This window comes from Elephas maximus, chromosome 18 (assembly GCF_024166365.1).
Source record: "Elephas maximus indicus isolate mEleMax1 chromosome 18, mEleMax1 primary haplotype, whole genome shotgun sequence".
Classification (NCBI taxonomy): Eukaryota; Metazoa; Chordata; class Mammalia; order Proboscidea; family Elephantidae; genus Elephas; species Elephas maximus.
The window spans coordinates 76,343,072-76,415,160 of record NC_064836.1 but is presented as its reverse complement, the minus strand read 5'-3'; positions in this window follow the sequence as shown (position 1 = coordinate 76,415,160).

Below are 72,089 nucleotides of genomic sequence, written 5' to 3'. Positions count from 1 at the left end.
GCTTATTGGTCCAGTTGTAAGGATTTTTGTTTTCTTTATGTTGAGGTGTAATCCATGCTGAAGGCTGTGGTCTTTGATCTTCATCAGCAAGTGCTTCAAGTCCTCCTCACTTTCAGCAAGCAACGTTGTGTCATCTACATAACACAGATTGTTACTGAGTCTTACTCCAATCTTGATGTCCAGCTCTTCTTCATGTAGTCCAGTTTCTCAGATTATTTGCTCAGCGTACAGATTTAATAGGTATGGTGAAAGGATACAACCCTGACACACACCTTTCCTGACTTTAAACAATGCAGTATCCCCTTGTTCTGTTCAAACGACTGCCTCTTGATCTATATACAGGTTCCTCATGACCACAATTAAGTGTTGGGGAATTCCCATTCTTTGTAATGTTAATCATAATTTGTTATGATCCACACAGTCAAACGCCTTTGCATAGTCAATAAAACACAGGTAAACATCCTTCTGATATTCTCTGCTATCAGCCAGGATCCATTGGACATCAGCAATGATATCCCTGCTTCCAGGTTCTCTTCTGAATCCAGCTTGAATTTCGGGTAGGTCTTGTCAATATACTGCTGCAGCCACTTTTGAATGATCTTGAGCAAAATTTTGCTTGGTGTGATAGTAATGATATTGTTCAATAATTCCGCATTCTATTGAATCACCTTTCTTGGCAATAGGCATAAATACGAATCTCATCTAGTTGGTTGGTGAGGTACCTGTCTTCCAAATTTCTTGGCATAGATGAGTGAGCATTTCCAATGCTGCATCTGTTTGTTGAAACATCTCAACTGGTATTCCATCAATTCCTACAGCCTTGTTTTTTGCTAATGTCTTCAGTGCAGCTTGGACTTCTTCCTGATTATACGTTACCTCCTCAAATGGTTGAATGTTGACCAATTCTTTTTGCTATAGTGACTCTGTGTCTTCCTTCCATCTTCTTTCGATGCTTCCTGCATCCTTTAATATTTTCCCTGTAGAATCCTTCAGTATTGCAACTCGAGGCTTGAATTTTTTCTTCAGTTCTTTCAGCTTGAGAAATGCTGAGTGTGTTCTTCCCTTTTGGTTTTCTATCTCCAGCTCTTTGCACTTGTCATCTTAATACTTTACTTTGTCTTCTCCAGCCGTCCTTTGAAATCTTCTGTTCAGCTCTTTCACTTTATCATTTCTTTTGCTTTAGCTACCCCATGCTCAAGGGCAAGTTTCAGTCTCTTTTGACATCCATATAGTTCTTTTCTTTCTTTCCTGTCTTTAATGGCCTCTTGCTTTCTTCAAGTATGATGTCCTTGATGTCATTCCACAGCTCGTCTTTTCTTCTGTTATTAGTCTTCAAGGTGTCAAATCTATTCTTGAGATGGTCTCTAAATTCAGGTGGTTTATACTCATTGTCCTTTGGTTCTCATGGACTTGTTCTAATTTTCTTCAGTTTCAATTTGTACCTGCATATGAGTAATTGATGGTCTGATCCACAGTAGGCCCCTGTCCTTGTTCTGACTGATGATATTGAGTTTTCCATCATCTTTTTCCACAGTGGTAGTTGATTCGATTCCTGTGTATTACATCTGCTGAGGTCCGTGTATATAGTTGCCGTTGATGTGGGTACAAAAAAGTGTTTGCAATGAAGTTGTTGGTCTTGTGAAATATCTATCATGCTATCTTCAGCATAATTTCTATCACCAAGATCATATTTTCCAACTACCGGTCCTTCTTCGTTTCCAACTTTTGCATTCCAATCATCAGTAATTATCAATGCATCCTGATTTCATGTTTGATCAATTTCAGACTGCAGAAGCTGGTAAAAATCTTCAGTTTCTTCACCTTTCGTCTTAGTGGTTGGTGTGTAAATTCGAATAATACTTCTATTTAATGGTCTTCCTTGTAGTTGTATGGATATTATCCTATCACTGACAGTGGTGTACTTCAGGATAGATCTTGAAATGTTCTTTTTGATGATGAATGCAGTGCCATTCCTCTTCAAGTTGTCATTTCTGGGCTAGTAGACCATATGATTGTCTGATTCAAAATGGCCAATACCAGTCCCTTTTACCTCACTAATGCCTAGGATATTGATGTTTATGCGTTCCATTTCATTTTTGATGATTTCCAGCTTTCCTAGATTTACACTTTTTACATTCCAGGTTCTGATTATTAATGGATGTTTGCATTTGTTTCTTCTTACTTTGAGTTGTGCCACATCAGTGAATGAAGGTCCCGAAAGCTTGACTCCATCCACATCTTTAAGGTCAACTCTACTTTCAGGAAGCAGCTCTTCCCCAGTCATCTTTTGAATGCCTTCCAACCTTGGGGGGTCATCTTCTGGCACTGTACCAGACAGTGTTCCACTGCTATTCATAAGGTATTCACTGGCTAATTCTTTTCAGAAGTAGACTGCCGGGGCCTTCTTCCTGTTATTACCTACATATTAGTGGTAAAAGATAATAGAAGTTTTTTACTCATTTAAATACCAAAATGGATGTTAATGATTGTCTCAGAACCTCTACTTCTGAACTTGTTTCATTAACCCAGTTTTCTTCCTTTCGTCTATGTCATCTACTACACATGCATTTCTTCCTGCTTGTCTTCATCAAGAGGATGAATGGGGAAAGATTATGGAGGATCTTGAATGAGAGATTTATGTGGGCCAGACCTGGTAGATGTGCACATTGCTGCTTTCCTTTTTATGACAGACTTGAACTCTCTTATATGGTCATAAATAATTATCATTTGGTTGTTCAGAAATATAAGGAAATTGGTTTCGTCAATAACTGGCAGTCTCTGCCACAACGATCAAGGAGCTTTACTTCAACTTATGAGATCTAGAGAAAGAATCCTCATGTAAAAAATAGTCTATTCAATATTTATATTATTTTTAGACCAGAATGGAATTTTTTCATCCCATCATTTCTTTACTTTTTTTTTTTTTTTAATAAAACAAATACAAAAACCAGCTTTATTGAGGTGTAAGTCACATACTATAGCACTCAGCCTTTTAAAGGGTACAATTCAGTGTTGTTTAGTATATTTGGAGAGTTATGCAACCATCACCACTATCTAATGCCAGAACATTTTCGTCACACCAAAAAGAAGTCCTGTACACATTAGAAGTCACTTTCTGTTCTCTTCTATCCCCAGCCTCTGGCTGGCTCTATGGATTTGTCCTTCAGGACATTGCGCAAAAATGGAATCAGAAATATGTGGCCTTTTCTGTGTGCGTTCTTCAACTTAGCATAATATTTTCAAGGTTCATCCATGTTGTAGTAAGTATAAGTACTTCATCCCTTTTTATACCTTAATAATATTTCATTGTATGAATAAACCCATTCACCAGTCGGTGCACATTTGCGTTGTTTCCACTTTTTACCTATGATGAATAATGTTGCTATTAATTTTCATATACAAGAGTGTAATTGCTGGGTCATATGGGAACTTTGGCCATTTCAGGAACTGCCAGCCTGTTTTCCAAACTGGCCCCACTATTTTGCATATCTGCCAAAATGGTTAAGTGCTCGACTGCTAGCTGACAGGGTAGTGGTTTGAACTTGCCCAGAGGTACCTGGGAAGACAGGCCTGGCAATCTGCTTCTGAAAAGTCACATCCTTGAAAACCCTGGAAAGGTTTTCTACTCTGCACACATATAGTCATCATCAAATCAAATCCACTCAATGACAACTAACAATAACAACACCAGCCTGCAGGATTTGAGGGTTCTAATTTCTCCACATCCTCACCAACACATGTTATTGTTCATCTTTTTAGGTATAGTCATTCCAGTGGCTTTCAAGTGGTATCTCCTTGTGATTTTGATTTGTGTTTCTCTAATGACAAATGATTTTCAACATCTTTTCACACATGCACACACACACACACACACACACATCTAATGGCTCCAAGGCAGAAACACCTGACTCTCTGATCCCATAAAGATTACATCCTAGAAAAGCCTATGGGGCAGTTCTACTGAGTCTCATGTGGTTACTATGGTCCAAATCGACTTAACAGCACCTAACAACAACTATGTGTGTATATATATATGTATATATACACACACAGAGAAAGACAGAAATGTTTATTTAAATCCTTTACCCATTTCATAATCAGGTTACATGTCTTTTATTTGTATTTTTTACATGCCTTTTATTTTTGAGCCAAAAGAATTCTTTATATATTCTAGATACAAGTCCATTATCAGATATCTGACTTTCAAACATTTTCATCCATTCTGTGTGTTTTCTTTTCACTTTCTTGAAGTGTCCTTTGAAGCACAATTTTTAAATTTTATTTCTATGAAGTCCAACTTTTCTATGTTTCATTGTCATTGCTCATGCTTTGATGTCACATTTGCAAAACTTATCCAAGGTCAGAAAGATCTACTTCTCTAAGAATTTTATAGATTTAGCTCTTAGATTAGGGGCTATCATACATTTTGAGTTAATGTTTACATGTGGTGTGAGGTAGGGGTACAACTTCATACTTTTGCATGAGGATATTCATTTGTCCCAGCACCATTTTTTGAAAAGGCTTTTCTTTCCTGACTGAATTGTCTTGGTATCCTTATTAAAAGTCTATTTGTCATACATTTAAAAGTTTATTCTAGAGTCCTTTCTATTCCATTTATCTATATATCTATCCTTATGTCACTACCACACAGTCTTGATTACTGTAGCTTTCTATTAAGTATTAAAATCAGGAAGTGTGAGTCCCCCAAATTTGTTCTTCTTTTTCAGGAATGTTTTGACTACTTTTGGTCCCTGGCATATCTATGTGAATCCTGGGAAGAGTTTTTCAATTTCTGAAAGATGGTCCAGGATATTGATTAGGATTGCATTTAATTTGTAGATCAACTTGTGATGTTTTACCTTCTTAATATTAGGTTTTCTTATCCACAAACATAAAATGTTTTTCCATTTGTTTTGGAGCTCTCTCATTTCTTTCAGCAGTGGCGTGTTTTGTTTTTTTTTTTAGTGAATTAACTTTGTATTTTTCTTTTGTTAACTTTATTCCTATTTTATTATTTTGATGATATTGTAAATGTAATTCTTAATTTTATTTTGGGTTGTTCATTGCTAGTATATAGAAATGCAGTTGAAACTGTATATTGATCTTATATTTGTCAACCTTGGTAAACCCATTTATTACATCTAATAGTAGAGTATGTATGTGTGTTTGTTCCTCAGGATTTCCCATACACAGCATTGTGTCATCTGTGAACAGAGATTGTTTTACTCCTTCCTTGTAGTCTTAGGCTGAGTTCTCTAGAGGAGTAAAACCAGTGAAGTATATATATATTTGTTGTGGTTGTTAGGTGCCGTTGAGTCGGTTCCAACTCATAGCGACCCTATGCACAACAGAACGAAACACTGCCCAGTCCTGCACCATCCTTAACAGTCTTTGTTATGCTTCAGCTCATTGTTGCAGCCACTATGTCAATCCACCTCGTTGAGGGTCTTCCTCTTCTCAGCTGACCCTGTACTCTGCCAAGCATGATATCCTTTTCCAAGGACTGATCCTTCCTGACAAAATGTCCAAAGTATGTAAGATGCAGTCTTGCCATCCTTGCCTCTAAGGAGCATTCTGGCCTCACTCCTTCCAAGATAGATTTGTTCTTTCTTTTGGCAGTCCATGGTATATTCAATATCCTTCTCCAACACCACAATTCAGAGGCGTCAACTCTTCTTCAGTCTTCTTTATTCATTGTCCAGCTTTCACAGGTGTATGATGTGATTGAAAATACCATGGCTTGGGTCAGGTGCACATTAGTCTTCAAGGTGACATCTTCATTCTTCAACACTTTGAAGAGGTCCTTTGCAGCAGATTTACCCAATGCAATGCGTCTTTTGATTTCCATATATATATATATATATATGGAAACCCTGGTGGCATGGTGGTTATGTGCTACAGGGGCTAACCAAGAGGTCGGCAGTTCAAATCCACCAGCCGCTCCTTGGAAACTCTATGGGGCAGTTCTATTTGGTCCCATAGAGTCACTAAGAGTCAGAATTGACTTGATGGTTTTTGTTTTTTTATATATGTACATATGTGTATGTATATATACATATATGTATTATGTACATATGTATGTATATACATGTCTTTGTGTGTGTATATATAATAATATATATATTTATATATAATAAATGGTATTTAGAAGTACCTTATCCCACCACCCTTTCCATATTCCCTTTGCCCACAGCAAACACCTCAGCTGGTGGGGCGACCCAGACCTTCATTCCCAAAGGATCTGGGCCATTAGTAGTCATGATGGAATTGGGCTTCTGTAGTTTTAAATTGATTTTAATCACAGGAATGATAATACTAAGAGGCACCCTAAAGGAGTGTTCCAGGTATACTCTTCTTTACCTTCGTTATGTACTATAAACCCAATTTCCTTTGGTAAGCAGGATCAATCACACCAGCCAATATGGTAACTCCCTTCTTTTCCCATTTATCCAGAAGCATGAAGAGTCCAAAGTGGCCAGGTGGCACTTTAGCTTCTGGTTCAGTGGAATCAGTGTTGTGTCTCCAGGTGGGAACATTCTTCCCTTTGAAACTAAGACCTCTAGACCTGAAAAGCATAGGGTCACAAGGACTGGAAGTAAAAATTTTACAAGTGTGTCATGAGGGGTAATAGTGAGTTGTACCAATCCCATTTCCACCTCTTTATTCCTGGACCCATGAATCCTGGCTATGGGAAAAACAGCACCATATATTGACTGCTAGTTTAGAGCATATACAGCCACCTCGAGAATGTTGCCCCAACCCTACAAGGTATTGCCCCCCAGCTGGCACTGTATTTGTGTCTTTAAAAGGCCATTTCATTGTTTTATCCAGTCAGCTGCTTCAGGATGATGAGGAATACAGTAAGACCAGTGAATTCAATGATCATGGGCAATTCCCACACTTTGTTTGCTGTGAGGTGAGTCCCTTGATCTGAGGCAATTCTGTGTAGGATACTATGATGGTGGATAAGGCATTCTATGAGTTCATGGAAGGTAGTTTTGGCAGAAGCATTGTGTGCAGGGAAGGCAAATCCATATCCAGAGTATTGTCTATCCCAGTAAGAACAAAACGCTACCCTTTCCACGGTGGAAGCTGTCCAATGTAATCAATGTGCCACCAGGTGGCTGCCTGATCACCTTGAGGATTGGTGCCTTATCATGGACTCAGTGTTGGTCTCTGTTGCTGGCAAACTGGGCACTTGGCAGTTGCTGTAGTCAAGTTGGCCTTGGTGAGTGGAAGTCCATGTTGCTGAGCCCATGCATAACCTCTATCCCAGCCACCATGGCCATTTTGTTTATGAGCCCCTTGAACAATGACAGGAATATTGGGGAAAAAGGATGACTGGTTTCCACAGAACATGTCATCCTATCAACTTAATTGTTAAAACCTTCCTCTGCCGAGTTCACATGAGACACAAATGTCTTCACTTCCTTGGACCATTCAGAGAGGTCTATCCACATACCTCTTCCCCATACCTCCTTGTCTCCAATTTTCCAATCATGTCCCTTCCAACTCCCTGAACAAACCATTGGCCACAGCCCATGAATCAGTAAACAAACATACATTTGGGATTTCTCTTTTCAAGCAAAGTGAACAACCAGGTAGACTGCTCGAAGTTCTGCCCACTGGGAGTATTTCCCTTCACCACTGTCCTTCAGGGAGGTTTCAGAAAGGGGCTGCAGTACTATTGCTGTGTACTTTTACATGATGCCTGCACGTTGTGCAGATCCATCAGTAAACCAGGCAAGAGTTTTGTCTTCCTCAATTAACTAATCATAACGAACTTCCCATGAGGTCATAAATGCAGACTGGAAGAGGGATGGTAATATGACAGGAGTGGAGACCATGGGCATTTCGGCCAATTCCTCATGTAACTTTCTTGTGCTTTCAGGTGCTGCTCGAGCCCTATCTCATATACACCCATTCTTTAACAACATGGTTACGTTCCAAAGACCAGGTCATTATGAGAAAATCAGCATTTTGCCAAAAATGGAGGATGACCACACCAGATCACAAAATAGTGTATGACTACTTCATTATATAACTGCCAAATTACATCATTACATAACTGCTGAGAATCATGGCCAGCCAAGATGTCTTACAACCTTAACCTTCACCCAAACCCACACCCGCTGCTGTCCAGTCGATTCTGACTCATAGCGACCCTATACAGCCAGCGTTAATCTCGCCTGACACCCCAGCATTTGTTACTGCCAGACGTATATTGTTAATGTAAAAAATAGCCAGAGAGTAGATTTTTTACTATTGTTGTAAATGCAAAATGTCAAATAACGAGACCATCAATGAGTGAAGAGTGGGTGTATACCACTTCCATTTAATGATGGATTGTTGCTGTGTATGTCGTACTTTATGACTCTGTATGCCAGACAGCAACCAGTTCATGATGGACAGTTCCGGCTGCATGGTAACTTCGTGGCCCAAGGTTAAGCATTCAGTCTCTACTAAGGCCCAGTAACAAGCCAAAAGCTGTTCATTCGAAGGAGCATAGATATTTGCAGAGGATGGCAGATCTTCATTTCAAAATCCTCAGGGTCTGGACTGTGATTCATCAATAAGGGGCTGCCAGAGGCTCCAGAAACATCTCTATCTGCCACTGACACATCAAGGACCATTGGACCATCCAGATCATATGGCCCAAGTGGTATAGCAGCTTGCACCACAGCCTGAACCTGTTGCAGGGCTTTCTCTTGTTCTGGGTCCCAATCTAAAGTAGTAGCTTTTCAAGTCGCTTCATAAATAGGCCAGAGTAGCGAGCCCAAATTAGGAATATATTGCCTCCAAAATCCAAAGAGGCCCACCAGGTGTTGTGCTTCCTTTTTAGTTATAGGAGGGGCCATAGGAAACAACATATCCTCCAGTTTAGAAGGAACATGTTGACATGTGCCACACCAACAGACTCCTAGACATTTCAGTGAGGTGGAAGGGACCTGAATTTTCATTGGGTTAATTTCCCACCCTCTAGCATGCAAATGTCTTATCAATAACTCTAGAGTCATTGATACTTCCTCCCTACTAGGTCCGTTCAGCATAATACCTTCCCTGTAATGGACCAGTGTGATGGCTTTTGGAAAGGATAGGCAATCAAGGTCCTTGCAGACTAAATTATGACATAAAGCTGGAGATTTGATATAAATCTGAGGTAGGATAGTAAGGGTGTATTGCTGGCCTTGTCAGCTGAAGGCAATTTGCTTCTGGTGGTCCTTCAAAACAGGTGTGGAGAAAAAGGCATTAGCCAGATTAATGGCTGCATACCAGGGATCAAGAGATGTATTAACTTTCTCAAGCAATGAAATACTGTGAAGAAGGGCTCTTGCTCACAGGCTGTGAAGATCAAAAAGTCCTAAAGAGAGCTGGCAAGAACGCAGGTAAGCTGCTAGCTCAAGTTCCAAGAACCAGAGGTCAGAAAAACAGGAGCCAACTGCAGGGTTCAGTGTGTGCAAAAGCCCACAAGCCTTGCCAGAATGTCCATTAATATTCAAAGCAGGCCACAGGCTCAAGGGACCTCCCTTTCAACTGATTGGCTACTCACAACAGATCCTATCATGGAGGTGATCACATCATATCAAATATCATGGAAATGATAGTAACATCATACAACTGCCCAACTACATCATAACTGCCAAACCACTGAGAATCATGGCCCAGCCAAGTTGACACACAATCTTAACTATCGTAGACAACACAACTAAATAGCCAAGGCCTTAGGTCCATACAAGTCAGACTATTCGGATTACTGCTTTGAGTCTGCTGGCCATTACATTAAGCACACCAACCTTTTCTTTGTTGATTAATTATCGCCACTTGGCTCTTACTGCCACAAAGTCTAATCGACGCCATTGCAGTTAGGTGTCTTAGTTCGGACATTTCCCGCTGTCAAATTTGACTTACATAAAATAGCACTTAAACTGTCACTCTGAAGCCCTGAGCTCATCCTTTTCTTTCACCACTTTGTCCAGTAAAAGATCAACCAACCGTCTTCCTTATGTTTCTCATTCTGACAAAATTATAGGAATGTATAAAACATGCAGTCACCCAGGGCCTTGCCTCTCACCAATAGTTTATCTATTAGTGGTAATAATTTGCATATTTCTATTGACACCTCATGCCATGAATTAGTAATGCTCTCTTTAGTACTGGAGGCAGTCATCAGCATCTTTTAGACTAGCCAGACTTGAGAACCAGTTTAGTAGACTCATTCTTATGAATTTTGTTCCTCTAGAACCACTATCAGTACCAAATTTCTTAGCCTGGGTTCTCTAGAGGAGAAAACCAGTGAAGTGTATGTATATAAATATGTTTATATAGAGAGCTTTATTTCAAGGAAATGGCTCATGCAATTGTGGAGGCTGGCAAGTCCCAATCTGTGGATCAGATGTCAGGCTGGAGGCTTCTCCAGACTCATGTGGTTGCAGGGGCTGATGAACCCAAAATCAGTGGGTTAGATGGCAAGCATTTGTTTCAAGGGGCTGTGGCAGCAGGTGAATAAAAGTGATGAGAGAAGACATCCTTGTCTTATCTTCAGTATTAGGGGAAAATATCTAGTTGTTCAGTATTAAACATGATATTAGCTGTGGGATTTTCATAGATTGCCTTTATGAGGGTAAGGAAATTCCTTCCTATTTATACAGTTTTTTTTTTCCTACTCTTTTATTTGTTTTGATTGAAGGCACCCAAAAGGTTTTGTGAAAGACACTGTTTGCTGAGACCTAAAAGGAAGTTAAACTTAGTGTACTTTTTAAAGAATAATATTTTAATGTACAGTACTTTGCTTTCTGGATGAGTCAACATTTCTATGGCAACGTTTACTTCCCAGGTACTGCACCCACTTGTGTGCTTATTTCACAATGTCACAACATGCTAAATATCGTTTTTTTGTTTGTTTTTCTTTTTAAATCTGTAACAGTACTTTAGGATTATTAACTAATGGATATCTAAATTGTATGGAGTGGGAATTGTTCAATTTAGCCTTAAATCCAGAAAAAATCACTGAACTTTGCTTATTAGACAAAAAAAAAGCATAAGAGGTGAAATAGACATTCAAACTAGACATTTAGTTGACATCGTATATAAATTTTAAAGGATTGTCTAAAAAAGATATTCTATTGCCTTGTATTCTGCATGCCGATTGGAAATAGCTTTGGCAAGGGAATTTACTATTTCTCTCAGTATAGTGTACATCTGGATTTGTACAAGGAGTAGCTTTAGAGTACAATTTAAGGTATGTATATAAGTTAAGGGTATATTATAACCAACAAAACCAACCAACCCAGTGCCATTGAGTCGATTCCGACTCATAGCAACCATATAAGACAGAGTAGAACTGCCCCATATACCCATATAAAAACCCCAAAACCAAACGCATTGTCGTTGAGTCTATTCTGACTCATAGCAACCCTATAGGACAGAGTAGAACTGCCTGACAGAGTCTCCAAAGAACAACCGGTAGATTCAAACTGCTGAGCTTTTAGTTAACAGCCAAGCTTCTTAACCACAGAGTATGTAATAAATTAATAAATATTATGCAAATGTAGATAACATTGCATCTTTATGCTTTATGAATCCACAGTATTAAATTATTTCAACAAAACTAATACTGCTGCTTTTTGCATGTGGTGGTTGCTGATCTATGGGTGGGGCACACTAAAAGCTGTGCCAGATTTGCTACTAGAAACAAACAAAATTATTATAAACTGTAGGCAATGTGGTAGTTAAACAGGTTATGAATTAGCTTATACAGTATCATTCCATTGAAATAAGTGGAAAAGAATTATCACTTATAGAAGGATATCCTAAAAAGTAATTTGCCTTGATTTTAACTCTCAGCTTGCGTGGGTATTGATTAGTGACAGAAATCCATTGGTCAGAGCTCATTTTGTTGCAAGTGCCAAACCTGAGTATCCAGCTTCAACAAATAAATTGAATCTGTTGGTTCACCTTTGGCATGTTTGAATTGTGCTATTGACTTTAGACAAGGTGTAGCTGGAGTTGAAATAGTAACAAAGATCTATCATTCACTGAATGAAGGTTTTTTTTTCTGTTGTAATCTGTTTAGCGCTTTATTTCCCTTTCTGCTGACATCATTCGTAGGCTTTTACTGAATGCCAACAGAGTGGCTACTTGAAATGACTACAAGACATACGAAATTCTTTCAGCTATTGATCCTGAAGAAAAAGAAAGATTTTTTTTTCCCTAGTTGCCTCAGTTGGGATTATCTACCAATCTCTTCATCAAGGAATATTAAAAAAAAAAAAAAAAACCCATTGCCAAAACCTGTTGTTGTCGAGTTGATTCCGACTCCTAGGGATCCTATAGGACAGAATAGAACTGCCCCATAGGGTTTCCAAGGAGCGGCTGGTGGATTCAAAGTGCCAGCAATTTGTTGAGCAGCCTAGGTCACCGTCGTCCTTGACCACTGTGCCACCAAGTCTCCAATCCAATAGCAAGGGTTTATTATTCTCCTAGTGCTGCTGTAACCAAATACTACAAATCTGATGATGTTAAGCAGCACACGCAGGACCTCACACTCAGAGCGGGGCCCTGCGCTTCTGTTTAATTCTCGGTGGTCACCATCTTGAAATTCTGAATCATTTCATCTTCAAGTTTGTCTTTTTTAAGTGAAGTTTGATGGGGCAATGAAGCATGAGCTAGCAATTGGACATTTGATCTCACGCGGTCCCACTTCCCGCCACCTGCCTGTGATGGGTTCTAGGCTGCCTGTCTCCATTTATGTCCAGTGACCACTGCTGTCCTCCACCCTGAGTGTGGGCTTGGCTGCAGATTCAGGGAAGGTCAAGGGGGGTCACGTGTGCTATCACACTGAGTTGGGGATGGGACTTGGAAATTGTAAGGGTTTGCTTTGTCCCTCTTGAACTTATCCATTTTTTTTTAGAGGGAGCCCAAAATTAAATAACAAATGAAAGGAAAAAACAAAACAAACAAACAAAAACATTATGTCAGGTCAGGAGAGAGAGATTGTGGTAGAAAGGGTTTTTTCCCTACTTCCTGAAAAATAAGGTCAAGAATTTTCAGTTTTCCCTGGGACTAACAAATTATATAGCTGGCCCTAATCTGAGTAAATACAAAATCCCAATTTATTTATTAAAACTGGTGCAAATTTATTTAGGGATACACTCTCATAGGGGCAACTGCTCAACAGTCCAATGAACACGAACTGTTAAGGAATGCTACCAATCAAAATATGAATTTATTGGATTTAAAATCCAGTTCTGATTTTGGCTATATTTTAAAAGTACTATAAAGGTAAGAAACCATATTAAAAATACTGAATGTGTTCCATATATTGTCCCTTTTGTGAAGTTAAATTGAGCATTCTTCACTAACAACCAAAGACTGTGACATAGATAACTAATATAATTTTAGCTCTGTTTAAATTGTTTAATTTATCACATATTAATAATGTAATTCATGTTAGCGAGTCTCAGAATTTTCAAAAGCTGTAAGCCCTACTCCAATTAATTCTAACTATCTGAGTAATTTAATAGTCATGGGGTTGTAATTGTCAGGTGCATTGAGTTGGTTCGGACTCATAGTGACCCTATGAACAACAGAACAAAACACTGCCCAGTCCTGTGCCATCCTCACAGTTGTTGCTACGCTTGAGTCCATTGCTGCAGCCACTGTGTCAATCCATCTCCTTGAGGGTCTTCCTATTTTTTGCTGACTATTTTACCAAGCTTGATGTCCTTCTCCAGGGACTGATTCCTCCTGATAATATGTCCAAAGTATGTGAGTTGTAGTCTCTCCATTCTTGCCTCTAAGGAGCATTCTGGCTGCACTTCTTCCAAGACAGACTTGTTTGTTCTTTTGGCACTCCATGGTATATATATATTCAATATTCTTAGCCAACACCACAGTGCAAAGGTGTCAATTCTTCTTTGGTTTTCCTTATCATTGTTCAGCTTTTGCATGCATATGAGGAGACTGAAAACACCATGGTGTGGGTCAGGCACACCTTAGTCCTCAAGGTGATGCCTTTGCTTCTCAACACTTTAAAGAGGTGTTTTGCAGCAGATTTGCCCAGTGCCATGCATCTTTTGATTCCTTTCTTTTTTTAGTTTATTAAAATGTTTTATTGTTTTTGGTGAAAGTTTATACAGCAAATTAGGTTCTCATTTAACAATTTCTATACAATTTGTTCAGTGACATTTATTACATTTTTCACAGTGTGACAACTTTCTTATTTCCACTCTGGTTGTTCTGTTTCCATTACAGGCAGTTCTCAGATTATGAACAAGTTTCTTTACTAAATCTGTTTTTAAGTCGAATTTGTATGTAAAATGGCACACTTGGGTATGGGTCATATCTAATGTCATTTAGTCAAATTTTTATCTTAGTGTATATATAGTGTACCTTTCCATGCCTAAAAAAAAAAAAACTTTAAAAGAACACTTCCAGATACACTAAAACATCTTTAACACAATAATAATAAGGTTATGATGATGATGAGTGTTGTAACGGAGTGCCTATTTATTGTCACTATTTTATGTATCTTGAATTTTTAATATAACAAGCTTTACAGGGTTCGTTCATAACTAGGGATGGTATGTAAGTCGAGTGTTCATAACCCAGGAGCTTCTTGTCATCTAGTTTCTCTGTCCCCTTGCATTCTCCGTTTTAGTTTGAGTAAATTTGTTGAGTGTTTGGTCTTATATAGATGATTTTTCAAAGGAGCATAAAACTCACAGGTGATATTATTTATTTTATGAGCCAATCTGTTATTTAGCTAAAAGATGAACTCGTGGAATAGTCTTAGTACAAGTTTGAAAAAGCATCTCAGGACAATAGTCTGAGAGAGACCTCCAGTCTCAAGCAGGCCAATCAGTCTGGGTTTTTTAAGAATTTGATTTCTATTTCACATTTTGCTCCCATTCTATAAGGGTCCATGTACTGTGTTCCTGATCAGAACACTCAGTAGTGGTAGCCAGGCCCCACCTAGTTCTTTTGGTCTCAGGGTAGATGAGTTGTGTTTCATGTAGACTGTTAGTCCCGTAAACTAGTTTCTTCTCTGAGCCTTTGGTTTACTTTTTTCTCTTTTACTTCGGATGCACAGAGACTAATAGTTGTCTATTAGATGGCTGCAAGCAAGCTTTTTGTATGTAAACCTTTTATGTTTTCCTTCTTTATTTTGATGAGTAGGTTTGTTACCTTTCTTGTGTTTACCTTGAAATTTACCCTTGTGTTCCTAGGTTTGAACCAGTCTACTATTGGTATCACCTTGCCTTCCTCTGCATTACAAAGTTCTATACCTACACCATTTATTCCCTCTTTTATAGTTCGGACATTGTTGTCATTTACAGATTAACCTCTTTGGTTCCCTGTTGCAATTCTTTTAGTTTTGGATAGTCCTTGAGACTTTGTTTCCTAGGTTGTGTTATCTGGCTGGTACAATCTTGTGTCCTGGATTCAGGCTGTGGTCTGATGTTGTTTGTTCTCAGACTGAAGGACTCCCTTTAATAGTTCTCGTAGGTTTGGTTTGGTTTTTACATAGTCCCTTAATTTCTGTTTATCTGGAAATGTTCTAATTTCACCATCATATTTGAAGGAAAGTTTTTCAGGATATATTATTCGTGGTTGGCAATGTTTTTTCTTTCAAGGTTTTATATATATCATCCCATTGCCTTCTTGCCTGCATGGTTTCTGCCGAATAATCAGAGTTTAGTCTTATTGTTTCTCCTCTGTGACTTTTTGTTTTTCTTGAGGTGCTGTCAGGATTTTTTTTGTCTTTGGTTTTAGCAAGTGTGATTACGACATGCCTTGGTGTTTTTCTTTTGAGGTCTGTCCTGTATGGGGTTTGTTGAGCTTCTTGGATGGTCAGCTTTTCATCATTCATGGTATTAGGGAAGTTTTCTGTCAGCAAGTCTTCAATGATCCTCTCTTTGTTTTCCACTTTCTCTCCCTGTTCTGGAACTCTGATCACGTGCAGATTTTTGCTTTTGATTGTATGCCACATAATTCTCAGGGTTTCCTCATTTTTCTTCACTCTTTTTTCCGATTTTTCCTCAAACAGAGTTGTATCCAAGTGTTTGTCTTCAATTTCACTGATCCTGTCTTCCATCATTTCAAATCTACTCCTCAGTCCTTCTACGACACTGCCCATTTCGGAAATCTTGTTGTTTATCTTTTGGATTTCTAATTGTTGTTTTTGTATGATTTCTAGTTGTGAATTTATTTTGGCATTTTGTTCCTGTATTATTTTTCTGAATATTTCCATTTTTTCTTCTGTATTTCCATGAATTCTTTGCCTTTTCCATACACTTGTCTATTTTTTCCTCATTTTTGCCTTCTTTTTGCTTCAACTCTTGGATAGCTCTGAATATCAGAGATTTGAATTTCCTGTCAGGTAGTTCTGGTGCCTTTTCTTCTACTGGAAAGTCATCTGGTGTTTTATTTTGGTGCCTACTGGATCCATCCTGTCCTTTTTTTTTATGTTTGATATTGTCTGCTGTCTTTGAGACATTCAGTAGCTATTTTCTTCCTTTCTTGATTGTAGATTTGTTTGTTTTGTCCTTTTTTTGTTTTATTTGGTTATGTCTGAGCAGGTGGGCTGTGCGTTCTTTATTTTTGCTCATCTCCTTGTCCAATTAGCAGGGCCACTCACTCAGCTATGGTGCAGCAGGGCATATCCTGGGGAGGGGCTGGGATGGGTTGTTTGTGGCACGTACTAGGGCTGACAGGGCAGGCCAGGAATCAGTGCTATTCAGGTTCCAGTAGGTCATGCCTATGCTGCTTGGAGGTGTGATGTTCACTGCACAGTGTGGGTAGGCAGGAAAGAGGGGGAGGTTGTCATGTAGAGAGCTAGTATGGGCTTGGGAAAGAGGAGAGAGAAACAGGAGCCAAAAACAAACAAAAAAAGACACCCTCCCCCCAAAAAAAGAGTGCAAAGGAAGCTTGCAATTGGAGTGGACAAATGAGAACCTGAGAAATGGAAAGAAGAAAAAAGTAAAAAAAAAAAAAAAAAAAGAAAGAAAGAAAAGAAAAAGGGAAAATGGATAAAAAAACTAGACAAAAATTTGGAAAAGAAAAAAAAAAAGAAAACAAAAGCTTCCAGGGGTCCCGCCAGTGCAGCTGTGAAGATCAGGGAAGTCTCCCAGGTTTTGCAATATAGCCTGGCTAGAGGGGGCATAGCTGTCACAGAGCACCAGGTTTTCAGGAGAGTGGAAAAGAAGGTAAGTACAGAAAGATGAGAACTGAGAAATGAAGAAAGACAGAAAGGAAAAAAGAGAAAGAAAAAATAAATTAAAAGCCCTCAGGGATCCCTCCTAAGTGGCTGCACACATTGGGGGAGTGGCTCCTATGCCGTGCAGTGCAGTCTGGCTAGAATGGGCTTCCAAGTGCGAAAAGAGAAAGAAAACAAACAAGCCAAAAAAAAAAAAAAAAAAAAAGCCCCATGGATCCCACCAGTGTGGTGTCATGGGCTGCGGAAGTGGATCAACAGTCATATGAGTCTTGAGGGCCTTTCAAGAAGAAGCAAGGATGGCACACGGAGTTACATGTTCGAGAGAAAGGAGGGGAAGGTGGTGGGAGGCACAGAAGAAACCAAAAGAGACAGAAAGAAGCTACACCAGCTCAGGGACCCGGCCAGTGTGGACAGGGTGAATCCAAGCAGCCTGAGGTGGAAGTAGTCGCCTCCTGGCCAAGAGACTGTGGCTGGCAGGAAGCAGAGGAGGCCAAAGGGGGAGGAGTAGAAAGGTAGGGATTAGGGAAGCTCATATCGCTTGTTACCAGGTGCTCTGCCTTCTGCACTTCTTGGCTGGCTGAGCCACTGAGGCCAGCCAGGAAGCTTGGAGGTAGAGCAGCAGGAAGAAGATAGGTTGTGGGAAAGCATGTATTGCTGGTTACTGGGTGCTCTGTCTCCTGCTGGGAGCTCTGTGAAACTGCTTTCCCATGTTTCCTGTCAGCTGATCTCAAATAGGAGTCCAAGGGGGTGAATCAGTGCTGCGTTAACTGATAAGGAACCTCAGCAGGTATCTCTCCTTGCTCCCAGTCCTCTGTCAGTTTCTTATTCCATTCAGGGTTTGGCTGAGTTCTTTATCTCTTCATTTGACACTTCGGGTTCCATTAATAATGTTTGTCTCTGTATTACTTAGTTTTCTGGGTCTTTGCTGTTGAGGGATTGCATGATGCTTCTGTCTATGGTGCCATAGTGGCTGGAAGTCGTCTTCTTTTGATTTCTTGACTGCTGCTTCTATGGGTGTTGATTGTAGATCCAAGTAAAATGAAATCCTTGACAACCTCAATCTTCTCCATTTATCATGATGTTGCTTATTGGTCCACTTGAGAGGATTTTTCTTTTCTTTATGTTGAGGTGTAATCCGTACTGAAAGCTGTGATCGCTGATCTTCGTCAGTAAGTACTTCAAGTCCTCTTCACCTTCAGCAAGCACCTGCATAACATAGGTTGTTAATGAGTCTTCTTCCAATCCTGATACCCCATTCTTCTTTATATAGTTCAGCTTCTTGGATTTGTTGCTCAGCAAACAGATTGAATAGGTATGGTGAAAGGATGCAACACTGACAGGGGTCGTAGTTAGCAGATGTCTATTTTTTTTTTTTAATTGTGCTTTAGATGAAAGTTTACAGAGAAAATTAGTTTTCGATTCAATAGTTTGTGTACAAATTGTTCTGTGACATTGGTTGCAATCCCTGCAATGTATCAGTACTCTCTCCATTACTACCTTGAGTTCCCCATTTCTGTTCGTCCTATTTTCCTGCCCTCTCCTGCCTTCTTATCTTTGTTTTTGGGCAGATGTTACCCTTTTGATCTCATGTAGATGATTGTTCCAAAAAGCCCTTTCCTCACAGGTGTTATAGTTTATTTTATGGGCCTGTGTATAACTTGGCTGAAAGATGATCTCTGGTAATGGTTTCATTTTCAAGTTAGAAAGGTTTCTAAGGACCATAGTCTCGAGGGTTCCTCCAGTTTCTCTCAGACCAGTAAATCTGGTATTTTTTATTAATTTGAATTTTGCTTTAGATTTTTCCCACCCTAAGTGGGACCTTCTGGTCAGAGAGATTGGTGGTAGTAGCTGTGCACCATCTAGTTCATCTGGGCTCAGGTTAGTGGAGGCTGTGGGTCCCATGATCCATTATGCCTTCAGATTGTTTCCTTGAGTCTTTGGTTTTCTTCACTCTGCCTTGCTCTGATGGAAAGAGACCAAGAGTTGTATCTTAGATGGCCTCTCGCAAGCTTTTAAGACCCCAGACGCACTAAGTAGGATGTAGAATGTTGTCTTTATGAACTATGTTATGCCAATTTATTAGATGTCCCCCAAGACACCTAATTTAGTTTTGCTGTTTATTCTTTTGATTTATAAAATATGTAACAATTGAAAAACTAAAATTTTAACACTGTCTGACGGCATTTATAACAAGCACTCAAAGCAGCTCAAAGAATGACAAAAATTGGAACTGATACCATAGTTGTTGTCCTTAGTTCACAGGTGAGTGAATAGAAGCAGACTCTGGAGTGAGCAAATGTTCACTCAGAAATATTAAAGTAGGGGCTACACAGAAAGCTTAAACAGTACAGGTTTTAGAAGGGGAATAATTGCAGTCCTTACAGTGTGCAAAACACTGGTCGTAGGAGGGCATCCTGAAAAACCTTGCTATATCTGTGGCTGAAGGAATCAGAAGAGTGAAGCCAAGACACCAGAAATGCTAAAGTGTGTATGGGTATTCTCAAACCTCTCTACCAACTTCTCTCACTAACTCTCAAGATGTTCATGGGTATAAAATACTCAAAGAAGCCCTACTGAAGACAAATAATCAGAACAGAAACAAGAGCTGTTGCACTCTAAACAGAGGATTGTAGTTCAAGAATTGTCGAGAAAAAATTGTCTCTTAAAACAAACAACAAATAAAAATACTAAGTGAAATAAAATAACAGAATTCTGAATCTTCACAATTTAACAGTGATAATATCCAAGAAAAACTTCAAATTTATTTGTCAATTAGCATATCCAAGAAAATGGAGCACAATTTCAAGAGAAAATGAAAGCAATTGAATCTGATCCAAAGAAGTACCAAATGCTGGAATTAGCAGACAAGTATTTTAAAGTGCTCATTATAACTACCAAGAGTGAAGTGAAACAACAACAAACTATCATTAGAAGTGATATTATGAAAAATCAGCAGAAAAACAGCAACAATAACAATAAACTAAACTGAAATTCTAGAACTGTAAAATACAATTTCTGAAAAAAAAAAAAAAATTCATTGAATGGACTTAGGCGCCAAAAGTGTATAGCAGAGAAAAAATGTTGAAGAACTTGGAGATCATTAGAAGTTTTCAAAAGCAAAGAAAAATAAAATAAATAAATGAATAGAGTCTCAGAACTTTGTTAGATGATATCAAATGATCAGATGAATATGTAATTGAAATAGTAATAGTAGAAGGAGAGAAGATAGAAAGGGGCAGAAAAAGTATTTGAAGAAATAATAGCCAAAATATTTCCAAAGTTGCTGAAATGCTAATACTTGCAGATATAAACACAAAATTAATTGAACACCAAGCAGAATCAACACAGAGAAATCCACACTGATGATAGTTAAACTCTTAAAAGCCAAAGATAAAGAGCAAATCCTGAAAAAAGTAAGGGAAAACATACGTATTCCATACAGGTGAATGATGATACAATTAATGGCTGGTTTATCAGAAACCATGGAGGGAAAAATAAAAATAGTAGGACAACATATTTAAAGTACTGAAAAAAATCTGCTAACCTAGAATTCTATGTACAACTAAAAATTGTTTTCAAGAATGGAGAAAAACTAAAGAGTTTTATCAGAGGAAAGAAAACTAAGATTTTGTTGCTACAAACTTATACTATAAGAATTGCTGAAGGAAATTCTTTAGGTGAAGGAAAATGTTAATGATGAAAGCTTGTATCTTCAGAGAGAATGACAAGCATCAAGTATGGTAAATATCTAGATAAATGGAAAAGACTTCTTTTTGCCTTTTTCCTCTTAATGTCTTTATAATGCTATAGTTGGTAAAAAATCAAATTAAAACATTGGTAGGATTTATACCATACGTAGTTGTACTATATAGCAATGATAGCATAAAGAATGGAGAGTATACACCAACAAGGTTGAAACATTTTTACGGTCTACAAGTAGTAATTCATTTGTATTAAAGAAATATACACACATACACACATCACATATTTCTCTAGGGCAACAACTATATAAAAAAGGTACGAAGGGATAGCTAAAAAGACAAGACAATTAAAGTTAAATTCTGAAAATATTGAATTAAATTGTAAAAAGGCAGGAAAGGAGAATCAGAGGAACAATAATAAGAGGAGACAAGTAGAAAACAAAAGTTAAACTGGTAGATCTATATCCAGTGATATCAATAATTATATCAAACATGAATTAAACTCCAATTAAAAGGAAGAGACTAAATAGGGAGGAGAAGTAAAATAAAAAAATAAAAAAGGAAGATGCAACTATATGCTTTCTACATGAGATGTATTTTAAATATAAAGACAGATACAATGAAAATAAATAGATGAGAAAATATATCAGTAATTTTATGAAGCCTGGAAGAACAATATTAATATCAGACAAAATAGACTTCAAAGTAAAATTTATTTATAGATGCAAAGAGGGATATTTTATAATGATAAAAGAGTCAATATAACAGGAAAACAATCATAAATATGCATATTTCTAATAACAGCTTTAAAACACATTAAGGAAAAATTGACAGAATTTAAAGGAGAGACAAATAATTCCACCATCATAGTTGTTCTCTGAGAATTAAAAAAACTAGTCAAAAAATCAGAAAAGACATATAAAGATCTGAACTGCCCTATCAACCATGGTGGCTTAATTGATACTTACATATATATATATATATATATATAAAATAGCACCCTACACCAACAGAATGCATGTTATTTTAAATGCATGTGATATGTTAACCAAGTAAGTACAATACATTCAGCATCATACAATTAGTCTCAAAAAATTTCAAAAATTTGAAATCATATGGAGAATGTTTTCTGACCACAATGATATTTATTTAAAAACCAGTAATAAGAGCATAATGAGGAAAATCTCAAATCTTTGGAAACTAACAAGTATTTGGAAACTAACCCTTTGAAATAATTCTTAAGAAATCATGTTGTGAAAATAAAAAATAATGAAAACATAACACATCGAAATTTGTAGGATGCAGCTCTTAGAAAGAGGTTGCCTTTAAAAGTTTTGGTTAGAAAAGAATGGTCTGAAGTCAATGATTTAATTGTCTACCATACAAATAGAAACAGAATAGTAAGTGAAACCCAAAGAAAAGAGATGGAAGAAAACAACGAAGAAAAAAGCAGAAACCAATGCAATAGAAATATATATATATACCTATTGGAAAAATTAGTGACAGTAATAGCTGGTTCTTTGAAAATAATCAATAAAATTAATGAACCTCTAGTCAAGTTGGTAGGAAAAAGAGAGAGAGAAAGGAGACACAAACTACTAATACCAGGAAAGAAAGAGGAGACATCAGTATAGATTTTGTAGACTTTAAAATGATTAGTGAATATTATGAATAATTTTATACTAAAAAATGTGACAACATGAGTAAAACAAATACATTTTCTGAAAGATACAAATTAAGAAAACTGGTCAAAGAATAAGGAGCTCTGGTTGCACAGTAGTTAAGTGCTCAACTGCTAACCAAAAGGTCCAGCAGTTTGAACTCACCTGCCCTCTGAAGAAAAAAGATGTGGAGATCTGCTTCCTTAAAGATTACAGTCTTGGAAACCCTATGGGGCAGTTCTACTTTGTCTGATAGGGCCACTATGAGTCAGAATTGGGTTAGGTTTGGTTTGGCCAAAGAATAAATAGAAAAACCGAACAGCCTTAAGTAAAAGAAAGAATTTGAATTTGAAACTAATGTTTTTTCTCCAAGAAAACTCCAGGCCCAGATGACTTCACTGGCAGATTCTTTTAAAAACGTAGAAGAGAAATAACATGAATTTTAGACAAACAACAAAACAGAGTAGGAAAGAATACTATACAGCTCATTTCGTGACCAATATTACTCAAATTACAAAATTAGGCACAGACAACTCAAAAAAAAGAGAACTACATATCGATATCCCTCAATAGCATAGATGTAAAAACCCTGAGCAAAATATATACAAATTGAATGAAACAACATATAAAAAGGGTAAATACATCATAACCAAGTTGAGTTTACCCCAAAACACTAAGTTTAGTATAATATGCAAAAATCAACCAACATAATTCACTATATTGATAAAGTAAAAGACAAAAAATAAGATTATTTCAATAAATGCAAAAGAGGTAGCATTTGACGAATTTAACACCTTTTATGATACAAACTCTCAGGGCACTAGGAATAAAACAAAATTTCTCACCTGATTAACGGCATCTGTGAAAAACCTACAGTTAATCTCATATTCAGTGGTGAAAGATTCAGGGCTTTCTGCTATACGATTAAAGAACAAAGCAAGAATGTCTGCTCTCATCACTTTAACATTGTTCTGGAAGTCACATCCAGAGTTAATAGTCAAGGAAAAGAAGTGAAATGCATATAGATTGGAAAAAAACTCACATAACTATGTAGAAGAATCTAATGGAAACCAGAACAAGAATATTAGAACTAATAAGCAAATTTAACAAGGTTGCAGGATACAAAGTCTACATTCAAAAATCAATTTTATTTCTATATTCTAGCAATAAAAAATGGAAAAAATATTTTAATTCACAAAAGCATAAAAAGGCTTGTTACAAATAAAGACCAAAACATGTTGCCATTGAGTTGATTCCGACTCATAGCTACCCTACAGGACAAAGTAGAACCGCCCCATAGGGTTTCCAAGGAGTGGCTGGTGGATTCAAACTGCTGACATTTTGGCTAGCAGCCATAGCTAGTCGTAGCTCTTAACCACTATGCTACTAGGGATCCAAGTAAAGACCTGTCCTATGTAAACTACAAAACATTGGAAATTAAAATTTAAGGAGGCAGAGTTTTTTAGCTAGCTAGAGAAATACATGATCATAGATTTGAAGCCTCAATAGTGTTAAAATGGCAATTCTACTCAAATTGATTTATACCTTCAATGCAGCCCCAATCAAAATCTTAATATATTTTATATAAGAAATTGAAAAAGCCGATTTAATATATATAAGGAATTGCAAATGACTCAAAATAGTTAAAACATTGAAAATGGTGAACATTCGTTACCTAATTTGACTAAAAAAAAAAAAGGCTGCTTTCTATAAATCCACATAAATCAAAGCAAGGCAGAAACATGGATCAATGAAACAGAAGAGTGTGTTCAATATTAGGCACAATTTACGTGGTCACTTGATTTTAGACAAAAATTTCATATTAATAAAATAAAAAGGTGGCCTTTTCAATAAAAGCTGTTAAACAATTTGATATCCATACATGAAATAATGAACTTTGACCCTTACCTTACATGATATACAAATATTGCCTCAAGATGGATCATGCTCCTAAAGACCTAAGTGATTAAATTTCTAAAAGAAAACATTGGAAAATATTCATAAATATTGAGCTAGGCTAAGAATTTTTTTTTCTTTTTTTTTATCATACATTTAGATGAAGGTGTACAGAACAAACTAGCTTCTCATTAAACAGTCAGTACACATATTGTTTCATGACATTAGTTAACCCCTCTACATGTCAGCATTCTCCCTTCTCGAACCTGGGTTCCCTGTTATCAGCTCTCCTGTCCCCTCCTTCCTTCTAGTCCTTGCCCCTGGGCTGGTGTTCCCCATTAGGCTTGTTTTGTTTTATGGGCCTGTCTGATCTTTGGCTGAAAGGTGAACCTCAGGAGTGACTTCATCACTGGTCTGTGGGCCATATTCCTGGGGTTTTTCCAGTCTGTGTCAGGTCAGTAAGTCTGGTCTTTTTTTGTGAGTTAGAATTTTGTTCTACGTTTTTTTCCCACTCTGTCCAGGACCCTCTATTGTGATCCCTGTTAGAGCAGTCAGTGGTGGTAGCCGGGCACCATCTAGTTGTACTGAACTCAGGCTGGTGGAGGCCATGGTAGATGTGGTTCTTTAGTCCCTTGGACTAATCTATCCACGTATCTTTAGTTGTCTTCATTCTTCCTTGCTCCCAAAGGTGTGAGGCCAGTTGGGTATCTTAGATGGGTGCTTACAGGTTTTAAAGACCCCAGTTGCTACTCACCAAAGTAGAATGTAGAACACTTTTTATAAGCCACATTATGCCAGTTGAGCTGCATGTTTCCCTAGACCATGGTACCCACAGCCCCCATCCCAGTAATTCCGTCCCTCAGGGAGTTTGGGTGTGTCTATGGAGCTTCTGTGAGTTTGCCTTGTACAAGTTGTGGTGGCTTCCCCAGTGTTGTGTACTGTCTTACCCTTCACCAAAGTTACCACTCATATCTATCATCTATTTAGTGTTTTTCCATTCCCACCTCTCCCCTCCCTCATAACCATCAAAGACGGTTTCTTTTTGTGTGTAAACCTTTTCATGAGTTTTTACAGTAGTTATCTCACACAGTATTTGTCCTTTTGTGATTGACGTATTTCACTCAGCATCAGGGCCTCCAGATTCATCCACGTAGCGAGATGCTTCGCAGATTCATCATTGTTCTTTATTTTTGCTTAGTACTCCATAGTGTGCATGTACCACAGTTTGTTTTATCCGTTCATCTGTTGATGGGCATCTAGGTTGTTTCCATCTTTTTGGTATTGTGAGCAATGCTGCAATGAACATGGGTGTGCACATGTCTATTTGTGTGATGGCTGTTATTTCTCTAGGATATATTCCTGGAAGTTGGATTGTTGGATCATATGGCATTTCTATTTCTAGTTTTTTAAGGAAGTGTCATATCATTTTCCAAAGTGGTTGTACCATTTTGCATTCCTACCGGCAGTGTGTTAGAGTTCCAATCTCCCTGCAGCCTCTCCAATATTCACTATTTTGTTTTTCTGATTTGTGCCAGTAATGCCAGGATGAGGTAGTGTCTCACTGTGGTTTTGATTTGCATTTCTCTAATGGCTAGTGATTGTGAGTATTTCCTCATGTGTCTGTACACTACTTGAATGTCTTCTTTGGTGAAGCGTGTGTTTATTTTCTTTTGCCCATTTTTTAACTGGATTATTTATCTTTTTGTTGTAGAGGCATTTGATTTTCCTATAAATTTTAGAGATTAGAACTTTGTCAGATTCGTAATAGCCAAATATTTTTCCCCATCTGTAGGTTCTCTTTTTACTCTTTTGGTGGAGTCTTTTGATGAAAGTGCTTAATTTTTAGACAATCTCAGTTATTTACCGGAGTTCGTGTGTTATTAATTGTGGTTTGTATCCTGTTATTGATGTGTATTAGTGTCTCTAGCATTGATTCTATTTTTTCTTCCATGATCTTTATAGTTTTGGTTTTATATTTAGGTCTTAGATCCATTTTGAGTTTGTTTTTGTGTGTGGAGTGAGAAATGGGTACTCTTTGATTTTTTTGCAGAAGGACATCCAGTTTTGCCAGCATCATTTGTTAAAAAGACTGTCTTTTCCGCATTTGATGGATTTTGGGCCCTTGTTGAAGATCAGGTGACCATAGACGCATGGATTTACATCTGGATTCTCAATTCTATTCCACTGGTCAATGTATCTGTCATTTTACCAGTACTAGGTAGTTGTATAGTAGGTTCTGAGGTCAGGTAGTGCAAGTTCTCCTACTTTATTCTTCTTCAATTAGTGCTTTACTTATTTGGGGCCTCTTCCCTTTCCATATAAAGTTAATGATTCATTTTTCCATCTCTTTAAAGAATGTTGTTGGTATTTGGATTGGGATTGCATAGTAATTGTAAATTGCTTTGGGTAGAATTGTCATTTCACAATGATGAGTTTACCTATCCATGACCATGGTATGTTTTTCCATTTATGTAGATCTCATCTGGTTTCTTGCAGTAGTGCTTTGCAGTTTTCTTTGTATAGGTCTTTTACATCTCTGGTTAGATTTATTTCTAAGTATTTTATTTTTTTAGGAGTTATTTTTATAAATGGTATTGTTTTCTTGATTTCTTTTTCTTCATTCTCTTTATTGGTTTTTAGGAAGCCAACTGATTTTTTGTATGTTTATCTTGTATCCTGCTACTCTGCTGAAACTTTCTATTAGTTCCAGTAGTTTTCTCATGGAGTCTTTGGGTTTTCTAGGTATAATATCATATCATCTGCCAATAGAGACAGTTTTACATCTTCATTACCAATTTGGATCCCTTTTTTTTCTTTTTTCAAGCCATACTGTTCTAGCTAGGATTTTGAGCACAATGCTAAATGGGAGTGGTGATAAAGGCATCTTTGTCTTGTTCTTGTTCTCAACGGGAATGTTTTCAACCTCTTTCCATTAAGAATGATGGTTGTTGGTTTTGTAAAGATGCCCTTTATTATGTTGAGAAATTTCCCTTCTATACTTTATTGATAGTTTTTATTAAGAATGGGTGTTGGACTTTGTCGAACGCCTTTTCTGCATCGATTGACATGATCATGTGATTCTTTTATTTATGTGGTGGAGTATGTTGATTCATTTTCTAATGTTGAGCTATCCTTGCATGGCTGGTATGAATCCTGCCTGGTTGTGGTATATTATTTTTTTTAATATGATCCTGAATTGTGTTGTCTAGAATTTTGTTGAGAATTTTTGCATTTATATGAAAGATATTGGTCTGTAATTTTTTTTTTTTTTGTGGCGTCTTTGGTTTTGGTATCAGGGTTATGCTGGCTTCATAGAATGAATTCAGGAACATCACTTCATTTTCTATGTTCTGAAATAGTTTGAGTAGTACTGGTGTAAGCTCTTCTCTGAATGTTTGGTAAAATTCTCCAGTGAAGCCACCTAGGCCAAGGGTCTTTTTTTGTTGGGAGTTTTTTAATTAACTTTTCTATCTCTTCTCTTGTTATGGGTCTATTGAGATTTTCAACATCATTTTGTATTAGTTTGGGTAGGTAGTGTGTTTCTGGAAATTTGTCCATTTCCTCTTGGTTTTCAAATTTGTTGGAGTGCAGTCTTTCATGTCCTATTCATTTCAGTTGAGTCTGTTGTAATGTCTCCCATTTCATTCCTTATTTGGATTATTTGTGCCTTCTCCTGTTTTTCTTTTGTCAGTTGGGCCAGTAGTTTGTCCATTTTGTTAATCTTTTCAAAGAACCAACTTTCTCTTTGAAACTTTTTATTGTGTTTTTTTTTTTTTTTCTCTCTATTTCATTTATTGCTGCCCTGATCTTTATTATTTTCTTTTTTCTGGTGGCTGTGGGCTTCCTTTGCTGTTCCCCTTCTCTTTGTTTGAGTTGTGCAGCTAAAGTTTTGATTTTGTCCCTTTCTGCTTTTTTGATGTGTGCATCTATTGCTAAAAATTGACCTCTGAGCACTGTCTTTGCCATGTCCCACAGGTTTTGGTATGATGTTTCCAATGCATTTCCATTCTTATTTGACTCTAGGAATTTTTTTATTCCATCTTTGATTTCTTCTATTACCCAATGGTTTTTAAGCAGGGTGTTATTCAGTTTCCATTTCATTGGCTTTTTTCCCTTCCTCTTCCCCTTGTTAATTTCTATTTTGATGGTGTTGTGATCAGAGAATATCAATTATCTCAATGTTTTGGATTTTGTTGAGGGTGCATTATGGCCTAAGATGTGGTCTATTCTGGAGAACATTCCACTTGCTTTGGAAAAGAATGTGTACTTTACAATTGTTGCATGGAGTGTTCTATATGTGTCTGTGGGTCCAAGTTGGCTGATTGTGGTATTTAGATCTTCTGTATCTTTGTTTAATTTCTTGTTGTAGAACTGTCAATTTCTCTTTTTGGTGCTGTTAGAGTTTGTTTTATGTATTTTCAAGCACTGTCATTGGGTGCATAGATATTTATTATGGTTATGTCTTCATGATGTATTGTCCCTTTAATCATTATATAGTGCCCTTCTTTCTGTTTTATGGTGGATTTTGCTTTAAAGTCTATTTTATCTGAGATTAGTATTGCCACTTCTGCTCTTTTTTGGTAGCTGTGTGCTTGATATATATTTTTCCACCTTTTGATTTTTAGTAAATTAGTGTCTTTGTTTCTAAGGAGTGTCTCTTATAGACAACATATTAATAGATCCCTTTTTTTAATCCATTCTGTCACTCTGTGTCTCTTTATGGGTACGTTTAGGCCATTTACATTCAGTGTAATTATTGATAGGTGTGAGTTTATTGCTGTCATTTTGTAGTGCTTTTTCTTTTTGTAGTGTCAATGTTTTCTTTGCTTCTCTTACTCTCCTGTACTGAATTCCTTTTGTTTGTGGATTTTTTTTTTCATTTCTTTTGTTTTTGTAGATTTTGTTTTTACTGAGACTTGATGTTTTTCTAAGAATTATTTTTTCACAGGAAATAAAAGGTACATATGATAGCAATAATGTAGTTAAAAGGAAACATAAAATGGATAGGACAAATTGAAAGGAAATTGTAATATGGTAGATTTAAACTCAAGTACACCAGTAATTATATATCAGAGTATATGAGGGAGATAAAACTCGTAAGTATTACAAAGAAAAATAAAGTATTACATACACTCTATGATAACATACATAGGATAAATATAAAATATTTTATGAATAAATTATTAGAATTAAGTTAGTTTTACAAGGTAGTAGGATACAAAGTTAATATGCAAAAATCAAATATATTTATTTGAGCAGAAGTAAATGAAATGTAAATAAGATTTTACTTAACATAGCACAAAATATAAAAACTATAAATTAGTTTAACTAAACATGTTCAGGTACTTTACCTAAATACACTTATACTTTTAATATGTTAATATAAAATTCTAGAGATAAAGGGAAACCTAAAGAAATGGAGAAATACATAATACTTATCGATTCGAACACTCAATTCTATAAAGAAATGTGTTCTTAGCTACTTGATTTATAGTTTCAAAGAAACCTTCATCAATAAAGAGTGTATGTGAATGTGTGTATGTTTGCATGTAGGTCTGTAGAACTCTTAAAGTAATTCCAAAGATCATACAAAATAGTAAGGCAAAGCAAGACATTCTTAAAGAAAAATAGGCAGAAAAATTTGCCATATCAGATTTCAGGATTTATTATAAAGCTGCAGTTATTTAGACCATGAAATACTGGTTCAAGAATAGATTAAAAGAGGGACATAATGCAATACAGATAAACTGCCATATTTAAACACTTGATGCATGAGAAAAGGGAGAAAGTTAGTGTTTTAAACAGATAACTCATGTATATTTGGATATTCATATGTTAAAAAGTGAAATGCATCCTCTACCACATCTCATATACAGCAACAAATTTTGGATGAATAAAAATTTTAAATGTGAAATGTCAAACAATATAACTTCTAGGAAGAAGTGCTGGAGAAGATTTATTCAGGGTATGGCAATATTTCCTTAACAGGCCTGCTGACCACCCCAAACAAACAAAACAAAAAAACTAACAATAAGGAAAATGATTGGCAAATTTTACTCAATTTAAAGTTCTGTTTGTCAAAAGCTTCAGTGGGGAGAGGATATTTGAAACATATTACTAACAAATGGTTCATATTAAGAATACATAAAGATTTCCTAGAAATTAATAAGAAAAAATATGTAGGCCACCTAATAGAGAAATGTACAAGAGAAATGAACAGGCACTTCACAGAATATAATTTCCAAATGTAATACAAGAAAAAAAGAATTAAACATAATAACTAATCAGAAAAGTGGAATAACTAATCAGGAAAGTAGAAATTAAAAACACTATAAGGTACAATGACTAACATTAAAAAGACTAACAATACCAGAAAGTGGGAAATGATGTAAAACTGTTAATCTATGGAACCTCTTTGGGATATAGTTTGGCATCATTTACTAAAAAAGGAGATTATTTTACCTTGTAAAACTATGACCCAGATTTTAGTAAATATAGTACAACAGAAATATGTATGCTTAGGCAACAGGTGACATGCACAAGAATTTTCACTGCAGATTTTTTTTACTGTTAGTTGCAAACTGAAAACAATAGGAATATTCATTATCATCAAAATCATTATATAAGTAGTGTTATATTTATATAATAGATTCTGCATGCCAGTGAAAATGAATGAATAACTACATACAGAACCATGATAAATTTCACGAACATAATATTGAGCAAAAGAAGATAGATACACACAAAATACATAATATTTGACTCCATTTATACAAACTCACAAGACAGGTAAATTGAAGAGTAGGGTTTAAGGATGTACACTTAGTGGTTAAGTCAAGAATAAAACACAATAAAATCTAAAGAATGGTTTACATTACAGGAAAGGAGATAGTGTTTGAGAGGAGGCATAAGGTAAAATTTTGAAGTATTGATGATGTTCTATTTTTTGAAAAGGACAGTGATTGTAAAATTAACGTGCTTCCTTCAGCAGTGCATTGATATTCTGTGCCCTTTGTTTAAGTGTTATCAATCACAATAAAATAAACACATAATATATCAGGAAACCCTGATGGTGTAGTGGTTAAAAGCTACAGCTGCTAACCAAAAGGTCAGCAGTTAGAATCTGCTAGGCACTGCTTGGAAATCTGTGGGGCAGCTCTACTCTTTCCTGTAGGGTTGCAGTGAGTCAGAATCAACTTTACGGCAAGTTTTTTTTTTTTTAATAATATCATATTATATTATCCTTGGAAACCTTATGGGGCAGTTCTCTGTCCTATAGGGTCACTATGAGTTGAAATCGGCTTGATGACAATGAGTTTTGTTTCACATTACAGTATATTATATCATCATATTACATTACACTGCACTATGCTACACTATTATTGTTGTTGTTAGGTGTCATTGAGTTGCTTCTGACTCATAGCGACCCTATGCACAACAGAAGGAAACACTGCCTAGTCCTGCACCTCCTCACAATTGTAGTTATACTTGAGCGCATTGTTGCAGCCACTGTGTCAATAACCTCATTGAGGTTCTTCCTCTCTTTCCCCTCTTGACCCTCTACTTTACCAAGCATAGTGTCCTTCTCAAGGGACTGATTCCTCCTGATAACATGTCCAAAGTATGAGAGATGTAGTCTCGCCATCCTTGCTTCTAAGGTGCATTCTGGTCGTCCTCATTCCAAGATAGATTTGTTTGTTCTTTTGGCAGTCTGTGGTATATTCAGTATTCTTCGCCAACACCACAATTCAAAGGCATCAACTCTTCTTCAGTCTTCCTTATTCATCATCCAGCTTTCGCATACATATGACGTGATTGAAAACACCATGGGTTGGGTCAGGTGCACCTTAGTTCTCAAGGTGACATCTTTGCTTTTCAAAGCTTTAAGGAGCCCTTTTGCAGCGAATTTGCCCAATGCAATGCATCTTTTGATTTCTTGACTACTGCTTCCATGGGTATTGATTGTGGATCCAAGTAAAATGAAATCCTTTACAACCTCAATCTTTTCTCCATTTATCGTGATGTAGCTTATTGATCCAGTTCTAAAGATTTTTGTTTTCTTTATGTTGAGGTGTAATCCATACTGAAGGCTGTGGTCTTCGATCTTTATTAGTAAGTGCTTCAAGCCCTCTTCATTTTCAGCAAGCAAGGTTGTGTCATCTGCATAATACAGCCTGTTAATGAGTCTTTCTCCAATCCTGATGCCCCATTCTTCTTCATAGAGCCCAGTTTCTCAGATTATTTGCTCAGCTTACAGCTTGAACAGGCATGGTGAAAGGATACAACCCTGACATACATCTTTCTGACTTTAAACCATGCAGTATCCCCTTGTTCTGTTTGAACAACTGTCTCTTGATCCATGTACAAGTTCCTCATGAGCACAATTAAGTGTTCCAGAATTCCCTTTCTTCGAAATGTCATCCATAATTTGTTATGATCCACACAGTTGAATGCCTTAGCATAGTCAATAAAACACAGGTAAACATCATTCAAAAAAATAAAAAAATTTTTTTTTTTTTTTTTTTAAACATCATTCTGGTATTCTCTGCTTTCAGAAAGGATCCAACTGACATCAGCAAATATATCGCTGGTTCTAAGACCTCTTTTAAATCTGGTTTGAATTTCAGGCAGTTCCCTGTTGATATACTGATGCAGTCGCTTTTGAGTGATCTTCAGAAAAATTTTACTTGCATGTGATATTAATGATACTGTCTGATAATTTCTGAATTCAGTTGGATTGCCTTACTTGGGAATAGGCATAAATATGAATGTCTTCCAGTTGGTTGGCCAGGTAACTCTCTTCCAAATTTCTTGGCATAGCTGAGTGAATACTTCCAACAGTGCATCTATTTGTTGAAACATTCCAGTTGGTATTCTTTCAATTCCTGGAGCCTTGTTTTTCACCAACGCCTTCAGTGCAGCTTGGACTTCTTCCTTCAGTACCTTCAGTTCCTGATCATATGCTATTTCCTGAAATGGTTGAACATCCACCAAGGTAGGCTCTGTGTATTCTTTCCATCCTCTTTTGGTGCTTCCTGCATTGCTTAATATTTTCCCCCTAGAATCCTTCAGTATTGCAACTTAAGCCTTGAATTTTTTCTTCAGTTCTTTCAGCTTGAGAAATGCTGAGTGTGTTCTTTCCATTTGGTTTTCTATCTCCAGCTCTTTGCACATGTCATCATAATACTTTATTTTGTTTTCTAGAGCTGCCCTTTGAAATCTTCTGTTCAGCTCTTTTACTTCAGCATTTCTTCCTTTTCCTTTAGCTACTGGATGTTCAGGAGCAAGTTTCAGAGTCTCTTATGACACCTATTTTGGTCTTTTCTTCCTCTCCTGCCTTTTTAGTGACCTTTTGCTTTCTTCGTGTATGATGCCCTTGATGTCATTCCACAATTCCTCTGGTATTCAGTCCTTAGTGCTCAATGCATCAAATCTGTTCTTCAGATGGTCTCTAAATTCAGCTGGGATACACTCAGGGTTGTACTTTGGCTGTTCTGGACTTGTTCTAATTCAGTTTCAACTTGAACTTGTATGTGAGCAATTAATGGGCTGATATATATCGGCCCCTGGCCTTGTTCTGACTGATGATATTGAGCTTTTCCATGGTCTCTTTCCACAAATGTAGTAGATTTGATTCCTGTGTATTCCGTCTGGTGAAGTACATGTGTATAGTCACTGTTTCCGTTGGCAAAAAAAAAGGTATTTGTAATGAAGAAGTCATTGGTCTTGAAAAAATCTATTACGTGTTCTCTGGCATTGTTTCTGTCACTAAGGCTGTGTTTTCCAACTACTGATCCTTCTTCTTTGTTTCTAACTTTTGCATTCCAATCACCAGTATTTACCAATTCATCTTGATTGCATGTTCATTCAATTTCAAACCACAGAAGCTGGTAAAAATTCTTCAATTTCTTCATCTTTGGCCTTAGTGGTTGGCATGTAATTTTGAATAATATTCATATTAACTCGTCTTTCATGTAGGCAAATGGATATTACCCTACTACTGACAGCATCGTACTTCAGGATACATCTTGAAATGTTTTTTTTACCATGAGTTCAATGCTATTCCTCTTCAAGTTGTCTTCCTGACATAGTAGATGATATGATTGCCAATTCAAAATGACCAATACCAGTCCATTTCAGCTCACTAATTCCTAGGATATTGATCTTTAAGTCTTCCATTTCATTTTTGACAATTTCCAATTTTCCTAGATTCATAGTTCATACATTCCATGTTCCAATTATTAATGGATGTTTACAACTGTTTCTTTTCAATTTGAGTTGTGCCACATCAGCAAATGAGGGTCCTGAAACCTTAAATCCATTCACATCATTACTGTCAACTCTACTTTGAGGAGGCAGCTATTGCCCAGTCATATTTTGATTGCCTTCCAACCTGAGGAGCTCATCTTCAAGCACTACATCAGACAATGTTTTGCTCCTATTCGGAAGATTTTTACCAGCTAATTTTTTTCAGAAGTAGACTGCCAGCTCCTTCCTAGTCTGTCTGAGTCTGGAAGCTCAGCTGAAACCTGTCTACTATGTGTGACCCTGCTGGTATTTGAATACCAGTGGCATAGCTTTCAGCATCACAGCAACACACTAGCCCCCACACAGTACAACAAACTGACAGATGTGTGGGTGAGCACTATACTGTATTATACTATACTAAACCTTGGTGGCGTAGTGGTTAAGTGTTATGGCTGCTAAGCAAAAGGTCAACAGTTCAAATCCACCAGGCGCTCCTTGGAAACCCTATGGGGCAGTTCTACTCTGTCCTATAGGGTCGCTATGAGTTGGAATCAACTTGATGGCAACAGGTTTGGTTTGGTTTTACACTACATCATATTATATATTTCAATAATTTGAAAGTCTATTTTTTACTACAGTTGAGAAATTCAAATCATAATCCCTTAAATCTGCCCGGGGAATGTGAAGTATTCTGAGAGGATATTTGAATTAGTATGGTAATTCAACCAAAACTTTTACTGGAAACTTAGGAATGGAAAAGGAATATTTCCATACTAATTATAAACATGGTTTTATATTAAAATGAACTCAGATATAGTATAAAATTCAAGATTGAGCAGCTTTTAAAGCTAACCTTGGGCTTAAATATTTTTCACTTTAAAAAAATTTCCCACTTTCCATGTGTCATTTCAAGCTATTTCCTCCAAAACCACCAAAAAATATCCAATCAATTCTCACCTACACACACACAGACACAAACTCACTCCTCTTACACACACACACACACAGGTGTGTATAAATGAGAGTGATGAACCCCCTGTCTTGGTTTGCCAGGAACTTTTCTAAGTTTAGCACTGGAAGTCTTCAGTCCCAGGAAAACACACAAACAAACAAACACAATCCTGGGCAGATGGGGACAGTTTCTCAGAGGTACTTAAGGAGCAAAGTTTAAACATCTCTTCCTTATTACCACACTATTTTATGCTGTGAACATTAACTATTACAAAACAAGGAGAGAAAATTATAACTCCAGAATCTAGAATTGTGCTAAAATCAAGAAACATTCTGACCTTACGTGTCATTTGATAATTAAACATGAACACCGTCTGCTATTTTTTCGAAAAGGAGTTTTTGCTCATGCTGAAAGATATTGGTGAAATTTGCCCACCGATTTGCCAGATCTGAGGTAAGAAAATGCTGAGCTAATTTTAGCCAGAGGCAGGCCTGGAGCAAGGTTAGGAAATGAGAGAGTCTTGCAAGGCATATAACCATGACGTGAGAGTGAAGAGTGAGACACATGAGAAAGGAGAATAGAATAATTTATTGGAAGAATACTATATGAGTCTTTCCTAAAAGATAAAGGCAGAATATATGTGAACCCATGATTGTGGCACTGAAACTTTAAATATATAACATTCTTGTATAAGACAAGATGAAAAAATTTAGTGTTACTGTATTACATTTTTAATTACTGACTCATTTAAAGAGATTTTATTTTCCTTTGTTTCTAGATATCTTAAAATCCATTTTTACCACACTCATGTCTTTATGTTAAGTCTTTGGTACATTTTGGCATATATTAGTATGGTCACTGAGAAGAAAATTTTGATTTGGAAATCTTAACTCTATTTCCTGCTTTTCTAATTTAAATGCTCATAATTTAATGCCAACTTATTATATTGCACTATAAAGAAATAGGAAACCCTGGTGGTGTAGTGGTTAAGGCTATGGCTGCTAACCAAAGGGTTGGCAGTTCAAATCCTCCAGGCACTCCTTGGAAACTCTATGGGGGCAGTTCTACTCTGTCCTATAAGGTTGCTATGAGTTGAAATCGACTCGACAGCAATGGTTTTTTTTTTTTTTTCAAATACAAAATTAATTCCACAGAGACTGAAATGGCTATGAAATGGGTAAGCATAGAAAATAGCAGAAAATAATTTTCATTTTATATTAAATTGCTCTACAAGAAATCCAGTTCTCCTGAAGGTATTGATTAATTTCAGTGGACTGGACACCACTGATTGCAATATACTTACATGTGCAAAGGTCGATTTGCCTTTTGGTGAAACAAAACTGGGCAAAAGGAATTCTGTTTAATTGCATCATACAGTCCACTGAATTTGCCATGAAGACTGGTGGAAGAGTTTATTTTGGAAACTTTCACTGTGGAGGAAATGTGGCCAGAGACTTATAGTTAGCTCTTGAGTATGCTTAAAATCTGTGAAGACCTTTTTGATTCCCTTATATTTCTAAGACAATATTTCCACGAAATTTTGTAGTAATATGCAATTAGATGATGATTCTTTCTATACTGCAACTTCCAATTTTTTAGCTAAGAATCCTGTTCTAGATGGTACGGACTTTCTAAGCCTCCCCGTATCTTCTTGTGACTAACTGGGAGCTGCCAAGGCACACAATCCACCCTGTTTTTAACCCAAAAAGGTCAGAAAGGTGGAAACATGCTTTATAACACTCTCGGCTCTTTTTAAGTTGGAAACAGGCTGACTTTCTGGCCTTCGGCCCATGGAAAGAGACAAATGAGACGATGCCTGCTTTTATTCCCGTTCCCAGTGCTCCCCTCTCTACGAATGACAAAAAAGTAAACTCTACTGTTGGAAAGAGGCCCACTTCCTTCAGCAGGTCAGGAGTTTAAAGGAAAATAATTGGACACAGTCCTTAAACTAAGCATTTGCTTAAGCACTACTTGGTTGCTATTTTAGTTATTTATAACGGGAAAATAAAGAATTTGTGGAGGAGTTTAAAAACTGAAATAAAGAAAGGAACTTTTGAAAGAAAAGTCCTTTTGCTTACTTTCCTATGTAATTGGTACTTTATAGTACATCAAGACAGAATACTTAACATTTATCCATTTTTGTTTGGAATGTTTAGCATGGACATTCATGGTTTCTTTTGGTCTCCAAAAGGATTTATTATTCAGTTTCAAAAATCATGGACTATATTAGTCACACAGTAAAGGAAATGCCGTGAAAAATATGGAATAGTATGTTCTAAAACCAGAATATAGGAAAACATTTGTGAGAAGTTATTCTCCTTCAACTGTCTCAAGAGTAATGATTATAGGTTTTAAAGGTATCAGAATAGGAAAAAGGGAAAGTTGAGGTAAAAATGTTTAATTTATTGATGACTTTCAATACAAGGAAACCCTGATGGCACTGTGGTTAAGAGCCATGGATGCTATCCAAAAGGTCAGCAGTTCCACCAGGCAGTCCTTGGAAACCCTATTGGGCAGCTCTACTCTGTCCTGTAGAGTCGCTGAGTCGAAATCGACTAGACAGCAGCATGTTTGATTTTTTTTTGTTGTTGTTTCAATATGACCTACCCACTTCGATGCCCTTTCCAGGAATAAATGAATCTTATGCATTGGGGTCTAGATTGTAGTGGGTTTAGGAAGACTGCTCACAAGCTATATAAGAGAAAAGTGCCTTTCATTGGTTTATTTCCATTTGAAAGACTTCTAAACAGATTTGTTCTTTTCTGAGTTAATTGTGTTTCTCTTGTAAGGAAGGGATAAGAAATCTCTTTTGGGGCATTTCCTCTGTGTGCTGACAAGCATAGCAAAATGGATCCCCAGAAGTATAAAACAGCCCCAGTGTGATTTGACCTTGGTCATAGTCTCTCAGCACACTCAGAAGTAGAAAGACCTTTCATTCCTCAGGAGGTGTCAGTCTTCGCTATGCCTGTAACTTCTTGATGTTTTCATCTGAACATTAAGTACAATATTCCTATGAAAAATATTCTTTTTTTCCAACCTTTTAAAATAACCTCCTTCTACAGCCACATTCTGCAAAGAATATGGAGATAAGGTTTCAGTAGTTTTTTTTTTTTTGTCATCTAGTGTTATAACCAAATGTTCTGTGAAGATTCTGTCAGGTAATTAGGAAAAGTCAGTGATCATTTGCAACATGAATGAATTTTTTGGAATTCTATAATGATATTACTTTTTGCAGGGGAACACGTCTCACATTTTCAGAAATTTTGATCATCAAAAGTAAATTTCAAAATGGTAATTTATGAAAAGCTGAAAGGCATACTTTTTAAGCATGGCCTTCCAGTGGTGGTATTTTACTAGTTTGGTATCTGCAAATGCAACAGATTTATGTTCGGAGTACTTCTATAACAGTGCAATTAACTTATTTACCATAATTAATTTTTTTGAGTAGGTTGAAAACTAAATAAAATGCAAAAGAAAAAAGGACAATTTTCCTCCATTTCCATTGTTTTTTTGTTTGGACAAAACCAAAATAGTTCATGAAAGGATAATTATGCTTGTCCCTCTATAGAAAGCAAAATGCAGGAGTGGGGCTCTGTCATTTTTTATTTATGTAGTTATTTAATTAAGCTTGCTAAAATAATGAATTAAGCTTGTTACAGTTTTTATTCTGCATATTCAGAGATTACACAAATATAATTAATTGGCCGTTAGTTTTCTTAAAATAATGATTGTTCACTGAGTTGTGGCATAACTATTGCACATAGGCTTCAAAGAGAGATTTAGAATGACACTGCCCTTCCACGGCCAACATTAAGAATTTCTTTAGCGATGTACAGGAACTGTATTTTTGCAATAACAAGTTTTTACTAAATAAACACATTTTAAACTTGAAACCATGTGCAAAGCAATGGCAATAGCATAACCAATTCAATATTTTCTCAGTTCAAACACAACTTATCATTTGCTGCATAATAAGAATGGTCTTCATGATGATTTTACAAAAAAAATGCATTTTGAAAAAATTTTAAAGTGTTTTAGGCATTTACACTGAATAAGTACTACTTTCTTGAGTATTTTGCCCTATTGTTTTCATAAGCCAGTTTTAACTTATTTTAATATGGAGTAAAATCTTCTGTTTTAGACAAAATGATTGTGTTTTATTTATAACATTAATAAATCTGTAGGTGAATAGAGGGAATGTCACATAGTGGTTAAGAATGTGAATCTGGGCCCAGACTAAACCAAAACCAAAACCAAACCCACTACTATCAAGTCGATTCTGACTCATAGTGACCTCACAGGCTTCCCAAGGCTGTAAACACCTACAAGAAGCAGACTGCCACATCTTTCTCCCGTGGAGCACCTGGTGGTTTCAAACTGCCAAACTTTCAGTTGGCAGTTCAGAGCCTTAACCATTACACTACCAGGGCTCCTTGATTGGGTGTCATTCTGGGTTCCACCAGTGCTATCTGTGTGTACTTGGACAAGTTACCTGATTTCTCTGAGACCTGGTTTGTTATCTCTAAAAACTGGCTAATAGTGCCTACTTCACAGAGGTGAATATAATGTGAGAGTCATATCTTTTTCGTAGGAATTACTAGATAAATTTTTAATAAATAAAATCTAACAATAACAATTTGGGCTTTTTAAAGATGAAATTAATAGAAAATATAAAATTAGCTTTCATAGAAATTTATAATAATTTTACTATAATTTGGATGGCTCTATTTTATTTTTAATTATACACAAAGTTACTATTGTGTTGGTAATAGACAAATAATTTATATTTATCATTTTCATTATGACTTTTTGAAGTGAGTAGTCTTCTATTTATTTAACTGATTTGGAGTGAAATATCAATACATCAGCAACTTCACTTAGTCCTTGAAATTTTGTTGTTAAATGATGAACTGTAATCCCTTCAGCTAATCAACTACCAAAAGCCAGTGTTCTCATATTGACTTTCGGTATATCAACAAACAGATGCAATTTTTTAAAATACTTCCCAATTTTGACCAAGGAAGTTTTTTATATGAAAAATGTGGTAATAAACACTGTTTCATACAACATTGAAGACAATGACACCTCTACATACACCTGATTACAAAAATGCTCCCCGAACCTGTCAGTTAAAAAGCAGCCAAATACCAACGATCATCTATGACCCTAGTACATCTTTCAATTTTCCAGTTATAACCATGACTTCCTAAACCCTTGCGATAACAGCGAAAACAAATGGAGTAACAAATGCCCAGTATTTGAAAATAACGTGTGAATTCTGCAGTTTAAATCTAAATGGTAGAGAGATTTCTTGAGGTAGTCTTTTCACAATTCAGCACCCTCTTCTCTCTCTCTCTTTCTCTGGGTCACACACACACACACACAGATGTGTAAGTAATTTGGTCTTAAAATGCTTAGATAATTAGGAATTAGAAGTATGCCTTAAATATAATTGTACAATTAGTTAAATTATTTGCTTGTTTGGGGTCATATATATACAGTTTAGATACGTTACACTATCATGGAGTTTCATTTGCTCAATATCATGGAGGCTCAGGGCCAAATAAAATGGTGCACAAATCCAGTAATGTTTTCACCCAACTTTTAGGAAAATTGAGCCAAAGCCGGGTTCTACAAAACTTCAGCTCTGGTCTCTTGCTAGTGGTATCATGCTTACTTTCATTTTATTAGCCTTTTCAAGGACACAATCAATAGTTTTGAAACTTGTGTGATCTGAGCTCCAATATGACACATGCCTCTATTGCTTACTTCATCTGTTGCACTGAAGTAGTTTTTTGAAATAAACATATTAGTTAAAACAGACTTAAGACTCAAAGAATTAAGCTTTTGTAAAAACCGGAAACATGGGCTATGCTCATTATCTACTGATGAGCTCATTGGCCTAAATTTTTTGATTTAAGACTCCAAAAATAATTTTATAATTTAGTGATTTTCTACAAATCTCTTTTCCCACATATTAAAACAGGACGGCTATAACTGTGTGAATATTTGCCAAGGGGACTAATTTTGAAAGATAATATCTTAAAATATTCAAATGTACTTCTGCAAAGCATGGGAAATTTATTTCTGATATACAGTGAAAACTGTGAGAGCAAAAACTCCACAGATTGCCTTGTTTTTTCTGAGTCTCACAAGTTTTCTGCCTTTGACAGGGTGTAGGCTTACCACTTTTCTATCACTCCTTAAAATATTTAAGTTTTCCTTCTCTGACAGGCTTCTGCCTTACACAGGTTCTGGGTTTCACAGGTTTTATTCTGTGTGTGTGTACATATGTATATATGTGTGTACATATGTATATATGTGTGTACATATGTATATATGTGTGTACATATGTATATATGTGTGTACATATGTATATATGTGTGTACATATGTATATATGTGTGTACATATATATGTATAAATCAAATGAAGCCCATTGCCATCGAGTTGATTCTAACAACGACCCTATAGAACAGAGTAGAATTGCCCCATACTCTTTCCAAGGAGTAATTGGTGGATTCGAACTGCTGACTTTTTGGTTAGAAATATGTATACATATTTCAAAATCATTTTTAAAGAGCTCATCAAATAGCAAATCTATAGAAAAATAAAAATAATTTTGATTCTTATTTTGTCTTAGGGATTTAAGCATTTGAAAGTGAGTGGTTTGGGCTGTCATTTATCATAGGATGAGTTTTAGATAAACACACAAAATTCTTTTTGGTTTTTGTCTGCCCTGAAGTTTAATTAGTGTGTGGTTGGTAAAGACACACAAAGACTAATAATGTCACGGGGTGTCATTTTTCTGTATTACATGAGTCACTAATATGAGTGTGTGTGAGAGAGCAAGAATAACAAAGTCCAAGGTTAGCAAGAAAACATACTTAAGTGTATCCTTTAATAATTTTAAAAATAATGTTGACATTATTATTAACTAAAGACAGTACTTTAATCAGATTTCTTAAGTTTTCCCTTACAATGTTCCGCTTCTGTTCCATAATCCTATCCAGGACATCACATTACATTTAGTTGTCATGTCTCCTTAGCTCCTTTTATGCTGTGACAGTTTCTCAGACTTTCCTTGTTTTTGATGACTTTGACAGTTTTAAGGAGTACTGGTCAGGTCTTTTGTATGCTGCCCTTCAAATAGGATTAGGCTGATATTTTTCTCATGATTGCACTAAAGTTGTGTATTTTTCAGAGAAAAACCCAGAGGTAAAATGCCAATTTCATGACATCATAGCAAGAGTACATAACATGACTTATCTATGTTGATGTTGACCTTCATCACCTGACTGTACAGTTATTTTTTTCCCTTGTTCCATACTGCCTTCTTGGAAAAGAAGTGACTATGTACAGCCCGCACTTATGGAGTACAGAGTTATGCTCTACTTCTTTAAGGGTAAGGTATCCATAAACATTTTTTTTTTTAATTCCTTTCCTTCAGAGATTTGCTTATTCTCTCTCATCTACCAATCATTTATCACATTAGCATATAAATGGACACATTAGTAACTGTGGATTTAAGGGTATTTATTTTATACTATGGGATATAATCCAATATTACTATATGTTACTAAAATTGTCCAAACTTTGGCTGTTGGTGGCACTTTCAGTTGGCTCCATTGCCATTTTTACATGCATTGTGGCTTTGTTTGTATTTTGTATTTTGAGCTCTTCTTTACTTCTGGTACTATAAGGAGCTGCAGACTCCTCTTCGATATTTCCTGGCCAAGTACTGCAGTCACCCATTTCTCCAAGGAGCCTTAGTTCCCTTCATTGAAGTGTGGTATTAGAAACCGGTATCTGAGTGCTAGGTATGCGCATTGCTATGGGAGAGTTATTGTCTCTGGGCTCTCTCAGCTAATGGAGCAAGGAAATATATGTGTGTGCACTAAACATGCATATACACATATCTGTAAGTATTTTTTTGTGGAGCCATCATTATCTATACTAAGCTAAACATTAGCTCATACTGATGTTTCCAGCTCTAATCCATTACCACATGGATCATTCTAGCCTCCTCCTCTTGCTTAGTTGTAACCTTCTACTCCAATGGTGAGAAACCAGACTCCCACCATCAATCATCCATTTACTTAATTGTTCAGTTCCAGTGTACACGGACACCTGTTTCAGAATTGTTAACCTGTGCTGGTGTGGGAAACAACTTTATCTACTAGACTACAGTACTTTTATATGGTTCTTTTGCCTTTAATCTTACGGACTCTACTCATTTTCAGAATTACTGAGATCTATGCTGTTTGCCCTTATCCCCTTAAGGGATTTTTTTTTTCAGTTAGACTGCTTTTTCACATTCTGTTTTCCATCCTTTGGCTCTAGTGACCTCCTAAATTATATTTTAAAATTTGTATGCATTAAGGTTCACTTTAAAATTCTATGGTTTTGAAAATCATAGTGTCATGTATCCACCATTGTAGACTCTTACAGAATATTTTACAGCCCTAAAATATTCCCTGTGCTTCACTTGTTCAACGCTTTCTCCCAAGATGTCTGGAAACCACTAATCTGTTCACCATCTCTATAGTTTCACCTTTCTCCAAAATGTCATATAAATGAAATCATAGTTTATGTAGACTTTTCAGACTGGATTTAGTCTCTTAACATACACATGGGAAGTTCTCCTAGGTCTTGTCATGACATAATGGGCCTTTTATTTTATTGTTGTAGAGTAAGAGTCCATGGCGTGGGATGTCCTTTAATTTGTTTACGCCTTCACCTCCTGACGGACATCTCAGTTGCTTTCTAGTTTGCGGTGATTATGAATAAATCTGCTATAAATATGTCCATGCCGATTTTGGTGTGAACATAAGCTTTCAAACCTTCTGTGTATTTTCATAGGATCAAAAGAAGATCATTACTTTTCATATCTCACACTGTAAGATATATAGTTTTATCAATTGAAAGAATAATATTATTAAAGTACTATTACTTCATAAATAGGTCATTAATGTGACTTTCACAGAACCCCAGGATCACAGCTAATTTAAAAACTATGAAATTGTCTATGCTGTAATGTTGCCTAAGATAATATAATTGCTTTGACCACTAATACAAAAATGTGTGCATTGGAATAATTTTCACTTGACAATTATATCCAAAAACATAAGTTTGTGATAAGAAATGTTCTTGCCAGGGTATTGGTAAGTTTCAGTCAGAAGAAGCTTTTCAAATAGTGGGTTTCTTTTAAATGGCTTCCCTTTACCAATGAGGTTTTGATTATGGCATAATACATTTAGAACAGTTCTTACTGATAAAACTAAACTTGGAGAAAAGTACTCAAACAGATATCCTTCAATCATTTTTATTACTTAGACATACCAATGAAAATTTTCAGTTGTCGATATGGTGTACAATATTACAAACACCAGAATGAACGAGATCTGATCCCTGCCTTGCACAGTTTAGGCAGTATCGTGGACATGCCAACAGCTAAGTCAATGTGACGAAGACTCTAAGACAGGTATGTACAATATGTTGCAGGAGTGAAGAGGGAGAATGAGCTGAAGGAACATCTGAGTAGTTTTTATATTATGTAGAATATATCTGTCATGGATTGAATTATGTCCCCCCAAAATGTGTGTATCAATTTGGTTCGGCCATGATTCCCAGTATTGTGTTTTGTCCTCCATTTTGTGGTTGTAATTTTATGTTAAGAGTGTTAGGGTGGGATTGTACTACCACGCTTACTCAGGTCATCTCCCTGATCCAGTGTAAAGAGAGTTTTCCTGGCGTGTGGCCTGTACCACCTTTTATCTCTTAAGAGATAAAAAGGAAATAGAAGCAAGCAGAGAGTTGGGGACCTCAAACCACCAAGAAAGCAGCACCAGGAGCAAAGCACATCCTTTGAACCCAGGGTTCCTGCGCCTGAGAAGGTCCTAGGCCAGGGGAAGATTGAGAACAAGGACCTTCTGCCAGAGCCAACAAAGAGAGAAAGCGTTCCCCTTGCATTTGGGCTTGTAACCTACTAGGCTGTGAGAGAATAAATTTCTCTCAGTTAAAGCCATCCGCTTGTGGTATTTCTGTTATGGCAGCACTAGATGACTAACACAATATCTGAGGGGGAGATTAAGAAGGAGCAAAGGAGTGAGTGGCAGAAGCATTCCCGACTGAAGAAACAATATTTTAAAATGAACAATTTTTTGGAAATTAACTAATCATTTGATATGACTGTAGCACAAAAAAATGTGTGGTGAGACTACAGGAAATAGAATGAGGAGAGGTGGCAAAAGATCTGACACATTTTGCCAAGGGATTTTATTTTATTTTATGGTGCAGACTGTGGTGAAAAATTAAATGATATTTGTTGTTCTTAAGTTATGAAACACTTCACGAATTATTGGAATTACTTGATATACTATAAGTAATGTATTTAGCCGCAATGGGTTATATTTTCTGTTGGAAACCATGTGTTTTAGTCTTTATCTCTCTGTTTTTTTTTTTTTTTTTGTACTCTTTTGCCAGGGGTTGGGGGTATTACTTTCTTTCCCTCACCTTACTTTATTTCTTATCTCTCTTTGTCTCTGTTCAAGGTATGTCAAAGTTAAATTTAATAGAGAAAAATCCTTCAGTGAACACGCTTTCATGTTAGTAGACATCACATGTGTCACTCTTTCAGATACTAAGATCTTGGCAAAGGAATTAATTTGTGTCTTGCTCATAATTCTAACGCACTCTTGCACTTTCTAACAAGCCATTTGACTCTTCAAATCTGTTTTTGCTTTTTGGATTCTTTTGTTTGTTTTGTTTTTGGATCTGCTATCCTTTGTCATAATGTCTATCGTTGTTATTATAGATTTGGATCTCTGAAAGCATAATGACCTTCTTATATTTTAGGGAAGAGAGAATGGGGAGTAAAAGAGAGCCAGCCACCAAATATATGATTCACTGGTATTTGTTGTTTCAGCAGACTGAAGGTTCCCCCCATTTATTCATAAGCTTAATTTGGTGTTTCCCAGGGAAAGGAGTGGCTGCCTTCTCGCTGAGGAGAACATTCCCTGGGCTTGGCCTGAGGTGAATAGCCGTGAGAGGAGCTGTTCCAGGAACTTTCTGTTTACTTTATTACTTAAAAAGTGCATAGCAAACAGAAAATATCAGTTATACACTATGTCCTTTTAAAAAAAAAAAAAAAAAGTGTTAATCATAAAAGAAAAGGAAAGGAGAGGTGAACAGAAGAGTGACTGACGACAAATTCGATTTGGTTTTGATAGAGATTACTGTAGTATAAACACATTTATATCTGACGAAATACACTTGGGTAAAAAGATTGCCTTGTTTTGTGGGGAGATAAGTGTTTTTCATCTCTGAGTTATGAGTATTAAATATGACTTCTGAAACTGCTGAGTTCTAAATTCTAGATAATTTAACTTCAACAAATAAGATTTCTTTCTTCACACACACACACACAAACGTGCCCCCAAAACCCAACCCAAAATAATGTGTGGCTAGCAACTGAGAACATAAATAATCTAACTTCAGAAAGTAAATTCCTTCTTTCTCAGGATATTATTATTAATAATTGAAACTATGTGGCTCCCCTGTGGGTATTATTATAACTGGCCTAGAAGGTACGAGTGAAAGAGCTGTTTGCACTCCGCAAGTCAGCAGCAATGGCGGAGCGCAAACATTAACTTGATGCTGATGCGGTCAGTGGGAAATGCTGGCGTGTCCACGTCTGGGAAGCAGAGAACAGTAAACAATGGTACAAACAACAAAAAAGTTATTTTTTTCCTCACCCGTGAAATGATTACAACAACTATCCTGGAATGGCAGATGGTTTAACTTTAGCAACTGGCTTCTAGAAGACAGATAGTTCAAGGATCCACTGACTTGGTAGAATTACAGGGATAATATTTTCTCAAGAACGAATTGCACTTGAACAAAGTAACTGGCACAAGTAGACACTTAAGGAGGGATGCAGCTTTGTTCTTGAGCAGAAATGTTTATATGTGGCCACTTTGTGGAAACACTCTGCTTTTTCTTGAGTTTCTTTTTACTCGTCAGAAATGTCCCAGGATACACATTGAGTGCAGGATCTTATTTCTTTCCTGCTGTGCTCATTTGGTACATAGGGAACTATTGTCAACACTCCAATGTGGGTGGTGGTTAAGGGTTGACTTCCTTCATAATTCTTTTGGAATTAGAAAGAAAATGTATTTTAAGTTTCAGTGTCAAAAAACATGATTTATGAAAATGCTTTACAGAAAATATAGCAGAATATACGCATGCTAGAAGAAGGAAGGAAAACCACCTTAGTAAACAGTGAACATAAATCAAATTTGCAGGGTGAAATGAGTCACAAAATTCATTTCATCCAACTACTTACCTAAGAGCCCTGATGGTGCAATGACTAAATGCTCAACTGCTAACCAAAAGGTTGGTGGTTCAAACCTACCCAGTGACTCCTCGGAAGAAAAGACCTGGCAACCTAAAAAACCCTATGGGGGCAGTTCTACTCTGTCACATTGGGTCACTGTGAGTTGAAAAGTGACATGACGGAACTTAATAACAACAATAACAACCACTCACCTGCTGATTGAATTTTCTGGGGCTGCTATTGCACCTGTGATCTAAATTAACATTTTATTCTGATGATAATAGTCAGTCCTGGAACTACATGCAAAGGGTTAACACATATTGCTTTATATTTTAATGTTTTTTCCTTTATATTTGCAAAAAAAAAAAACATTTAATAAATGAAAGATTAGAAAAGAGGGAAAAATAGACAAATCACTCATAATCCCACTACCCTAGCCCAACAATTTTCATAGACATTTACCTTTTATATCTTAAAGACTTAAATTATTGATTTATTTTTTGCTTTATTTTGTCTTTCAGGCTTTTATATTGACATAAGAACACATTGATTTTTTCATGAAACTCCACATATTTTACCTTCAAAATATTTCAACATTCTTCTTGTAAAAATTACCATTTTATATATTGTTTTAAATACAGATTTGTAGTATGAATTTTAATAGTGAAATTGACTTCATTTTCTAAAGTAGGTTTAGAGTTTTAGTTTTAAAACTACCATGTTAACTAAATAAATTAAGTACATTATCAAGCTAGATGAACCCTTTTCAACACTAAGAATGAAAGTAAAACTCTAATTCTCTGTATTCAGAATAATAATTCCAAGCTTAATGGGTGCTCACTGTGGCATAATTACATCTAATTTGTTCAAAGAGTACTGTTACTCTACGAAAGATATAAACATCAAGGCAATTTTCCCTATTTAATTTATCAAAATCCCAAATATGTTTCCAAGAATTTGTCTGGCTCTGAAAATTGCATGAGAAAATTTACTGTCTGGGATATCTAAAGAAGTTAAACAAAAAGAAAAGCAAAAACATTTTAAATGCTGAGTTAACCAAGGGCAAAGTGCACAGAATGAAGAAAAAAGAGCATCTTTTATTGTTCAAATGTTTAGAATTATACTCAAAACATTCATGAAGCATGGATGTTTCGTATACCAAAACCAAAGAAAAAAAACAAACCTGTTGCCATCAAGTCAATTCCGACACATAGCAACCCTATAGAACAGAGAGAACTGTCCCATAGGGTTTCCAAGGAGAGCCTGGTGGATTCGAACTGCTGATCTTTTGGTTAGTAGCCACAGCTCTTAACCACCACACCACCAGAGTTTCCTTTTTCATGTACAGTAGTTGCAAAATCTAAAGCATGTTTAGCAACTATAATGCAGTCTCAATGAGTCGGAATCGACTTGACGCAGTGGGTGTTTTTGGGGGCTAATGCAGTCATAATCCAACTTTGGGAATATATTTAATGAGGCCAATAGACAGTACTGAAGGCTAAATTTTTTCATGTGTGGTGTTTCTGGGGTACTCACCTATAGAGGGACTGACGTACAGTTTTATTTACCACCATTTTTTCTCCTTTTGTTCTCCCCATCTTCCTCCTCTACTTCCTTAGTTGCTTTAGTTGCTCTCTTGGAATATTTTCAAACTTTCTTTTATACAAAATTCTGCAACAGTTTTTTACAGGTTTAAATTGTCTGCCTTACTATTGCAACCAAACCAACCAAACGAAACCCACTGGCATCAAGTCGGTTCCAACTCACAGCGACCCTGTAGGAGAAAGTAGAACCGCCCCACAGGGTTTCCAAGGCTGTAAATCTTTTTGGAAGCAGATTGCCACATCTTTCTTCTGAGGAGGGGGTGGTAGATTCAAACCATTGATGTTTTGGTTAGCAGCCAAGAGCTTGACCACTGTTCCACAAAGCCTCCTTTACTATTGAAAGACTACTTCTAAATGTTACATAAACCATTCCACACCTGAACTCATTTTCCCCCATCATCCTATAGATACACCGGTGGTTATGATTTGCATTTCTCTAATGGCTAGTGATTGCAAGCATTTCCTCATGTGTCTGTTGGCTGCTTGAACATCTTCTTTGGTGAAGTGATTGTTCATTTCCTTTGCCCATTTTTAATTGAATTATTTGTCTTTTTGTTGTAGAGGTGTTGAATTTTCCTATAGATTTTGGAGATTAGACCTTTGTCAGATTTGTAATAGCCAAAAAATTTCTTCCTGGTCTGTAGGTTCTCTTTTTACTCTTTTGATGCAGTCTTTTGATGAGCATAAACGTTTAATTTTTAGAAGATCCCAGTTATTTAGCTTGTCTTCTGGAATTTGTTGTTAGTTATGGTTTGCATCCTGTTAATGCCATGTATCTCATTATATATAGGGTTCCTATGAGTTGGAATTGACTCGATGGCAATGGGTTTTTATGGCTTTAATGCCGTGTATGAGGGCCTGTACTATTGATCCTGTTTTTTTTTTTTTTTGTCTACAATCTGTGGAGCTGTTGGTTTTTATACTTAGATGTTTGATGCATTTTGAATTAATTTTTGTGTATGGTGTGAATTAGTTTTGTGTTTGGGCCCTGTTTCATTTTTTTGCAGACAAAATGAAGATCAGGTGAATGTAAGTGGGTGGATTTACATCTGGGTTCTCAATTCTGTTCCATTGATCAATGTGTCTGTCATTGGATCAGTACTAGGCTCTTTTGACTACAGCCGCTGTATAGTAGGTTCTGAAATAGTTTGAGTAGTACTGGTGTAAGCTCTCTCTGAATGTTTGGTAGAATTCTCCAGTGAAGCCATCCAGGCCAGGGCTTTTTGGGCGGAGGGAGTTTTTTCCTTACCTTTTCAATCTCTTCTCTTGTTACGGGTCTGTTCAGATTTGCCACATAATTTTGTGTTAGTTTGGGTAGGTAGTGTGTTTATAGAAATTTGTCCATTTTCTCTAGGTTTTCAAATTTCTTGCAGTATTGTTTTTCATAACACTCTGTCATAATCCTTTTTATTTCAGTTTGGTCTTTTGTAACGTCCCCCATTTCATTTCTCATTTGAGTTATTTGTGACCTCTCCTGTTTTTCTCTAGTCAGTTTGGCCCGTGGTTTGTTGATCCTTTCAAAGAACCAACTTTTGGTTCTGTTGATTCTTTCTATTGTTTTTCTATTTCATTTATTTCTGCCCTGATCTTTATTATTTCCTTTCTTCTGGTGGCTGTGGGCTTCCTTTGCAGTTCTCTTTCTATTTGTTTGAGTTGTGTAGCTAATGTTTTGATTTTGTCCCTTTCTGCTTTTTTGAAGGGTGCATCTATTGATATAAATTGACCTCTGAGGACTGCCTTTGCTGTGTCCCAAAGGTTTTGGTATGGTGTGTTTTCATTCTAGGAATTTTTGTATTCCATCCCTGATTTCTTCTATTACCCAGTGGTTTTTAAATAGGGTGTTATTCAGTTTCCATGTAACTGATTTTTTTTTTTTTTTTCCTTGTTCTTCCTATTGTTAATTTCTACTTTGAGGGTGTTGTGGTCAGGGAAGATACTTTTTATTCTCTCAATGCTTTGGATTTTGTTGAGGGTTGCTTTGTGGCCTAAAATGTAGTCTATTCTGGAGAATGTTCTATGTGCACTGGAAAAGAATGTGTACTTTGCAGCTGTTGGGTGAAGTGTTCTATGTCTATGAGTTGACCTTTAGCTCTCCTGTGTCTTTGTTGAGTTTCTTTCTAGATGTTCTGTCCTTGACTGAGAGTGATGCGTTGAAATCTGCTGTTATTGTGAAATGTCAGTTTCTCTTTTCAGTGCTGTTAGAGTTTGTTTTACCTATTTTGGAACCCTGTCATTGGGTGTAGTGTAAATATTTATTATGGTTATATCTTCATAATGGATTATCCCTTTAATCATTATATAGTGCCCCTCTTTGTCTTTTATTGTGGATTTTGTTTTAAAGTCTATTTTATCTGAGATTAGTATTGCCACTCCTGCTGTTTTTTTGGTAACTGTTTGCTTGATGTATATTTTTCCATCCTTTGATTTTTAATAAATTTACATCTTCATTTCTAAGGTGTGTCTTTTGTAGACAACATATTGATTAATCATGTTTTTCTATCCATGTCTGTCTCTTTATGGGTGCGTTTAGGCCATTTACATTCAGTGTAATTATTGATAGATATGTTTATTGCTATCATTTTGTAGTGCTTTTTTTTGTGGTGTTGACATTTCTTTGTTCCTCTTACTGTCCTGTGCTGAATTCCTTTTGTTTGTGGAATTTTTTTTCATTTCTTTTGTTTTCGTAGATTTAGTTTTTACTGAGATGTTATGTTTTTCTTTATTTTGATGAGTAGTTTTGTTAACTTTCTTTATGGTTACCTTCAAATTTACCGTTATCTTCCCAGGTTTGAAATATCTTTTATTATTTGATATCACCTTTTCTTCCTCTCCATTAAGAAGTCCTATCCCTACATTGTTTATTCCCTCTGTTATTGTTCTGACTTTGTTGTCATTTACAGATTAACCTCTCTGATTCCCTGTTGTAAATATTCAGTTCTGAATAGTCCCTGAGGGTTCATTTCCTACGTTGATATCTGGCTGGTGCAATCTCGCCTCCTAGATTGACGATGTCATCTGATGTTTGTTCTCAAGCTGAAGGCCTCCCTTTAATAATTCTTGTATTTTTGGTTTGGATTTTACATATTCCCTTAATTTCAGTTTATCTGAAAATGTCCTAATTTCACCATCATATTTGAATATATTGTTGTTTGGCAATTTTTTCTCTCAAGGATTTATATATGTTATTCTATTGCCTTCTTGCCTGCATGGCCTCTGCTGATTAATCAGAGTTTAGTCTTATTGTTTCCCCTCTGTATGTGACCTTTTGTTTTTCTTGAGCTCACAAATTTTTGCTTTTGATTGTATCCCACATCCTTCTCAGGGTTTTTCCATTTTTCTTTATGTATTCTTATTCTTTTTCCTCAAAGTGGTGTCCAAGTACTTGTCTTCAATTTCTCTGATCCTGTCTTCCCATGTTTCAAACTTGCTCTTTAGACCTTCTATGACATTTCTGAAATCTTGTTATCTTTTCAATTTCTAATTGTTGTTTTTGTATGATTTTCACTTGTGTAATTATTTTGATATTTTGTTCCTGTATTATTTTCCTGAATTCTTCCATTGTTTTGTCTGTATTTTCCATGATTTTGTCTGCCTTTTTCATTAATTTCTCTATTTTTCCCTTATTTTTGTCTGCCTTTTGCTTCAACTCTTGGATTGCTCTGAATATTAGAGGGTTGAATTCCCTATCAGATAGTTCCAATGCCTTTTCTTCTACTGGAAGCTCATTTGGTGTTTTATTTTAGATACCCACTGGAATGAAACATCTTGTCCTTTTTTTATGTTTTGATATTTGGTATTTTTATATTTGATATTTGACAATTTGATATTGTCTGCTGTCTTTGGGACATTCAGTAGTTATTTTCTTCATTTATTGATTGTAGATTTGTTTGTTTCACCCTGCTTTTTTGTTTTATCTGGTTATGTCTGAACTAGCAGCCTGTGGATCCTTTATTGTTTGCTTGCTGCAGGCAGGATACTTTTCACCTCCTTGTCCAGTGAGCAGGGCCAGTCACTCAGCTATGGTGCAGCAGGCAAGTGCAGCTGAAGGGGAGGCACGGGGTTGAGTTGTTTGTGGCACATACTGAGGACAACAGGGCAGTCCGGGGGCCAGGACAGGCTACGGTAGGCCATGTCTGTGCTGCTCACAGGTGTGATGTTCACTGCAAGGTACAGAAAGGCAGGAGGGAGGGGGGAGGTAGTGATGTGTGGAGCTAACTTGGGTATGGGAAAGAACAGAAAGAGGAGAGAGAAACAGGAGCTAAAAAAAGAAGGGCTGAGGGAGACTTCTGCTGGAATGGAGAGACCAGAAGCCAAAAACTGAAGAAACACAAAAAGGAAAAAAGAAGAAGTAAAAATAAATAAATTAAAAAAAAAAAAAAGCCCCTAGGAATCCCACCGGCGACCAGGGAAGTGGCTCCCAGCCCTCAGGGCACAGTGTGTCTAGAAGAGACAAAGATGGCACATAGCGACAGGTATCCAGGAGACAGGAAAAGAAGGAAAGTAGAGAGAGATGAGAAACTGAGAAATCCAGGAGACAGGAAAAGAAGGAAAGTAGAGAGAGATGAGAAACTGAGAAATCAAGAAAGACAAAAAGGAAAACAGAGGAAATAAATAAATATTAAATAAATAAGGAAAGAAAAAATAAATGCCCCCAGGGATCCCACAGTGGATCCAGAAGGTGACTCCCAGGCTTTGGGACACAGCCTGACCAGAACAGATGGAAATGGCACACAGCACCAGGTATTCAGGAGACAAGAACAGAAGGTAAGTAGAGAGAGATGAGAAATTGAGACATGAAGGAAAAAAAAAAAAAAAGAAAACTAACAAAAAAAGGTCACAGGGATTCCACCAGCGTGGTGGTGTGGGCTGCAGAAGCAGTTCCTCCTCCAAGAGGTGCTTCACAGCCTGTCAAGAAAAAGCAAAGGTGCCACATGGAGCCAGGTGCTTGAGAGAAAGGATGGGGAGGATGTGAGAAACAGGGAAGAAACCAAAAGAAGCCAAAGAAAGCAACACCAGCAACAAAGAAATGGCACTGAAGGAGCCAGCTGTTATGGGCACGGTGAATCCAAGTGGCACAAAGCCGATGCCTCCTGGCGGAATGACCTAGGCCCGCTGAGAAGCAGCAGGGGCCAAGTAAAGGGAAGGAGGGTGGGGGTTGGGAAAGCATGTATCGTTAGTTACAAGGTGCTCTGTCTCTTGCTGGGAGCTTCATGAAGCTGCTTTTCTATACTCCCTGTTCACTGATTTCTGACAGCAGTCCAAAATGGTGAATCCATGTTGCATTAGCTGATAAGGGACCTCTGCTCCATATCTGTCCTTGCTTTCTGTCTGTCAGTTTCTTATTCCATTTGGTGCTTCGTTGAGTTCTTTATTCTTCATTTGATGCTTAGGGTTCCAGGATTGATGTTTTTCTCTGTTTTACTTAGTTTTTTGGGTCTTTTCTATGGAAGGATGGCATAGTGCTTCTGGCTATAGCGCCATGTTGGCTCCACATAAAGAAAGTTTTAATTATTAAACTACAGTAAAAGAGCAACTACAGGGCATAAGAAAACTGTATATAGCACCTGTCTTAGTTATCTAGTGCTGCTGTAACAGAAATACTACAAAAGGATGGCTTTAACAAAGAAAAAATTATTCTCTCATAGTCTAGTAGGCTAGGAGTCTGAATTTAGGGTGCCAGCTTTAGGAAAAGGCTTTCTCTCTCTGTTGGCTCTGGAGGAAATGTCTTTTACTAAGAAAGCTTAATGTGATCACTACGAAGGAGAGACGCTTAAAGGAATTCTGTCCATTATGACAAAATAATGAAGGGTGAATTTGGAGCTGAGGGGCAATATATTGATAGCTGGCACAGTATAATTCTATTGTATATTAATAAATGCATTTTTTTTTATTCAATGTTATAGCAATTATGTACACTGCAAAGCACACTGTCCAGGAAATGTGCCCTGGGTCTATCTTACACTCTGAAGGGATCATTTACCCGTTCATGGCCTTACAAGACTATGAATTGATCATTTGAAAAATATTGGTCCACTACATCATGCAGATCTTTCACTTGTTGATACATTTCATGATACAATATCAAAAATCGCCTTTGTTAATATCACTACTTATCTCAGCAGAAAAGTCTGAGTATTAAGAAGCTGTCAGTCTCAGGGTAACAAATGCAAGTTTTACAAAATACCAATTTTATTTTGAAAGCTTGAATTTTATCATTGGCTACACGTTATTCTTTTTGAGATTATGGCTGCCTGATTCCCAGTGTTTGTCTGTCAGTCATTCTTTCAAATAAAAATTATGGTACATGAAAAAAAGCAGCTAGTTTAGCTTGCAACTCAATCGCACAGCTGGTTTCCACAATACAAGTGTTATAGATAGGAATGCAGCAGACATCCTTTGTGAGTACATCTCATTTTATCAAACAGAATATTCAGAAGATGTATATTCAAGGGTCAGCTTTTACTATAATTTTTTTTTTTTTTTTTACTGCTTCATCAAGAACATTCTTAATGAAACTACCCCTCTCCTCCCTTCAGGGTTTGGAAATGAAGAATGCAATGAAGACTGTTACAGTCTTTTGCAACTTCCTCGATTGTGTGAAATTGCCAACACTTTTACCCACCATTGTTTCTGTACCATCAGTAAATGTAGTATTATTAGGAAAATAATTATAAATTCAACAATTACCTTATAGAGTCTCAGGAGCCCAAAGATTAGTGGCCCACAGTATAAGAATCTCTACTCTAGATCATGAAATTATCCCCTAATTAGCTTTCCCCCCTTAATTCAAAACTCAAAATTACATCCAAGTACATAATCGAAGAATATTCCTTTTATGAACGGTTCTCTTCTCAAAATATTTTAAATTCCATAGGCTGAAATTCAAGTCTCTCCATAGATTTACCTTCCTAATATTTTTTGATAACACATTTATGTTTTTAATCATAACTTCCAGACTAGGGCAAGAAAAATTAAAGAAACTCCTATTTTTATAATAATTTTGGTGCTTATTGAAAAAAAATTCTCACACTGTTTTACAAAAACTAATAGTTTGCAATTATTTTTCCAAAAATCCTCCTAATGTAGAAGAAAAAACCTCATTAATAGATTTTCTGATGTGATGAAAAAAAAATCAGATTAGCAGTATAATTTACATAAAACTTTACTCCACATCTCTGATTAAGTTGTAAGAGTATGTATCAACCAGCACTCTGTGTAAAAAAAAAAAAGCAATTAAAGTCTTATTTTATGATTTAATTATAAATGATTTAAATATGCTCTAACTAAAAAATGTATCCAATACTAAAAATGTAGCACCATTAATGTTTTCACAGATATAATTCTTTTGTAACACAGATTTGTGTGTTATAAAATTTTATTGATACACATTTTTTTGGTAGCATGGGAAAAATATCAGTGGTGCTATCTAGTCCTAATCCCATTATAACTGCTAATTTTAATAGAGTCCTTGGGATTTCCACCTTGCTTTGAAATGTTTAGTAATTCACTTAGGATAGATCTATCACTTGTATTCATAAAAAAGAGAATAACTCATAATTCTTTGTCTTAGTTATCTAGTGCTGCTATAACAGAAATATCACAAGGGGATGGCTTTACAAACAGGAATTCATTCTCTCACAGTTTTGGGGGCTAGAATTCCAAATTCAGGGTGACAGCTCCAGGGGAGGACTCTCTCTCTCTGTCAGCTCGGGGGTAAGGTCCTTGTCATTAATCTCCACTGGTCTAGGAGCTTCTCAGTGCAGGAACCCCAGGTCCAAATAATGCGCTCCACTCCTGGTTGCTCTTGCTTGGTGGTAGTGAGGTCCCCACCACTCTGCTCACTTTTCTCTCCTTGTATCTCTTATAAGATAAAAGTTGATCTAGGCCACATCCCAGGGAAACTCCCCTTACATCAGATCAGGGCTGTGACTTGAGTAAGTGTGTGGCATCCCACCCTAATCCTCTTTGACATAACCTATCCTTGCCTCATTAATCACAGGCAGAGATTAGGATTTGCAACAAATAGAACAGTTACATCAGATCACAAAATGTAGGACAACCACACAATAATGGAAATCGTAGCCTAGCCAAGTTGACACATATTTTTGGGGAACACAATTCAATCTATGACACTCTTCTTTATTGAGTCTGTGTCTGAACCTACCATTGTTTAAAGGCAATAATGAATTTTATACATAACTCATGTATAACAATTTGGAAACATGTTGATGAATCAGAAAATGTTGCTATAAACCCTATTATAAAATTTTTGACGTACTTAAGTATTGCAATAAATATTACAAAAATGTCATTAATTTTAGATTACTAAATAAAATGATATGTGATTCTTGATGTGACCCTTGCCTCTCTTGGTAAAGCATCATTTTGCATTTTTTTGTTTGTTTTATTTTGGTAATTGCCCTTTGCTCTTCTCTGCTTATATTCATCACAAATTGCTCAAATAGTTTTATATTTGTTACAATGAGATTATTGTTCCAACACTTTGATTTTTACCCTAACTGTATATATGTGTGGACTCAGAAAAATGGACCTGGCCATACATAATCACCTCTTTTCATTTATTGCTGTGGTTCTCTGTGTGAGATGTCAGAACAAAGCTCTCAGAAATCCTCTCTTCACCTGCCTCCTCCACTTGTCTTTTGAGAGTGTGCAATTTGAAAGGTTTTGAACACTTGGTCTCAATGTCTCTGAGTCACCAGAATTGCTGCAGATAAGAAGGAAGAAGTCTGAAAAACTGAGTATTATTGAGTTGAATTTATTTATACACCACTTTACCAAAAAGATTGAAGCCAAGTCCTCGAAGTGGCTTCTCTCTGAAGAGCTGATTCCAAGAACTGGAGGAACAAACATATCTGTGGTCAGTGATGAGCCACTGACAGCTCTGCTCAGCCTACTAAGAGGGAAGGAACAATTTTCACAAGAAACATGATTTAGGAACAAATCTATAAAAGTTGAGATACATGTTCTGGTTTAATAAAATTGTGGCAGAACAGGTTAGTGGAGAATTTCTTTAAAAGCATATTCAAAAATGTAATGAAAATATAGAAATGGGGCTTGTAATCACAATCAAAGGAGCCCTGGTGGCACAGTGATTCAGTGCTTGGCTACTAACCGAAAGGTTGGTGGCTCCAGCTCACCAGCTGCTTCATGGGAGAAAGATGTGGCAGCCGACTTCTGCAAAGATTTACAGCCTTAGAAACCCTACGGGCCAGTTCTACTCTGCTGTATAGTGTCGCTATGATTTGGAATCAACTCGACAGTAACAGGTAATCACAATCAAGTCACCAGCCTGTGGTCTCATTCTCCTGGAATATACTAGAATTATGGTGAGTTTGTTATGCATTAAGTAACAGAACAAACACTAACTTGAAATATTGACTATGCATGACCTGGATTCTCACCTGGGCTTTGTCACTAATATGGACAATTTACTTAATTTAGGGGCATATTGTTTTAGCTCTTATGACATCAGTTGACTTATGAGTATATTTCAAAGGTTAGATTATAAAAAAAAAAAAATTTTTTTTTTTTTTTAGATTATAAGGTACCAAAAATTCTTGTTTAAATTCTCAGAATATAAATCTAGATGTTTCAGAATTATTTTTTTCTTCCAATTTTAAGCTATCTCCTTTCATCCACAACTTTCATCTACAACTTGCAACATGGTGATGTTAGATTTCTTTATCATTACTTCAAGTGTGGTTCTGGTAAAATATATGTAATTATGTCAACAAAAGAACTAAAAAAACAAAAACAACAAAAACAAAATGAAACTCCATATTGTAAAGTACAATTTGTCTATAATTAGATTTTTTATGCATGAGTTTACACTCCCATTTTCTTTGATGGGGAAGAGAGCTGTATATGGAAGATGGCGCTAGCCTTAAGTATAGGAAGATTTGGTGATATTCTGCAATTTCATCATTAGTGATTTATTCTCCAGTGTTAAGACATTATACATCCATTAAGATCCTAATCAAACTGTAGATACCATTGGGAGCCATTACACATGGACCCACTACTCTCTATAATAATTTATAAGATTACCTAGTAGTTTCCTGAAGACATGACTTTAGAACAAATAAGGTTTGTTTTTTTTTATTTTATTTTGTTGTTGAGAATATGCACAACAAAACATACATTAATTCAATTGTTTCAACACATACAATTCAGTGACATTGATTACATTCTTCAAGTTGTACAACCATTCTTACCCTCCTTTTCTGAGTTCCTCCTTCTCCATTAACATAAACTCACTGCCCCCTAAGATTCCTGTCTAATCTTTCACATTGCTCTTGTCACTTTAATCCCATATCGATAGTTATTAAAAGAGCATAAATAGGTTTTAATATGAGGTGGTTCCTTGGGATAAGCCTAAAAGTATAACTTTGATGCATTAGACCACTAGAAACATGAGAGGATGCCTATCAACAAAAGGAAGGGTTGCATCAAGGGGAATTTGGTCATCATGTCCTGTTGTTTACACTTTCCCATATTTCTGTATATACATCTATATTACAGCCATCACTACTCTCATCATTGCTCACTTGTATTATTGCAATCGTTTCCTAACTTGAAATACTGTTCCTAGTATTGCTCCCCTTTAATATGGCCACTTCTAGGATGCTCTTTCAAAATACAGACCTTATCATATTATTACAGAAAAAAAAAAAGTGAATTCCTTAGTATGGCAGAGAAGGTGCCACAATCTAACCTGTCCCTATCTTCTGTATTATCATTTTCTGCCAGCCTTCTGTCCATGTTAGAACCAAAAAAAAAAAAACAAACCCATTGCTGTCAAGTCGTTTCTGACTCATACGTACCCTATACGACAGAGTAGAACTGCCTCATAAGGTTTCCAAGAGTGGCTGGTGGGTTCAAACTGCTGACCTTTTGGTTAGCAGCCAAGCTCTTAACTGCTGCGCCACCAGGGCTCCTGTCCTCCATGTTAACCCGTTGCCACCGAGTCGATTCCAACTCCTGTTAAAAAAAAAAAAAACCCAAAATGACTTGCACTTCCTCAGACAGAACGTCTTACTTGTTGCCTCTCTGCCTTGGCTCATAATATCATAGTTGGCTAAACCACCCTTCCCACAATTTCCTTTTCCACCTAAAAACTCCTTATTAATTTTTGTATTCACAGCTAAAATATCTCCTTTTACGTGAGGATTCCTTGGATTGACCCAGGCAGAATGATCACCTTTCTGTTGTACCGTTTCTTTATATTTTATTGCCACACTTTAGCACAGTTTATTAAATATCTACTTCTTCATGGCAGGACCTGTGTCGTATTTGTTTTATCTAATCCTTAGTTCTTCGAATTATGGGGGGTATCTATTAGACACTTAATTAATATTTGCCTTATTTAAGTGATTGAGTTCTGCAACTAGACTTTGTCTAACTCTAATTGATAGAAAATTATAATTCTTAGTTTAATGCTAAGGAATAATTGATTAAGAATCCAAATTTCTCCATTTATCTTCTTTAACCTCCTGGTCAATAGCATTTGACTAAATAGTTCCCACACTTTAAAATATTTTTCAGCTTCTGAACTTGACAATTAAACATCTGTTACATTGGTCCACACCTATGTGTCCTAGACTAGATTGCCTGGGATCGAACTCACAAGGTAGGGATTTGTATGTAAAGCATTTATTTGTACATAAAGCGTTACTCTTCCCAAACCCTGGAAAGAATGAAAGAGCAGGACTGAGTCAAAAGAGAAGCTGAACTACGATGCAATTACAACAAAGGCCTTAGTCTATTCCAAGGCGAACTCTAGAGCTTGGCTGAACATTCAGAGATAGCCAAAGTTGAGACCAGGGGGCCAAGTCTCCATGTAGAGCAGTCATTTCTGTGGAATTTTCCAGAAAAGGGGCTTAATCCTGGGTGAGGCAGCACCTTTATTCTAACAGGAATTTTTGGAGAGGTCTCAGTTTTGATCTCTCAGCAGCCAGTACCCCCAGCAGCTGAAGAATGAGGGCCTCAGTCCTGAGAGGATTTGGGTAGCATACAATAGCATCCACTGCTCTGTGGTTCTTAGAGATTTTATAACGAAGGAATGTTCTGGCTAGTCCTTGGTGTTGGCCGAAAAGGTTGATGATGAGGTTGATAGGACTAGCTGGTTTCTACAATTCCTTCCACTCCTCTTACAATGCACTGATATCTTTTCTTAATGCACCCTTCACTTCTTCTCTGCTGAAGCCACTGGCTTTTACAACTTCCTTTCATGAGCAGCAGCCTACAAAAATAATTGGAAAAGGTAATCATTTAGAACCACTCTAAAACAGATCGCTCACAAATAAGTACAATTAAGCTATTGTGTTTATTTACTGGGCTGCTGTTAAGATAATTAAGGAGAGAAAGTAATATTGTGTTTAGACAGAAACAGTGGGAGGAAGAGGTTGGACTTGCAGAACAAATTAAGCCACAAGAATATACTTTACTGAAAAATATGACTCTTCTCAACATATGTTTTCTCTTAACTGCAGTGACTAAAGCAATTTTTGATGATAGGGGCTGCTTCTAAGTCTTTATATCCATCACTATCTTGTTCTCCTTGCAACTTTTTTAATAAACAGACTCTGTTGGATGATGACTTTAGAAAAACATCATATGGAAGCCAAGAAGAGCTACAAACTGAGCAGAAAGAAATCATTCCAAAGTGACTGAAATTATGATCTTTGGATTATAATTTATTGTAAATGGTACATTTGGGGCCTCAGGAGTTTTTCACAAGAAGGGTCAAATTGGTAGCCAGAGAGACATAAAAGGGAAAAATTTCCCAAATGAACACTCCCTTCTTTCAAAAGAAGAAATGAGATTAAAGGCAAGTTTTATGATATTGTCATAGGAGCTGATGTTTTTTATGATTTGCTTTATTTATTTCCTTCAGGCATTATTTGTTCCATTTAACTCTTCATTTTCACTAGGAATACAAAGGCAGCCCTGAATTCTCAGTACTGCAACCGGTTTGGAGATAACAAGAAATCAGCAGAATTAAGATATTTGATGCCTTTAAAGTTGTCGTTTCAAATAGAAGACAGCTTTTTTCCCCCAGAGTCATAACTTTCCACCACCATTAAATTGTGTGTGTGTGTGTGTAGTAATATAATTTAGATATCTCTATATTCATCTCACCTACATTGCCCCGTTACCTGTCTCAGTAGAGTGTCATGTGCAAAAGAATATGCAAATCTAACATTGAAAATAAAAGGCTTGAAAGATAAAAGTGTGTGTGGTGGTTAATGTCATGTGTCAACTTGGCTAGGTTGTGATTCTCAGTGGTTCTGTTGGCACTGGAAGGTTGTTTTCCCATAATGTAATATAATGTAATCATTTTTTATGATGTGATTTCATGTGAACAGCCAATCAGCTAAAAAAGGAGTTTTCTTGGAGGTGTGGCCTGCCTCCAGTTTATAAATGAATGTTCTGGCACAGCTTTTTCTCTCTCTTGATGCTGTACTTTCTCATTGCCTGACCTCCAGTTCCTGAGACATAAAAGCCTGCAGAAGAAGTCTCCCGCCTGCCGCCTGACCTGCGGATTTGGATTCAACAGCCCCCCGTGATCTGTTGAGCCAGCAGAAGTCTCCAGCCTGCCACCTGACCCATGGATTTGAAACTTGCCTGTTTTCACACCTGCTTGAGCCATTTCCTTGAAGTAAATCTCTCCCTATATACAGGTATGTGTCCCTAACTTCCACAATAAAAAAAAAAAATACATTCTGTGAAATAGGATGCCGTGTGATTTGGGTGCAAACACCATGTTATAGACAGGAGAGAGGCATGAGGGACAGTCACCGGGTGGGCCCTTGACCCACTCCACTGCCAGTTCCTCCCAGAGGGACTGTGTGAAAATTAGCTCTGCCACTGCTGGTCATCCGTGGTCACCACACAGTCTCCAAGAGCTGTGCCTGCCCTGCCGAGTGCACTCACTTTCAGCAGGCCGCCTCCAGGCACTCCACTGGCTTCCTTCCCTTCTTTCTTCCCTGCCTCCCTTCCCTGCCCCACCATGGGCCTAAAACTCTTCCAACCCCACCAATCCCTCCTCTGCCTCTGCCTCCTCCCCCAGCGGGTCTTTCTTGCTCCCCACATCAGTCCACCTGAGGTGGCTGCCACCAGGGAGGAGCCACAGTCTTGGGCCTGGGAGTGGCACACAGAGAGCCCTGGCTGAGTGAGGAAATGGCCTTGCTGGGCATCCCCCTTAGAGGCTCTGGTGGTGTCTGCATGGTTCCTGCCTGAGGTGAGCATGTGGGACCGGCAGCCGTGGATGGGCACCAGGATCCCTTCCTCCTGTTGCTCCACGACTGAAGCTAAAGTGGGCCCCAGAGAGTTAGTGAGAGACGGATAAGATCTACAGTACTTAACACAGTATTTCCAATATATCCTGTTCTCTGATCAGAATTTCTGAACTCTATTACAACCTTATGGGACCACAGATATATATGTGGTCAGACCTTGCCCAAACAGACAATATAAGGTGCATACCTGTACTTGTATATGTGTCTCCCTGGTTTTGCTCCTTTAGAGAACCCAGACCAAGACTCTATGCTTTACACAAAAGAGAAACAACTACAGAAATGTCTTGCACAACGTACAGCGAAGTACCCTAACTTCTCTTTCATTTGAATTCCTAAAACCTAATCTGTCACTGTAACTGCTCCTCAAATATCTGTCAATCCCCCTTTACCAATTTCTTTTCCGTTCCAATCCCGACTGGCTCTCCTGTCTCTTCCTGCTTTCCCCTCTTACTTGTAGATTGTATTACATTCTCACATATAGCTGCCATGCAATTCAAGTAGCTGCTCTCTTGTTTTTTCCATAATTTTCCACCAAACAATATAATGAAAGGTAAAGAAACCTGCTAATGAATCTACATTCTGCTTGCAAATGGAACACACAGGTTAGGGTTTTGAATGTTGTCCAGGCATGAAGCAGTAACTTGAAATTTGCCTCCAAAATTAGAAGGTGCTGAGACAACAAAGAAAGAGGCAGGCAACTGCAGTGAGGCAGCAAAAGAGTCATTATTAGGGAGATTTACATATTGAGGCCAAGTGGTCTTTAGCGGCCCCAGGACTAGAGCAGTTCTCTGCACCTGATAGAAGGGGACAGAGGTTTTATTGTGGTCAAGGACAAAGGCGGTTCTATGCTAGGGTGTTGCCTCTGCAAGGTGACATAACAGGGCCTTGAAAAAAAGCAGTGAACTAACAGACATGGCAGTGAACTAACGGAAAGCTTGAGGACAGCCATGCCAGGTTTCAAAAAGCCTGTTTTCCCCTTCAAATGCCCACGTACCGTTATTTCAGTAACTGTTAAAACATGTTACCTATCACTCTACAATTTTACACTAATTAGACATCCAAGTATAAAGGCCAGCAGTGAGGATTATACTTCCAACATATTTGTAGGGAGAAGGTGGTGTGAAGGTATCTAATTGCTTGAGTAGAAAAGGATAGTGCAATATTACGTTTCCAGAAGGTGCCTACATGAAAGGGGATTTCTAAGAGAAAATTGGGATTGTTTAATTAATGTGAAAGGGATGGCCAAAGTGATATTCCACCTGCAAAGATGGTCCTCATATTTCATTCTACCTTCTCTAAAACTGACCTTCCTGAGCCGAGTATTTAAATGAAATATTTCAAATTCACAAAGTACTAAAATATGTTTTATATAAATCTGTTGACCACATTGGAATAAACTATTGTCACTTCTTATCTTTGCAGACGCAATTTTTCATTCTATTCAAATATATCTTGCTTGTCTCTTTTTTCTGTCATAAAAAAAAAAAAATTCTCATTTAATCTGCCTCTACCTCAGTGGTTTTTTAACTGTTATCTCCTCTTACAGACGAGGACAAAGAGCCTCAAAAAATTAAGGGCCATATTAATGATCACGCACTGGAATAGTAAAAAAAAAAAAAAAATAGTTGAGCAAAATTACTGAATTCCTCTTTTTATTTCCAAATCTATTCCTGTTTTCACTATACCTTAGAATTCCACTCAAATGGGCATAACTTGGTCCTGAAGAGAAGAGGCTGTGAGTTGATAGAATGGGTGTAGAAAGTGGAGGTGCTGAATAAAGAGCCTGAGCAAACCAATTAACCACATAGATTTGCCTTTCTCACTAGATGAGTAATGGTCTTTGAGGTGTGGACTGTGATTAACATAAAAGAATAATAAGATGCACATCCCTGATTTTTTTTCTAACTGTGCCAGAAGGACAGATGAGTGGAGGGAAAAGGCTCGCTTATAATCCAATATTGCTGGTTTAGTTATGTGTATGAAGCAGGTATGTTCTCATATTTCCTGATTTGAGGATTGTGTTTAGTAGCGTGATAAAAACTTTGGAATAATGTACCTATACTATCAAGTGATTTTTAGATCTCTGTTCTTTTTTATACCCAGCTCCTATTAAATGTTATATTTGCTTGTAGCCAGGAAACATATTTTAAAGAATTTCTGCCTCCATTTATTCCCATTTCCTCAGTTCTCTAACATTAATTCTCCCTTCCTTCCATGGTGCTTTTCACTGAGATAGGATCAAAAAGCTCTTTCCTTTTTTGCTCTTGGCATCTAGAAGAAATTTCTTGCATTTCTCTGCCTCATTGACGCTATCTCCTCTTCTTTTTGTATAGTTCTTAGAAGTCTCTTTCTTCTTTGTTGCCTAAAGCTCTCTTAATTTTCTTGTTCCTTTGTGGTTATTTAACTGTGTAATTGTATTATTTAACTTTATAAATCATTTTGGGAATCTGTGTATATAAGGCACAGTGTGAATAAAGTACTCCTTGAATTTAGTTTGCAACTTCAAGGAAAAGCTTTGCTTAAAAACTGTAGTTGCAGTAAGTTGGATTCTTTCCTAATCCTTACTTTTTGCAATTTAAATTGATATGGTACAGGAAAAGAAAAATTGATCCCACGCGATCAACTTAATCGTCTTTCTTTTGCATATGTACTTCATTCTGCATCATACATGTTAACTACCTCCTGCCTGATTTTAGTGAGTTCTCCTGGAAACTCAGAAATAATATTGTATGTTCTTTGTAAACTGGTTGCTGTTATATTACATAAAAATTTAAAATAAAATTTTATTCATTAGGATAGAAAAACTTGGTGAAGACTTACTAAGTCATATGTAATCCATAGTAGCAATGATAGGGATTCTTGTTCTTTGGTTTGATTTTGGTTTTTGGCAGTAATACACTGCTGTAGATACTGTTAGTTACATAACTAATATCTGTTTCTGGTGGTTTCCTGAGTAGCAGAGCCTTAATTTGATTGGAAAAATGTAAACAGCTGCTCCCTAGGTTCTCTGGAAGCTAAGTGTGCCGTAGGAACTGGTTCTTGGCCAATGAGGTGGAACCAGGATTGCCTAGGAAAGGTGTTAAAAATATATATTTTTAAAGGGAGAAAGTCATTTGACTTCTACTTGTTGCATTTTGTCCTTTGACCTTTCTCATTCTTGTTGACTTTTCCCACTCTTCCTGTGGAGAAAACAAACCAGGTGCCTATAAATTCAGCAACTCTGGTGTGAGTCTCAGGAAAACAGTCACACACTAAGAATAGTAGAGCTGAAAAATAGAAGAAAATCTGAGTCACTGATGAATTTATGGATCTGCCATATGAACTCTAGACTATCTAGCTGAAAACTTCTTGATACATGAGAAAAAAAAAATAACACCTCACTTTTTTAAGCTGCCACAGTTAGGTTTCAGTTATATATATTTGCATGTGAAAGTTAACTGCTACATCCTCAAAAAACTTCAACTATGGCTTAAGGGCTCCATCCTAACTGGACAACACGGGAGACAGAAAATATGATCTCACTATAGAATGCTACCCTAACCCTCCTCTTTGCTTCTCTGCATCCTATTTGGTCTGGGTCTAATGCTCTTACTGTGCTTTAGTGGCACTGTTCCACCGAAGTCCTATCTTTTATTACACAACTTTATAGCTGCTTGTTTGACTTTCATCACTTCTCTGGTCAGGTTGCCTGGGAAACAAAAACTGAGACAGAGATTTGCTTGGAGGAAATTTACTGGGTTGTACCCTCTGAATCAACACTTGTGAGTGAGTAAAGGAAGAGGGAATGGGGGATGAGGGGGATAGGGGATTTGATCTGTGATGCAGTCACAACAAAAGCCTGGGATTACCTCAGGAGAGCTCTGGTACTGGGATAGTGCTTCACAGTGAGACCCCTCAAGGCAAGGACACTGGGCTATCATATCTAACACCTCACCATCGTAACAACCAGTCTTTGGATGTGGGCTGCTCCCACGGAGGGAATATGAATTTGGTCAAGGAGACTCTTTTTTCTTGAGAGCAGTTCTCAAGGGGACTCTCAGCTGATAGCCACTAGCTAGCTACCAAAGGTCCAGAAACTGGAGGTATGAATGCCTGGGTCCTGAAGAGGAGATGTGCATTTTGATGGACACAGGAGATGCTCTGTTCAAATACTCCTTTAAGGAGGCACTTAAGGCCCAGCTTCTGAGAATGCAATCAGCAGATAGTTATCAGCTCTCAGCCCCTTCGGGGATTGCCTCAGCTTTGCCTAAAAACTAAATTCACAGCCTTCCAGGGGTAGCCCCATCTGAGGACTGATTGACCCACCGATCGAAGTGGGGTATAAAGGTCTGTCCATTTTGGCCCTAAGCGTGAGAACTCTGTTGGATTATTTCAGCTCCACAGCTCCCCACAGAGTTGACTGAGGCTGTCCAGGCACGCATCTCAGCTTGACTTCTTCCTTTGTCCAATCCTGCTTCCTGCTTTCCTTCCCACAGGTGTGGCACTCCCTCATAAACATCCTGCACACTAAACTCAGTTTCATCATGAACCCAACTGATGTTTAAGTTGAAAAACATTTTTGTACATCTCTTCCCAGCTTCATGTTCAGTATTACCACTTTGGTAGCTTGAAATTAGCCATAAAAAATATATTTACATTAGAGCATTCTATTGGCTTCCTGAGGCTTCTGTGACAAATTACCACAAACTTGGTGGATTAATCCAACAGAAATTTATTATCTCATGGATCTGGAGGCTACTCAGAACCCAGTAAACCCAGTGCCTTCGAGTCTAGAAGTCCAAATTCAGCATGAAGGCAAGCCCGTGATCTCTCTGAAGGCTCTAACGGAAGGTCCTCCTTTGCATGTTCTGGCTTCTGGTAGTCTGAGGTTTTTGACAGCAGAACTCCAGTCTCTGCCTCCATCTTCACAAAGCATTCTTCCCTCTGTGTCTCTTCTCCTCTCCTTATAAGGACGCAAGAGGGTGGATTAGAGCTCACCCTACTCCAGTATAATCTCATGTAAGTTAAACTAATTATGTGTGCAAACATGCTGTTGACAAGTTTGTATTCACAAGTACCTTGTGTTAGGGCTTGAACGTATCTTCCTGGGGGACACAAATTAGGCATCACAACATCCATCATAGTCCAGTACTTGTGCTTGTTCAATTCCCTTGCTTCGTATAATACATTCTAGAAATTACTTCTACAGAATTCTGGTTGATTTCTTTTACTGGAGAAACTTAAAAGAGAAATGATATAGGAGAAACTTCAGCTTCACTGCTACAACTGGTTTTGAGACTGAAACTGATTATCTTCTTTTTCTTCTACTACCCATTCTAGGTTTCCCTCATGCTCAACTATTGCTCCTATTAGCCGAGGTGGCTTATCTGGTACTGATGTAGACCTATGGTATGCTGCTTAACTGGCTCTCCCCTTTAAAACAAAACAAAACAAAAACCTTGATTTCTAGCATTTGCCAGTTTCTGTGGTATAAATATCCCCATAATGGCTAATTTCAAGTTGCCAATATGATATCACTGTACATGGAATTTGGAAAAGTTGTACAAAATTGCTCCATCTTGAAAGCCAGAATGACTTATATCTAGTATACCAATGATCCAGACTCATACCTGGGGGGTCTGAGCACCTGATAACCATTCTTAGCTTTGATTATGGATGTTGAACATGTCTATTTATCTTCAAAATTAAGAAAACAAAGTACCAAAATGTTTCTCAGTGGACCAGCAGGTAGTACCTGTTCTTCCTGTACCCTCAGTGTGACAGTCCATGCTCTTGGGACCACACATACCCTTTAACTCTACCAACTTGGCTCTACCATCTTTCTATCCATTTGGCTGGCTCTGGGTTGGCTGATGACAGAAGCTTGGTGATGTCATTCTGCCTACTTGGTGGTTTATTGCCTCTTCAGTGGCAAATACTCTTCAGTTGCATTAACATGCAATGCAATGATTGCTACACTCTGCTGTAACACCAAAGGTTCATTGACACGTCTTTTCCCCAGAATTCCTTATCCTCAATCTTCTAACATTTTTCCTTCCACCACTCTACAACTCTGTCCTATGTTCTATCAACAGAGCAGTTTGCTATTGTTAAGGATGCTGATCCCCCACCTGTCGGTTTGTCGTACTGTAGGGGCTTGCATGTTGTGAGCCTGGAAGCTATGACACCGGTATTCAAATAGTAGCAGGGTCATCCATGGTGGACAGGTTTTAGCTGAGCTTGCAGACTAAGACAGACTAGGAAGAAGAATCTGGCAGTCTACTTTTGAAAAGATTTACCCAGTGAAAACCTTATGAATAGCAGCAGAACATTGTTTGATATAGTGCTGGCAAATGAGACCCTCAGGTTGGAAGGCACTCAAAATACAACCAGGGAAGAGCTGCCTCCTTGAAGTAGAATCAACCTTAATGAGGTGGATAAAGTCAAGCTTTCAGGACTTTTATGTGCTGATGTGGCATTACTCAAAATGAAAAGAAACACCTGCAAACATCTGTTAGTAATTGGAAGGTGAAATGTATGAAGTATGAATGTAGGAAAATTGGGAGTTGTCAAAAATGAAATGGAACACATAAATATTGATATCCTAGGCATTACTGAGCTGAAATGGACTGGTTTTGGCCATTTTGAATCAGACAATCATGTTGTCTACTATGCCAGGAATAAGAGTTTGAAGATTAATGGCATTGCATTTATCTTCAAAAAGAGCATTTAAAGATCTATCCTGAAGTACAGTGCTATCAGTGACAGGATAATACCCATACGCCTACAAGGAAGACTACTAGTGTTCAGTGGGTCAAATCTATTCTTCAGATGGTCTCTAAATTCAGGTGGGATGTACTCAAGATCATATTTTGAACACTAGTGACCAGAGAACAGACAAGTTGTGCAATGACATCAAGGACATCATACATGAAGAAAGCAAGAGGTCGTTGAAAAGAAAGACCAAGATGGATGTCACAGGAGACTCTGGAACTTGCTTTCGAAGGTCGAGCAGCTAAAGCAAAAGGAAGAATCGATGAAGTAAAAGAACTGAACAGAAGATTTTAAAGGGAGCCTCGAGAAGATAAAGTAAAGTATTGTAATGATGTGCAAAGAACTGGAGATGGAAAACCGAAAGGGAAGAACACACTTGGCGTTTCTCAAGCTGAAAGAACTGAAGAAAAAATTCAAGCCTTGAGTCGTAATAGTGCAAAATTCTATGGGGAAAATATTAAACAACGCAGGAAGCATCAAAAGAAGATGGAAGGAATACACAGAGTCACTATACCAAAAAGAATTAGTCAATGTTCAACCATTTCAAGAGGTGGCATATGATCAGGAACTGATGGTACTGAAGGAAGAAGTCCAAGCTGCTCTGAAGGCATTGGCAAAAAACAAGGCTCCAGGAACTGATGGAATATCAATTGAGATATTTCAACAAACAGATGCAGAGCTGGAAGTGCTCACTCCTCTATGCCAAGAAATATGGAAGACAGCTTCCTGGCCAACTGACTGGAAGAGATCCATATTTATCCCTATTCCCACAAAGGTGATCCAATTGAATGTGGAAATTATAAAACAATATCATTAATATTACACACAAGCAAAATTTTGCTGCCAATCATTCAAAAGCGGCTGCAGCAGTATATTGACAGGGAACTGCCAGAGATTCAGGCCAGTTTCAGAAGAGGACGTGAAACCAGGGATATCACTGCTGATGTCAGATGGATGCTGGCTGAAAGCAGAGAATACCAGAAGGATGTTTACCTGTGTTTTATTGACTATGCAAAGGCATTCAACTGTGTGGATCCTAACAAATTATGAATAACATTGCAAAGAATGGGAATTCCAGAACACTTAATTGCTTTCATGAGGAACCTTTACATAGATGAAGGGGCAGTTGTTCAGACAGAACAAGGGGGTACTGATTGGTTTAAAGTCAGTAAAGGTGTGCGCCAGGGTTGTATTCTTTCACCATACCTATTCAATCTGTATGCTGAGCAAATAATACGAGAAGCTGGATTATATGAAGAAGAACAGGGCATCAGGATTGGAGGAAGACTCACTAACCACTTGTGTTATGCAGATGACACAACCTTGCTTGCTGAGAGTGAAGAGGACTTGAAGCACTTACTAATGAAGATCAAAGACCACAGCCTTCAGTATGGATTGC